The sequence below is a fragment of the Physcomitrium patens genome, chromosome 15, assembly GCF_059467195.1.
Source record: "Physcomitrium patens ecotype Gransden chromosome 15, ASM5946719v1, whole genome shotgun sequence".
Taxonomy (NCBI): domain Eukaryota; kingdom Viridiplantae; phylum Streptophyta; class Bryopsida; order Funariales; family Funariaceae; genus Physcomitrium; species Physcomitrium patens.
The window spans coordinates 11,219,231-11,290,173 of record NC_143424.1 but is presented as its reverse complement, the minus strand read 5'-3'; the positions used below and the strand labels follow the sequence as shown (position 1 = coordinate 11,290,173).

At 33.7% G+C, this 70,943-nt stretch overlaps 7 protein-coding genes across 17 annotated transcripts; 3 read left to right on the top strand and 4 right to left on the bottom strand.

Annotated features, from left to right (window-relative positions):
- Positions 1-14,614: 14,614 nt before the first annotated feature.
- LOC112292899 (uncharacterized) lies at positions 14,615-15,812 on the bottom strand. Its single transcript, XM_024541875.3, has 2 exons — positions 15,232-15,812; positions 14,615-15,072 (listed from the first exon to the last, which is right to left on the bottom strand). Exons 1-2 carry the CDS (start codon positions 15,483-15,485, stop codon positions 15,024-15,026), a joined length of 303 nt encoding a protein of 100 aa, XP_024397643.1. The 5' UTR covers positions 15,486-15,812; the 3' UTR covers positions 14,615-15,023.
- A 262-nt stretch (positions 15,813-16,074) lies between these two features.
- Positions 16,075-21,186, top strand: LOC112292897 (aldehyde oxidase GLOX). 6 transcript variants are annotated; one of them, XM_024541871.3, is made up of 6 exons: positions 16,075-16,495; positions 17,444-17,769; positions 18,377-18,572; positions 18,676-19,301; positions 19,527-19,669; positions 19,778-21,186. In XM_024541871.3, exons 2-6 carry the CDS (start codon positions 17,538-17,540, stop codon positions 20,222-20,224), a joined length of 1,644 nt encoding a protein of 547 aa, XP_024397639.1. In that variant the 5' UTR covers positions 16,075-16,495; positions 17,444-17,537; the 3' UTR covers positions 20,225-21,186. The 6 variants fall into 6 exon arrangements, 5 of the variants coding, with proteins under 5 accessions (XP_024397639.1, XP_024397637.1, XP_024397636.1 ...); XM_024541869.3 differs by having other exon boundaries at positions 16,215-16,396; XM_024541868.3 differs by having other exon boundaries at positions 16,487-16,753.
- A 2,575-nt stretch (positions 21,187-23,761) lies between these two features.
- LOC112292898 (clavaminate synthase-like protein At3g21360) lies at positions 23,762-26,517 on the top strand. Of its 3 annotated transcripts, none has more exons than XM_024541872.3 (4): positions 23,762-23,941; positions 24,273-24,671; positions 25,167-25,420; positions 25,744-26,517. In XM_024541872.3, the coding sequence occupies exons 2-4, from the start codon at positions 24,300-24,302 to the stop codon at positions 26,102-26,104; spliced, it is 987 nt and encodes a 328-aa protein (XP_024397640.1). In that variant the 5' UTR covers positions 23,762-23,941; positions 24,273-24,299; the 3' UTR covers positions 26,105-26,517. The 3 variants fall into 3 exon arrangements, with proteins under 3 accessions (XP_024397640.1, XP_024397641.1, XP_024397642.1); XM_024541873.3 differs by having other exon boundaries at positions 24,270-24,671; XM_024541874.3 differs by having other exon boundaries at positions 24,251-24,671.
- Positions 26,518-26,732: 215 nt separating this feature from the next.
- Positions 26,733-33,362, top strand: LOC112292896 (DNA-directed RNA polymerase II subunit RPB2). Its single transcript, XM_024541865.3, has 7 exons — positions 26,733-28,487; positions 28,614-28,820; positions 29,001-29,947; positions 30,110-30,413; positions 30,652-31,283; positions 31,386-31,976; positions 32,097-33,362. Exons 1-7 carry the CDS (start codon positions 27,930-27,932, stop codon positions 32,578-32,580), a joined length of 3,723 nt encoding a protein of 1,240 aa, XP_024397633.1. The 5' UTR covers positions 26,733-27,929; the 3' UTR covers positions 32,581-33,362.
- A 13,400-nt stretch (positions 33,363-46,762) lies between these two features.
- Positions 46,763-48,560, bottom strand: LOC149987745 (uncharacterized). The gene is made up of 4 exons (XM_090256438.1): positions 48,032-48,560; positions 47,706-47,771; positions 47,423-47,507; positions 46,763-47,181 (listed from the first exon to the last, which is right to left on the bottom strand). The coding sequence occupies exons 1-4, from the start codon at positions 48,044-48,046 to the stop codon at positions 47,042-47,044; spliced, it is 306 nt and encodes a 101-aa protein (XP_090112564.1). The 5' UTR covers positions 48,047-48,560; the 3' UTR covers positions 46,763-47,041.
- Positions 48,561-50,666: 2,106 nt separating this feature from the next.
- Positions 50,667-52,521, bottom strand: LOC149987744 (uncharacterized). 3 transcript variants are annotated; one of them, XM_090256437.1, is made up of 4 exons: positions 52,393-52,521; positions 51,610-51,675; positions 51,328-51,409; positions 50,667-51,084 (listed from the first exon to the last, which is right to left on the bottom strand). In XM_090256437.1, the coding sequence occupies exons 2-4, from the start codon at positions 51,628-51,630 to the stop codon at positions 50,948-50,950; spliced, it is 240 nt and encodes a 79-aa protein (XP_090112563.1). In that variant the 5' UTR covers positions 51,631-51,675; positions 52,393-52,521; the 3' UTR covers positions 50,667-50,947. The 3 variants fall into 3 exon arrangements, with proteins under 3 accessions (XP_090112563.1, XP_090112562.1, XP_090112561.1); XM_090256436.1 differs by lacking the exon at positions 52,393-52,521 and adding an exon at positions 51,930-52,320; XM_090256435.1 differs by lacking the exon at positions 52,393-52,521 and having other exon boundaries at positions 51,610-51,879.
- Positions 52,522-61,766: 9,245 nt separating this feature from the next.
- On the bottom strand, positions 61,767-69,758 carry LOC112292432 (calcium-transporting ATPase 1, endoplasmic reticulum-type). 2 transcript variants are annotated; one of them, XM_090256434.1, is made up of 10 exons: positions 69,568-69,755; positions 68,426-68,474; positions 65,813-67,603; positions 65,454-65,556; positions 65,158-65,276; positions 64,397-64,675; positions 63,687-64,070; positions 63,391-63,500; positions 63,073-63,301; positions 61,767-62,763 (listed from the first exon to the last, which is right to left on the bottom strand). In XM_090256434.1, exons 3-10 carry the CDS (start codon positions 67,169-67,171, stop codon positions 62,191-62,193), a joined length of 3,156 nt encoding a protein of 1,051 aa, XP_090112560.1. In that variant the 5' UTR covers positions 67,172-67,603; positions 68,426-68,474; positions 69,568-69,755; the 3' UTR covers positions 61,767-62,190. The 2 variants fall into 2 exon arrangements, with proteins under 2 accessions (XP_090112560.1, XP_024396677.1); XM_024540909.3 differs by lacking the exon at positions 68,426-68,474 and having other exon boundaries at positions 69,568-69,758.
- Between the last annotated feature and the right edge of the window lie 1,185 nt (positions 69,759-70,943).

Here is a 70,943-nt window from a genome sequence, read left to right as displayed (position 1 = left end):
TGCCCAACATCTGATTGGATTATCTTGCATTTCTTTCAATTGATAAGTACAATAAATTTTATCTTTCTTGTGTTTATTTCTAATCAAATTTTTAATAAGTGTGTAAAGTTTGAGTTGATATCAATTGATCAATCATTAATTGTTAAGGTTTTAATTTTCTATAGAGTTTATTAAGAGTTTGTTTAAGATTTAGAATTTGATTAAGATTTGTTTAGGATTTGATTTAGGATTTGTTGGAATTTCATTAGAATTTGATTTAAGATTTGGTTAAGATTCAATTAGGATTTCAATTAAAATTTGACTTAAGGTTTGATTAAGGTTCAATAGGATTTCAATTTGAATTAAATTAAGATTTGGTTGGGATTTATTTAAGGTTTTTATTTTTAATATTTCTTTAGGATTTTTTTATATGTTTAAAAAAATTATTTCTAATATTTTTTTAAAATTATTTTTTTAAAATATTTATTTTTATATTTCTTTAAGATTTCTTAATATTTTTTTTTTTAAAATTAATTTATGTCTTCTTTGTGTTTCTTTTATAAATTCTTTTAAATTTATTTTGAATTAGTCAAATTTTGATTAGGATTATTAAGGTTTACTGAAAGTTTATTTAAGATTCTATTAGACTTGGTAGAATTGTTATTGCATTTCTACTTATCTTTCATAACTAGATATCTGGTATATTCTCAAGCAAGAATACATGAAATACAACAACAAATACATAATGAAGATGGAAGGAGAGTGGTACAATTTTTATCTATGCCTCCTAATTATTAATAAAATTAACATTGATTAAAAAAAAAAAATCATTCTCAAGAGTCATTGAAGAATTTAAGAATTTTAGAAAAGTACTATTATAAAGCAAGATTATGGAGGTTCAAAAAAGAAGATATTCTTGCAAGATGTAGATGCCTTTGATATTAGCTTTATTGATATTTTAAAAAATGGAAGTATTATATACAAAAAAAAAATTAATTTTAAAAGAAATATATATATATATATATATGAAAAAGAATTATATAAATTAAGAACATTAAAAGAAGATAAGAGGATTTTAGGTGTTTATGAAGAAAATGGATTGGAAGATTTTTTAAAATTAATTACATCTATTGGATTAAAAAATGATGATAAGATTATATAGATTCATTGAAAGAAGATTTATTCTATATTTAAATCCAATATTAGAAGATTTATTCTACATCTTTATGGAAATATTTAAAGAAATGCTTGCAAAATGAGGCAAATAATTTATCTTTGGACTTCATGAAATAGATTCATAGATCCTAATATTATTGCTTCTATGATTATATTTACAATATAATATATACTTTTAAATTTAAGGCCAATTCTTATAATAAAAGAATACTTACCTAAATTGGTGGAGTTATTAAAAAAAAGATATAAATGAAGATTTTGGAGCCTTTTTTTGCTCTATATTCTAGTTGTTGATTTACAATATCTAAAAAAAATTAAATTATTATATTTTATTCAAGATATGCAACTAGTAAATGTAATAAATATTAAAAATATAGGTATAGGACCTTTACTAGATGATTTTGCTAAAGCATTTATAGGAAGAGAAATTTATTCAATGAGTGATTTATATATGGGCTATGATTAGCTTCAACTTGCACATAGGAGTAGAAATCTAATAACAATGAGAATGCCACTTGGATTGCTTAAAAATTTTATACTTTCACAAAGTACTACAAATTTAGTTGCTTTTATGATGAATAGAATAAACAAGGTATTGAGAGACTTTATTTTTAAAAATACTATGCCTTTTCTAAATAATGTTTCTATCAAAAGATGTAAAGATAGAAAAAAAGATGGATATTTAAATGAGAAGAGGTACCACACATATATTATTGATTATATACAAGATTATAAAAATATTATAAATCAATTAAAAAAAATTCATCTTATACTTTCTAGAGCAAAATTTATATTTGGAATTTAAGAAGTTATCATTGTTGGATATTTGTGTGGATTTTATAGAAAAAAATTGGATCCAGGCAAAGTTGATGCAATTGAAATGATGAAGAATACATGTCACTCTTTAATAAAAGTACGCAGGTTTTTAAGGACTTATATATTTTATCATATATAGATTTGTCATTATGCTCATATAGTAGATTCATTATATAAACTATTAAATAAGGGTTGTTGATTTAAATGGAAAAAAATATACTAAAATAATATAAAAGCTAAAGATGTTATTATTGATACTTCCAATTTTAAAAAGAATTAATTATGAGTATATTAGAGAAGTAATACTTACCATAGATACTAATCCTATTGCTACTGGGTGGGCTATGGATTAAGATAATTTAAGTAGAAATAGATTTGTAGTTCAATTTGGAGCTAAATTTTTAAGTACTTGTCAACAAATATATTTATAAGTCAAAAGAAAATTATAGAAGGTTTTTTTTACCTATAAAAGTTGAAACGATTATTTGATAGGTATAGTGGTAGAAATTGAAACAAATTATTTGTCATTGCTTGAAATGATTATTAATTTTTTAAGACCAAATATTGTAATGCTAAGATAAATTACTTATATCAAATCATTAAATCCAAAATTTAGATATGTTGCTAGAAAAGATAATTTTGTGGCAGACATGTTGTCTTCAGTACAATATGAAAGAAAAAACAAGATGGTTGAAGACATTGATGATGTAAGATCAGAATTCTATTTAGTATCAAATTTTAGCAATTAATATAAGTTATTTTTTGAAGAGCTTTATAAAAAAAAATATTAAATATTAGTAATTATTTGAATATTTTGATTAAAGAAAAAAATTAGTCTATAAAAAAAAATTTAAAAATAAGAAAAAAGATACATAGATTCTTATTTCAAAAAAAAATCTTATGGAAGAGATCAATGAAAAGAATTGAGATGCTACAAGTAGTAATAGGCAATAAGAAAGAGCAACAAAAATTATTAAAAAAAATTCATGATAGTTTATGGATAAGACATAGGAAAATTTGGACTACTTTTGCTAAATTTAAAGAATGATATTAGTAGAAAAATATATATTGAGATGTATTTTTATTTGTAGAATCATGTGAAACTTATCAAATATATTCTAATATACAACATCAAGATGGTCTACATTCAACATATGCTTTGGCTATTTATTTTAAATTGATTTTTGATTTGATTATTATACTAATTAGATTATGAAAAATGAAATATTTAGTCTTGACCTAAGTAATTTTATCAATCCAAGTAAAAGATAGTGTATTAAAAATAAAGTCTACAAAAAAAAAATTGTAAATTTTTGCTCTAAGATTTTAGTTGTCATTATGAATATTTAGAAAAATTATTAAAAATTATAGAGAATTATTAAAAAGAAAATTGAAATGGCTATTATAAAAAGATAAGGAAATTAGAGACTCTTGAAACTAAACTAGAAGCAAGAAAGGAATTAAAAAGAGTGAAAAAGGCTTCACTTTTGCTTCTATATATACTATCTATCTAAGATCTATGTAGCGACATTCTATAGGACCTCCAAAAATATGTTGACTTTGCAAGATATGTATCTTAACTTATAAGATAAGTTTTCTATATGGATGCTACATAGTTAGGTTGTTTTGCAAGCTTCCAATACATGTGGTATATAGTTAGCTTGTTGACCAAGTTTTTAATCTATCAATCAACTACAAACACATGTAAAGTCAAAATAATGTCTAAATAGCTTCTTAAAAGCTACTTTAGAAGGTATTATGAAATTAATCTTTTTCTATCTTTTTCTACTTATTTATATTACATGTATAAAAATTATAGTAGATATATATCCTTGACATTATCCCCACTTCAAGAGATGAGTTCCACGAAGAACAATGATCACATCTTGAGAAAGTCTAAGATATTGCAAATTATATTTGTCATGTACTCTAAGATTTGTTTTCTTTGAAGGTAATTGATAGATTCTCTCAACCATTGATGTTATTTTATAATATGACTATATAATAAAAATATAATAAAAAATAAATTTCTAATTAATATCTAATCATCTTAGTTCAATAATAATTTAAGATATTTAAACATGGCTTTTATAAAAGCTTTTTAGTTTATTTTTTTGTCTTATTAGCTAGTAGATTAAAAGTTGATTAATAATTTTATCTTTTAGGTTATAAAAATTCTTTTACTGCATTAGAAGGGCCATAAATTAATAAAATAAGGTTAAAAGAGATAAATAATTAACATGATTGATACTAAGATTAAATTGAAGATAGGATTGGACTAAAAAAGCCCTAGGATAGATTAGATTGATACTCGAGGGTTGACTGTTTATGGAACAAGGTTGAAATCAGATCTCTAGCCACTAAAATGACCTCCTATAGCAAAGTAGAGGGACATTCAAAGATTAATAATTAGGATTTGTGACTTAGCTTTAAGTTTATTCCAAAGGTGTAAGGATTGTTTTTAAAGGGCTTGGAATGACTTTATAATTATTATTTAAAGTCAAGGTTTATATCAATGATTTGGAACTTATGCTATACAACTAAGACTAGCACTCTCAACAAGTTTTTGCAATTGGTGTCACATCTATAATTTAAAATTTGGTAGTGATTGATTGATTGGATGTATTAAGTGTGTATAAAATTTTGTATCAGTTTAACAATGTAATTAAAAGATATCTAAGTTTTGATACAAGAGGGTATTAAAAGTTAGCAGTTTGAAGTTGAATAGGATTTCTATGATATCTAAAGACCTACTACTTAGATCAAAATGGAATTTGACAAGGTAATAGAAGACTTTAAGATCAAGCTATACATTCATTTTGAATTAAGTTAACAGTTAAAGAAGGAGAAATTACTACTGAAACATCTACATCAACTTTCAACTTGATAGCCAAGTAACATTAATGTAGTTTTTGGACTTTTTCTGACAATTTGTAAGTTGAATTGGACTAAAAATTTATGATCATATAAAAGACTTATAGTGGCATCTGTGTGCAAAATTTTGTATCAAGTAGACAATTAAATTAAGAAATAAAACTTGCCAAAGTTTACTAATGAAAATTAGGGCTTACAAAGAAAAATCAAAATTACCTAATTATGAAAGTAATAAGATAATTGGAGTTTATGTATGGTTGAGGTTTCTAAAAAGAATATTTTTGAATACTTTGTATCAGCTTTGAGTACTTTTAAATTAAAATTTGAATTGTATTTTTCTTATATAGATAGAACCTATTATGATTTTTTAGATATTTATAAAATACAAATTCACCTTCTACAGCCAAGAGTCCAATGCATTTCCAAACAAGACAACAAATATTACAACATCAATAATGTTCCATTCTAAAGTAGAAAGACCACCTTGTTATTTGATTATTATTGAAACCTTCATAACTTTTTTCAAACAAAACATTTGTAATAGTATCAAAAGTCGTTTCTACCTCCAATAAAATCACTGAACATCAAGAATCTCTTTGTAGGTCGTAATACCAAACTTATTTTATCTTGTCATATATTTGACAAAGAACATATTGTTCTTGAAGGTCTTTATCTCTATTACATTGTTGGGATAGAGAGAATTTATCTTAATAAAGCATTAGGCCTTTAATTGTCACTAATTACTCAACTAAGTTATAAGATAAAAAAGTACCAAGTTTATATATAAAATTATTCTTATAGATGTAATTACATTAATATATAAGCCTTAATTACAAAAGATCATTCAAAATATGATAAAAATATTATAAAATCTTATATATCCTTAAAGTGAATTTTTTTTCAAACTTCAATAGCTCATATCTCATAATTGGACTATTCAAAAGAAACAAAATTTTACATAAAGTATTGATATACTTTCAAAAACTTCCATAAAAAATTTCAATCATAAATTTGTTACAGATCTTGAGATATTGTCAAAACTCTAATAATAGCTTCAAAACCTTACTTACATATATCCATGTGTAAATTTCTTCATACCACACAAATTAAGTACTAAAATATCATAAAATTTTGATATATAGCTTTTTAACCTAATAACATACACTTTTAGAAATTTTGAGCCAAAAATTCGTCTAGAAACTCAAGATATGGCTCCAATCAATACTATCGATAAAACAACTCACTTATTGCCTTTGAATTATATATATATATATATATATATATATATATATTGACTTCAATGGTCTATAATTCCTTCATACAAACTTCAAATATAAAAATTCCTTTACAAAAGACATAGATCTTAAAATCATTGTTGTAGTTGAACCTTTTGATTTCTAAAATCTATTGTAAAAATCCTTGTATCTTTAAAAGAGTAATAGTATGTCTTAAAAAGACACTTTAACTTTAAACAGCTATAACTTCATCATCCTAACTCTAAAGCTTTTAAAATTTATAAAAAAATTATAATACAAATTCTAAATCTTATAATATTTAATTTTTATTCTCAAATGCTTCTTTTGAAGTAGCCAAAATCCTTATTATGGTCATAGATAGCCTGCTAAATTCCTATTAGGCATGGTCTTTGACTAATAGGGATAAAGATCTTCATCTTTTGCCTTCATTCATCCATACCTTACTTTCATCCTTTTAAATAAGTTTTTGAAAGGTTTGGATCTTCATCTTTGAGCGCTAATCTTTTCTTTAAATTTTATACTAAATATCTAAATATTATATAATTTAAATACTATAATCAACATTGGTAAATATTAAAATAAATTTTCTTATATGAACTCTCTTTAAATTAATCTATTAACTACTCTAATGTACCTCAATATTTACAAATATATTATATATTTTAGTTAAGTTTTATATACTATAAACAATTATAATACAACAATGTTATCTTAAAGGCTATGATAATTGTAATGACTTATTTAATAATATCACTAATAATGGCTCTTGACTTGAATCCATTGGCTATTGATTCTTCAACTCTTTAATGCCACAATTATATAGAAATTACAAATAAGAATAGAAGGTAGAATATGATTTTTCTTAAATTATATTTTTTTTATAACAAAGGTTTGTTATCCTTCATCTTGTTTTGATAGATTTTTTTGATGAAAAGTTTTGATCTTCTTTATTACATTTACAACATTTTTTATTATCTTCCATGTATGCTTGCTAATATTGTATTTACACCAATGAATAAGATATTCCAACCTATGTCAAAGTCGCCTTGACTTTCAGACTTCTTCTACCTTGAATTCTTGATTATTATTCACTTCTATAGGAGGTAGTGGTATTTGTCTTTTTTTCGAGATATACATTGTCTTATATGGTTCTAAAAGAGACACATAAAATATGAGATGGATTTTCAAAGACTTTGATAAATGTAATTGATAAGCCACTAGATTGACTTGTTTACAAATAGGAAATGGTCTAAGTCTATAATTATCCAACTTATTACAAAGACAAATAGTTTTAATATTATAACAAAGTAATCATATTTTTTCACTAATATGAAAATAAGGTTATTCCTTATGATAAGCATCTACATTGCTCTTTTATTATTCTTGAGCATCTTTTAGTTGTACCTTCATTATTGTTTGTAGCTCAAATAAATGATTTACCAAATCTTTCGCCATAGGAATATTAACTTTTAAAAAACCAAAAGCATCAAGTTATAGATGATAATCATAATTAGAAAAGAGAAGTATTTTTTACGTAGAAGAATGTATGATGTTATTATAAGCAAATCCTATCAATGGAAAAAAATTTATCTAATCATCTTATTGGTAGTTGATGGTACACCTCAAATATTACTCCAAAACTTAATTTTCATACTTTATTTGTCCATCAAATTCAGAATAGAAAGCTAAAGATAATTTAATATCTATTTTTAGAATCTTAAAAAATATTCTCCAAAATCTTAATACAAACTGGATTTTCCTATTTGATATAATATCCTTAGGCAATCCCTGATAGTGATAGATATTGTCAAAGAAAAAGCTTGGCTATTTTTTCACCTATAATAGCTTTTGTATATAGTACAAAACATGCCATCTTTGTGAAATAATTTACTATCACAAATATAGAATCACAAGAACTTGAGATTGAAAGATCTTTGATAAAATCCATAGAAATAAAAGACCATAGTTGTTTTGAAATGGATTATGGTTGGAAAAGCCTATAGGATCGATAATGAGGAGTTTTTGACCTTGAATAAATGTCACATGATTGGACAAAGTTTTTCACTACCTTTCACATTTGTAGCCACCAAAAATCTCTAGATATAAGTTCTAAAACTTATTGTATCTAACATATGCGGCTGCTAGAAAGTCATGATATGCTTAAAGATCATGTAAATATAAAAGCATAATTTGAAATAGAGTAGGTTTTTTTTAAACTCAAACTTGAAAGCATCATGAAACTTAAAAGAAGGATTTTTGATATCATAAATAAGAGGATCAGAAGACATACTTGATTAAATTTATTTAACAAGGATTGAATCAACAATCAATGTTAATTTTATTGCTCTAAGATGAAAATGCTCTAGCTTCAAGAGAATTATTCTTTTTTGATTAAGAGATGTGTCTCCTTCTTTGCTCTAAGATAAGAATGTTTAAAAAGAGCATCTGACAAATCTTATTATTTTTCAAATCAATAAGTGATCTTAAAATCAAATCTTAATAATGACTTGCTCCAATGGGCTTCGCAATGATTCATAACACATTCTAATATAAAGTATTTAAGATTCTTATGGTTGATATAAAAAATAACTAGATTAGAAGCGCCTTCTAGATAATGGCACCATTCTTAAAATGGATCTACAATTGTAAGAAGTTATTTGTCATGAATCTTGTAGTTGATCTTAGCTATTAAAAATTTTTTTGAATGAAAAGCTCAATATAAAGTTTATTATTTATTCCCATTTATGGTGATACAACATCTAAAGCAAATTTTGATGTGTCTATTTCTATAAAATATTACTTTTGCTTCTTGATTTTATTGAAGTTTGTCTTTACAAATCAAACATGTAAGTAGAGCTACAACTTGAAAAAAGTTCTTGATGAAGATCTAGTAGTAGGTGGCAAATCTCAAAAAACATTAGACATCTCCTATCATTTATGAAATCTTCTAATGCATAATAATTTAAATTTTCTTATGATCCATCTTAAGTCCTTCATTTAAAATGATGTGTCCTTGGAAGTCGATTTAAATAGTGTAGAATACACACTTTCCTATATTGGCTTAGACTCCCACATCTCTTAGTTCTTGTATCACACAATGAACATGAAGTTTATGTTCTTCTATGTTTTTAGAATAGATTAAGATGTCATCCAGGTAACACACAACAAAGTCATCTAAAAACTCTCAAAAATCATCATTCATTAGATGTTAGAAAATTGTTGGTGCATTTATAAGTCCAAAAGGCATAACATTGTATTCAAAATATCCATACCTTATTCAAAATGTAATATTTTATTCATCTCTTTCTTCGATGTGTATTACATTATATACCTCTCATAGATTTATTTTTATATAGATCTTAATTTAATTCAATTGATCAAGAAGTCCAAATATAAAAAGTAGAAGATTCCTATTTTTAATGGTAATTTTGTTGAGTTTTTGATAATCAGTGTACATCCGCAATGTTCGATTTGTTTTTTTCACAAATAAAATTGGAGCTTCTACTGGAAATTTGGAGTAGTGTATAAAGTTTTTGACTAGATTTTCATCAATATTCTCCTTAAATTCAATCAATTCATTTTGTGATAAACTATTAATTGGTCTAAACAATGGTTGAGTTTCTTCTTAAAGGTAAATTGAGTAGTCATATAAATAATGTTTTCATAGAGTATCCACATTCTTTTTCTCAAATACATCTTGAAAATCTTAATACTGGCTTGGAATACCACTTAAAGTCTTTCCACTATTAGAAACAAGTGCGACATAAATAACACAAGGTAATCCTTCTTTTGTAATATGTAAGAAGATTCTTGTACTTACAAATATAAGTTTAATTACACTAGACTTATGACTTTTTACTTAATCAATTATATTCTTAGTTATACTTTCAAAAAAGTCAAGACTATAAGAAATCCAATCTATTTTTGAATTATATTTTTTTAGCCATAATAAATCTAAAATGACTAGATTAAAAGGAGATCTAATAATATTAAATATTATAAAATTACTATGACTATTAATTATTAGTTCTATAGAAAAGATTTTATGAATAATATTTCTTGAAGACAATGGACTACCATCTATGACTTCTACATGAACAAATTTAATTTTCTTCACTAAAGGTATACTATGTATTTTAACAAATTCTTCATCTAACAAACACAATGAGGCTCCTAAATCTAATAAGATAGAGGCTTTGTGATGTTTAGGTTCTAAAATAATATTTTTTGTAAAATAAGGGTAGGGTTCTAAATAATATACACAAGTACACTTGTGTAACTTTCAGATCAAAATTCAAAAATTATTTGTCATACTTCACAGCAAAGTTAATTGTATGACTCAATATTTGAGAATCAAATAAGTTGAGCATTAATTTTTTTATCTCATATTATAATTTTTAGAAAAATTAGATAACAAATGCAACATCATTGCACTTGATATCATTTACAAGTTATTGAAACTATGAAGCATATAACATTATTGATTGATTATCTTATTATAAAATATAGATTTTATTGATTATAATATAAATTATATCATATTTTTTATTTATAGATCAAAATTTTGCTAAAAAAGCCTTCAAATTATCCAATATTAAATCTTATTGTTGAAGAAAAGATGAAAATTATAATAATGTTAAACTTGAAAGGAGTATATCAATGAATCTAACTTGTGATCTTGGAGTTGAATAGTTTTGGAATTGAAGTTCAATCAAAAATTTTACTTGATTGATAAATCTTCAAAACTTGGATCTTATGTCAATAAAACTTCTTGAGCAGTACAACCTTTGATTTTCTAACATTAGAAGGATATTCCATCATAGGAAAAAGGATGTGATTTGATGTAGTTGTTGAAGCACCTTCAATCATATCTATATCTTTGCTCCTTCCCATTTTTTTTACTTCCTATAGTGGTAAATTGAGTGGATGTATTGCAAATATTAATTTCCTCAATTATTCTTGCATTTGTGCCATTTCATTCTTCATTTTAAAAAGCTTTGCCATAATGACACTTAAAAAAAGAAAGATATCTAATATCACTTAAAACAAATAAAAGAGAAGACTTTAAAACAAAGAATAAATATTAAAGACAATATCAATTTAAAACATGATAATCTGTAACTTCTAATATGCTTAAGTCTTATCAAGAGAAAGAGATAATCTACTCTTAATCAAGAAAAGACAAATCTTTGATATTGTAAGTGTATTCTTGTCAATTTTTCAATGATAAGAACTCAATAAAAGCAAATAAAGAAATAAGACTCACTCAAAGAAATATAACAAAGTAGAAATAGAAAAATATGTATTTTAAAAAAGAAATTGAAATGGTTATTGCAAAAAGACAAGGACATTAGACTCTTGAAACTATACTAGAAATAAGAAATTAGTTGATAAGAATGAAGGAGGCTTCATTTTTGCCTCTATATATATTCTCTATTTAGGATCTATGTGATAATGTTCTATAGGACCTCCAAAAATGTATTGACTTTACATGATACATATCTTAACTTATAAGGCAAGTCTTTTATATGGACACCATATAATTAGCTTATTCAAGAAGCTATCAACATGTTTGGCACATGGTTAGCTTGTTGATTAAGTTTTTAATCTACCAATCAATTACAAACACATGTAAAGTCAAAACAACATCTAGAAAGCTTTTAAGAAGCTTTTCTAGAAGATATTATGAAATTAATTGATTTTTATCTACTTCTACCTATTCATATTATATAAGGAAGAATTCCAATAGATATATATCCATGACATTGGATTCTAGTACCAAAATATCAATGGCGTACCATTGGAATTCATTAACAAGAGAGCATGTATGTTGGTTTTTATTCACTAAGCATTATTTGTATTGTTGATCTATCAACTATGACATTATTATATGCATGTTTTTTAAATTTTTGTTTTGAAGAGAATGTATTTCTATCTCTTTCAAAAAAAATATTTAATTAAAAAAATAGAATACTTGTGTTTGAAGTACCAAAAATGTTTTCAATGAATCTTGATCCTAAAATATCTTTGGCTAAAACTGAATTTGTCAAGATTTTGTATCTAAAATAGATTGGAAATGAAAAACTTGATGGCTTCAATGATATGCCTTCAATTATAAGAATTTTCATTAATGAGGCTAAAAATACACATGTTCAAATTACTATACTACTAACTAATATACTTCAAATTATAACATCAAAAATTAAAAAGACTTGTGGACCAAATAAGTAACCACATAAGAAAAAGGCTATAACATTTGTTGATTCTAGTATTATCTTTGTCGAAAGTATTTTAGTTATACTTATACCTATGACTTGATTACTTATTAAGCACTTAAAATCAAGAAAATTGAATCTATAAATAACCTTGTTAATTTCTTCACCAAAGTTCTCCCTTTATAATTATTATTGACTTACTTATAGCATTAGCAACAACTTACTTTTTTTGAGCAAGATAGTTAATAAATTCCTTAAATAATTAAAAAAAAAATGATGTTGTATTCTTTTTCCTTCATCTATGATTTTGTCCTTGAATACAATAAGGTTTTCTCAAATAAGGTTTTAATGAGGTAGTAGTTATTGATCTTGCAAGATTACAAAAATATATAGGTCATAATTCTATGCAAATTTTATGTTATATAAATATTATGATGAGTGAAGATAAGTACTAAGAGAATTAAATGTAGCATAATATTTATTATAATTTATAGTAAATATTGTAACTACAATGTTTGGAATGTAGTCAACAAAAACTGTTTATCTTCTCCCCTTCTCTTTGTATACAATAGACAGCCACATCAATACACAAAGAAATAGCCCTCTCTCCTTCTATACACTCTCTTGTATGTATGTACATTACTTCCAGCTACTCTTGTGTCTCTTCAAACATTCTCAACACTCCCTTGACAACATCTGCTTCCCTTGGCCTCTTACTCTGCTGCAACATCTCCTTGCACACATTCTCTCTTTTGTTCTCAAAGCCGTTTTCTTCATGAGTTTTCTCTCACTGTTTAATCACCAGATGTGTTGGTGGCAGAATGAGGAATTCCCAGAATCCAACATGCACCTTGGACTAACTTAAGTTTGTGATAATTTTCCCTCTTAAACTTTGATACAAGAAGAAATAAACACATAACCAGCACACGAATCAAGTAAGTCTCATTTTGACGTTTGTTCTGCGTGTACTAGAGAAGAGTTGATCTGTATCAAAACACGAGTTCATATGAAAACCCACAGAGGCTCAATTGCAGTATTCACGCACCTCAAGACTGCAGTACACTAAAACCCTCCGTGTTGCGAGAACTGCAAACACAGAGTGGCATGGGTACGCCAGGAACCGATCCAACTAGCGTCACCTGATCCACGTCCAAGTGGACTTGCGCACAGTTACGCATCTTCTCACGAATTTATGAGCTCTCCCGCGTCTCAATCGGGGGGGCGAGTCAACAAGCAACCACGACAAACCAGCAAAGCGAAATTCACGACCAGACTCGGTTGCAGCAGGCGGAAGAAACAACCGAATCTTGGCAGAGAAAGCCTGGAAATGCGACATGAATTCAGGAGGTTCACAACCCAAGTGGAAGAGTGCGAATTAGTGTTTGTAAGCACGGAAGGTGATCGAGAAATGGAAAAAAAATAAAAAAATAAAAAATCATCTACTACATACATGTTGCGAGCACGTACAAATTGCATCCCAGATTGCATGAGCCTGCAATGGTCGAATAGGAGGTTGCACTGGAGGACGCCTCGTTAGTTTTCGTTAGTTCACGAACACAGGACATTCACGCTCGCAATCTTCGCTGTACTATCACAGAAACTATTGAGTACTAAGATTTGGTTAAATTTTAACGATTAGTTTACAAAAGTATTGATAGTTGAAAATCGTTGTCAGTATGTAAACCTCGTCGTAGACAGAATGGAGCTCCACTTTTCGGAAGAAACTAATGACTGGAATTAACTCTGGCAGCTGACAAGTGGATCCCATGATGCATGCTGATAATTTGTGCTAATCTAATACGAAGTTGTCTATCACCTGACATAAGGGTACTACGACAACGCGATAAAGAAGTCCAACATTAGCAGCCTTCTACGCAAAACTGTAATAATTTAAGTAGTACATGATGCATTTGCAATTGTTGGTATACGGCATTTATGCAAGCCTTTGAATTGGAAAAAAACTATTTTTATTTTTTTACTATTGATAAAAACCATAAGCAAATATTTCATAATAAAAATAACTCACAAAACACAATAAATAAATAAATAAATAAATAAAACACAAAAAACACAAAAAACACAAAAAAAGATATAAAAGTTTGTACAGCTGGACTTTTTAGACAAAACCTAAAAGTTAGAGAAAAATTTAAATGATTTTCTTACTTTGTAGATGTCCAATTCTTTTTAAGAATCTTACAAACATCATATCTATTTCTTAGTCTTGTAAACCACATTTCTTATCATCATTTGACACAACTATCTTAAATTTTTGTATCATATCAAACATAGACATCTACATAATTATAAAGAAACTGAAATTTACAGAACTGACTTGTTCATTTAACATAAAATTTTAACTACCATAAAATCATGTACAATGAACCAAAAAAAATTAACTTCCAAAGTTTGACCACGATTTGTAGTATAGATGAGCACATGGGTGCACCTCTAACTCCGCCAGGTCCCGAGACATCCCTAACCCTAAACTTAGCTCATCCAGCTGGTTCTCGCTGGCCATTCCCCCACTTGAATCGGAGATTCCTAGCAACAATCCATGAATTAGGGTTTGTTTCGGTGCGCGAACATGCGGCAACAGGGACGGGGCTGTGCTTCGTGCCACTAATCCATGGCGAATGAGTGGAAGAGGTGCGCGTGCAATGTCTCGATTGGGCCGTTGGTGTCGAACGGGCCGAAACTGACAGCGGTATCACCTTTCGACGATCTCCTTGTCGTTCCTCCCGTTGCCGTTCCGAAACCTTTGCACAAAGCAGCGTCAGTTCTGTTTAATTCAACGAAAATTAATCGAAAATGCTCTGGTCATGCAACGAGCTCGGGTTGTGGCGCTCTGTGCGTATAATTCTCCCTATTTCATAAGTCATTGTCTAGACTGTGCAGTGTGGGTTTTTGCAACTTACTGAGTATTATTCATGGAGGTTACAATCCGCGTGGGCCACCGTAGCGTGGTCATTTGATGTCGATTTGATGCAGCAGGAGTTGCTAATCTCTCCGTGGAATGAAGTAGGCATGATTCGCGAGAAGATGGATGCGTTGCGAACAGGATCAAAACCATTGCACAGTTCCACTCAGTTTCCTGCAAGATTTGTTTCAATGAATTTTGGTCATTTTCTGCAGTAAGAGCGACGCGTCGTGCTTTTGAGATTCGGCTCATCGACTCACTCAGACAGCACAAGTTGTCAATAGTAGTGGCTCATATACGTCGAGAGAGTAATTAAGCCTCGTGGCAGTTACACTTTCTGAGCTGGTGACGTGTTTCGTCATTGGATTAAATTTGGAGAATCGAAAGCATAAAATTAGATTTTCACTAGATTGTGTCGTGTTGGATTTACCGAAGGAATATCCGGTAGAGCTTCATGTAGCCTGATGGCTGTCCGTTCCACGAAAATCACCAACGGGTTCGTCGACCTGAGACGACTCGTGTAATTCTGTGTATTCTCGGCAAATCGGTGGACCATAGCTTACGCTATTGCGTGAATGCCTTCGAAATTCTTAGTACATCGCAACTCATCCACAACGAAGCCTCCCCAATCCATGCAGCCGCCAGTGCTTTCCAACCCCATCCCACTCTGGTTTGAACCTCTTCAAAGCTGTGGAAGTGCAAATTATCTGCCATCATCACCCCCAGACCATGATCCACGAAACGGTCAATGACGCTTCTCACTATCGCGAGTTTTCTTCTCTTCTTTGGATGGGGATCATCGCGGACGCTTAACGTCTCTATAACCAAAATCGGGGATTCAAAATTTGTCGAGACTGCTGTTTGGTTTCTGGTGATTGGTGGTCCCCAATAATAGTTCACGAATTTTTTCCATTTTAGAAAAGGACAGGCGAGAAGTAGGTAGGGGTCCTTGCAAACTTTTGGAAACCCAGTGGACTGTTGCACTTTGCTCAAACGAAGCCAACCTCACGAGCTCCTGCGTGAGATGTGTTGTGCCTTTCACTGGCTCCACTTGTTTTTTCCGAGTTGTTTGGCACTGTCGTCCTTTCAAGGACAGAACCTCATTCAATCGCTGCCTCTGCTTGGACGGCCTCTTCCTGAGGCACGAATCGTGCTTCTCTTAGGTGCCTAATCTGTCGCGTCTTTCTTGATGAGTGTGCGGCTGGATACAACTGGGTCCTTCCTTCCTATTGATGCCTAACTGCTCTACAGGCGGTCCCGGGGTCAGTGACAATCTATCGTCTGCTGCGACAGTGACCGTCTTCTAACTTTTGTACTGGTCTGCTGAATGTAACCGCTTCTCCTTTCATGCTTGTACTGGAGCTGCATCAGCACGAGGGCTTCACCTTACGGGCATTGGTGGAGTAATGGAGTTAACTGCAATCCGGTTGCTTTCCGAGAATTAACCCCTGCAGTCCAAGTGCCTATCGATTGCTTCTCCAGCTAGAGGGTGCAGTGTGACGCCAAATTCTGTCAATTTTGTGGGTTCACATGCGGATTTCAGTGTCATCTGCCCGTTTTTTATGAGTTCAAGGCTGAGCATTACGTATATAGATATGGTGTTCGAGATCCACTCCTTTGTCTCTTCCGCCATCACCTAGTAATTCTGCGTAGAATTTGCACATGTCTTTCATTCAGTATGTACAAGCTGTGATGGGATTCAGGCCATTTCTCGGCCGCGAGAGCCTTCAATTGGGGAGATGATTGAATAACTGAGGATTGAAGTTGCAGCTAGTGAATGGAGTTGTGGAATTCGGAATATAGCGCCCGAGAGGATCAAATTATATTTAGTGGTGCAATGAAGTTATTACTCCCGGTGTTCTCTAATAATCTCTTTAGTAGTATTTGTATTGGACAGTAAATATTTGATCAGCACATGACGTTTTACTGCCCCTGTAGCGTCTCGTAGTGTATGACTCTTGCTTGCGAATCCCGTAACACTCCAGTATCCATCTACAGTCCCCATGTGACGTGCACGCCTCATCCATGATGAGTCTATCTGTATGTACCTCCACACCGTTCCTGCAGAGATTGACTGCGCGTGTTTGAAACCGGACCTCTGTTGACCCAATAGTCAGTAATATATCTTAATGAACGGCGCTCGAGCATGCATCGTGGAGTCTGAAAGATTGGATGGGTTTCTAATGTTCTCCCGTGGTGGGCTGTCGCAGTTCAAGTGTCTGAAGCTATTGCGCATGTTATCACTTGCGACCGAGACGAAAGCATCAGCGGATTGCGCAAGTTCCAGGTATTTTGTGCCAGTCGATGAGGTCGATGAGGATTCCCAGCCAAAATTGGCGCTGGATGCCAGCAGCTACAATTCTAGTATTTTTGTGGTGGCTTCTACCACATGCAGTCCGCGGGCAAGACTTGGGTACATGGGAGTTGCTAATGGAAAACGCAGGAATCGCTTCTATGCATACTGCCCTCACACGTTTTGGCACCTTGGTTATGCTTGACCGGACGAACATCGGCGCATCTCAAATCAATTTGCCAGGTTAGCGTAGATTGATTCCTACCAACCTGCGTTTAATCTCGCAAGTGAATTGCAACCAGCTAGCGGAAAAAAAAAACACACACACACACAGGGACAGGGTCACACCATGAATTGCTAGCGTAGCCGGTCCTATCGGCATGAGCGTGGCATCTGCATACAGTTCCTACTGGACTGAGCCGCACTCAAGTAGTCATTTGATTGGGTCATTGAGAGTGATACTAATCAATAATTGCTTACGGTTTGTTCGTTTTTCAATCTCTCGGATCAAGTGTACATGGCCGTCAGCTTTGTGATATAAATCTGATTGAGAATAGGTCTACTGACACTTACATTTGCACGGTTTCTTTTGCGTATCTTATCATGCCTAATCGTGATGCAACCACTTCACTGACATTGATCGTTATGGAGCCACCTATTTAATCGGTGATCGTGACACTCTGCTCCTTGACGGCACGAAGTTCCTGGTAGAAGCTCTACCGTTGTAAAGGTCGGAGATAGTAACTGGTTCAGAATGTGCATACCCTTCACACCGTCCTAGGTAGTTTGGTTACAAAGGTCGAGCATTAGTCTTCTTCTACTTTTATCTGATCATAGCGTGGACTTGCAGATGGTAAATGCAGAGCCAGCAATGACCTGGTTCTCCAGAGCGATTGCTCCGCTCATTCGGTGGTTTTCGATCCCGCTACCAAGACTGTCCGGCCCCTCTTCCTGATGACTGACCCATGGTGCTCGTCAGGGCAGTTCATGCCCGATGGAACGCTCATGCAAACAGGTGGAGACTTTGACGGATTAAGGAAAATCAGGTGTAAAACTGACGCCGTCTATTTCATTTCTGTCATGGTCAATTTCATTTAATTGAAGGGGATTAGAACTGCCTGTTGAACTGTATGTTGAACACTGGAACAGGACGTTCGTTCCTTGTGAGCCTTCTGGCACCTGCGACTGGGTAGAGTCGACAACACAAGAACTGCAATCAGGTCGTTGGTATTCAACAAATCAGCTCCTCCCGGACGGACGCCAGATAGTAATTGGCGGCCGATCTGCATTCAATTTAGAGTTCATCCCGCCAAACGCCAATGGGCCTCTGTACTTCCCCTTTCTCAACGCCACTAACGACGACCAGAACGACAACCTCTACCCTTACGTTCACCTTTTGCCCAACGGGAACCTCTACATCTTCGCAAACCGTGATTCAATAGAGTACGACTACTCAACCGACACAGTTGTGAGAACCTTTCCGCAGATTCCAGGAGAGCCACGGAACTATCCTTCGGCGGGTTCATCGGTGATTTTACCCCTATTGGCGACGAACAACTTCTCTGTTGTTGAGGTTCTAGTGTGCGGCGGTGCGCAGTATGGCGCATACTTGAATTCTATTTCACAGATGCCGTGCTCAAGCACTTGCGGGAGAATTGTCGTTTCTGACCCCAATCCTACGTGGGTCATGGACAACATGCCGTTTCCAAGGTGCATGGGGGATATGATTCTTCTGCCAACACGCGATGTTTTGATCATCAATGGCGCACAACAAGGTAGTTAGCAAAGACCTATGTTTTGCACCATGGTTCATACAATTCCACCACAGCTTGGCAGTGAGGACTGCAAGGCCCTTGGGGTTCTGAGTTGTTCTCTGTGCAGCCTCCGTAGCTAGTGATGTAGACCGAGGTCGTCATGTGAACCCAGCACTTCTCTCTTTTAACCTGTTGCTCGAAAAAACTCATTAACCTGCCTCCGTGCGACGTGATTTATGTATTCAGGGTCACAGGGGTGGACGAATGCTGTAAACCCCACGTTCAGCCCCGTCCTGTACTACACCTACGCCAGCTTGGGGTACCGCATGGTTGCCCTGGCACCTACGACAATTGCTCGCATGTATCATTCCACGGCCAATCTGATGCAGGTTAGTGCATGGCCTATTCCGGTCAGAGACTCTTATACAATTACGTATTGTAACCCTCGCGACGTCACTAGTCTGTCTCTGACGATGTGCTCGTGGGTTTGTGTTTAGGATGGCCGAATTTTCGTAGCCGGCAGCAACCCCAACCAGTTTTACGTGTTTAATGTGGAATATCCAACGGAGTTGAAGTTGGAGGCTTTCTCGCCTCCATACCTTGCGCCATCTCACGACCTGCAGCGACCGACTGTCACGGTGTCGCCATTGCAGATCACTTACAACACTCTATTCACCATAACCGTCGCATTTCCTGTTCCCCTGACATCTGAATTGGAAATCAACCTTGTGAATGCGCCTTACTCCACGCATTCTTACCAACAAGGCCAGCGCCTGGTGGGCCTCGCCGTGTCTGCATTGGTGCAAGTCGCCCAGGCTAGCGTGTACCAGGTCACTCTTACAGCGCCGTCGACGCCGACTGTGGCGCCCCCGGGGTACTACATGCTGTTCGCAGTGAACCAAGCCATCCCCAGCAAGGGTGTGTGGGTTCTGCTGTCCACCTGATGGATCATTCCAAACCCCTCAACATCCGAGGCTATCTCTCAGGATGTATTCCCTTCCACGTTGCGACCGAGCAGTGATTGCGGAGACAACTTAACTCACAGCAGGAGCAAAAGTGACGACTGCCGTGAATTACTTCAACCTCGATCTCCCAAACAGACCAAAGACAAGTGCATCTGTAACTTGTCTGTCACCGATCGCCAAGAACACCTTGCCGCGCACATCAAGGACAAACCAGCAATTCTGCGGAGTTCACGAAGTAAAGCTGATGGTTGGACGTGTACCTTGGGGCAGGGAAGGAGCAGATCTTGTGCTGCGGGTTTCTGCTAATTCCGTTCAGGAACGCCCAGAGTCCATGAGTCCCGAGACTCCCAGCTAACGCGAGGTGTGTATATTCTACATCAATGCATATTAAATCTAGATCTTGAACTTGGGAAACCAGACTTGGTCGCATGGAACATAAGCCCCAGTGAAGTTGTGCTCTAATTATCGGATATGCATCCTGCGAGTCTAGATTCCATCACTAGCTCGCAAGCATTCTCGCTAACCCAGTGATTCAACTTGTGCCACTGGCGTCTGGCCCTGCAAATTACGCATCAATCAATCATTCCGAGTGCCTCTTCTCATCGCATCATATCCAGATCCGTCCAACGCAAGGTTGGCTGGCAAATCGTGGCAGGGAATTTATGATCTCTGTTGTTGTTCATTTTGTAGGCTCTTTATTTGTTTGTCGTGAGTGTTTCAATCTCCGGAGTTTCACATTCCCGTAAGTACGTCGCGAAATGGGTTTATTTGACCAAAGAGTTGACGAAGAGATCCGAAAGTTGGGTGGCATATTAGTCATTAGATAAAATAGTCAATTTGTAGAGGGAACGAATAGGAAAAAAATTGTACTGTTTATCAAAATATATATCATGAATTGTAAGACTGGGAAATAAAAGTTGAGGTGAAAACTATTATTCTTATGTGAGGCTTCTCAACAGTACTTACTTCTGAGTGTGCTGAAGACTAAACGAATTGGAATCATTTTATAATAAACTAGGATTTATTTAGTATTTCTTCCAGTGCGTTTTATTGTCTGTTTGTTACTGAGCATGTTTAGTTAAATGTGATTCCTTTGGTACCACGATTTTTATTATCTTTGTAGAAAGAGCATTTAATTTTAATGAGCTCCATCGTTTGTGCCCTTTAAGCCGTTCTAAATAATGCCCGAACTAATCAATATGAAAGAGTAATTCACTAAGAGATGCGGTTTAAGCAATGAAAAAGTCATGTGTTACTAACATACTAACATTTCCAAATACTAAGCACCTCTTCCACTTTAAGATATTAGTATAAAACAGAGGGATTGAAGTAAGCTAGTGTGAGGACTAATAATTATAAATTTGGTAAGCTAGGACGCTCTGAAGTAAACACTGCAAGGCTTGAGTTCATCTTGAAAAAGAAAATGGGTAATGGTTTTAAGTGTCTTTTGTAAGAAGTTGGTTGAAAAGCTTCACTTATATTCACCAGAAAAGGTGAATTTGTGTTGGAAAAAGAAATTGTAAGGCATGAAAATGGAAACTCAAATTTCTAAGAATGAATAAAAAATAAAAAATTGGTTATAGAAGATATTGCTGATTTTGTAAAAGATATGCAAGAAATATAATTAATAATTATCAAAATAGCTCAAGAGGGAAAAAATAACTGTAATTATACATATTCACATGCATTCCTTATTTAAGTCTTATGCATCTATTTATTATTTTTTAAGATATTCTAGTTTTCAAGCAGCACTTGGAGTCCTAGTTGCCTCGTTTTTGTTGTATAATCTTTTGAATGACAGTTATACAAGACTTAAAGTACTAAAATTTGATAACTTTATGGCTTGAAGGTCAATGATATTTAGAATTTGGTTATTTAACTTAATTATCCTAACTAAATTCAAAAAATTCAAAAAATAAAAATAAATAACTTGTTAAACACATACACTTGAAATTTGTGACTCTTTCTTTGAGAAAATTTAATAAAAGTTGGTTTAGCTGTTACCCTTTTATATTTTGTGAAAAAAAAAATACATTCTTTGTAAGTTGTGCCATAGGTCTAATATGTTGTATTAAACCCACTATTTTTTTTTATTTACTTTTGTTCTTGAATTACAACAATTTTAAATTTTAAATCACACAACACTTTGATGTTAGATAAAATAGATATTCACTGAAATATTATAGTATTTAAAAAAATAAAAAATAAAAAATCTCAATATTATCATATTCTAAGCTTCAAATAATATTAAACTTCACAAAAAATAATTTAAAATAAAGAAGCAGTAGAAGCAAAATAATTGTCATGATATATCATTGTGAAATAAGCTAATAGAATGGAATAATAAATAAAATGAATAAACAGATACAAAAGACTCAAGATAGAGGTTGAAGAGCCTCACAATTATTTTTGCATTGCTTTAAACTACTCTATTTGCCATGTGAAAAGATTGTCATTAGAACTTCTTGTATATTGCTGCCCAAACTACTACGCAAAGATTTTCGTAATAAACAAGTTTGTTTGTTTAAATCTTTTAGAAATAATATTTTTAGCCACACAACTTGAAGAACCTTATACATTTTTTGTGTACATTTTAATGAAGTGAAAAAGAATTACAACAATTCCAAAAAAAGATACAAGACATAAAAACACAATGTTCATGTCAGTACAACTAATTAAAATTGGTCAATACCAGCATTATGATCAGTGGTTGTGTAAAGATCATGTTTGCAAAATAATTTGAAATATATGCTCATGTTCAATTTATAACTCAATATCTTAAAATGTTTTAAAGATACTCAAAATTTGAATTATGTGAACAGTTTAAATTTAGGGGAATGTTAAATAGATGCCAGATTTTACGAAATGTACCCATCTATCCTAACCATCATAAAAATAAAAATATTCTCTAAATTCATTTCTCTACTATTAGATCTGCAACCAATGAAAACCAACCACATTCATTATGATTACCATATTCTTCATCATGGTAGGTCGATTTATTAAAAGCTTGGGTCTATTTAACATTCCCCTAAATTTAACACTAAATAAAAACACTACATCTTTAACCAAAGCACTTCTATTTCTATGACTACAAATCCTAAAGTTCATTTGATTTTTTAAAAATATAATATAGATTTATTTTCGATTCCTAAGTATTCCAAAATAAATTAAAATGTTAATATCCATAACCAATTCCTCATATCTGAAAACTAATTGAAAAATCTACAGTGAACTACAATTCACAAATTTTTCGATAGGATGTGAAATCACCGCCTTCAAGAGCATCGAAAGAGTTTTATCGAAAATATTCCCAATTATGGGAGCTTGCGAAGAATAGCTGGTGATATTTTCCCGGCTTTATCTGGGAAACTCGCCACATCAGCAGGTCCAAGTTCACTGTATCTCCATCCATCATCCAGATGCAGACTAATGACACCAATCTGGCCAACGATGGGGCGTCCAACATTCACCAATTCCTGACGGTCATCCGTGCTGAAGCTCAAGTCGTGTCATGACAAAGAAAGGTCCGTGTCTCATTTCATGAAGAAGCGGGAGAATGTTTTTGCACAATTTGATGCCATTACCAGTTGTGATCGTCGCTAGTATTCTAGATTGCGGATCCTTGTGAGGAGCAACAGTGGGAAAAAGATTGTATTACTTCGTTTTGGCGAGTTTTCATTTGTACTGACAAAGGTATGGGAAGCTTGCACTTCAATTTGCCAATTAGGACCTTCGGTTGATGGCAATTATTGTGTGTTTCGTGTTCGCATTCGTGACTTGGTTTTTGGTTACTCGGGACGGATTACGGTGATAGCGGTGTTTTTGTTGTTGATCTACAAGGTTTTGAGGTTTCTTGATTCGGTAATTTGAGGTTCTGTCGCATCTATGGACATTCTAAGTGCTATCGTCATGGTTGTTAGGGAGTGAGTGTTCGTTTTTTGAAGGATTTAGTCGAAATTTCTGTGCGTAAGTGCCGGGATTATGTTTGATAAATTATTCTAGTTTCTGTTATGTGTGCTAGTAGAAGGCAGAGTATCTAGGTGAGGGAATCATGGGAGCGCTGGCAGGGCCTGAGTTTTTCACGGAGGGCGTAGTGCCGGAGCAGCGAGTAATTGACCACGGCATTCCGTTTCCGCAAGTGTTGCAACCTCACATTCAGTCCGATCTAGCGTCTCTTGTTGATGCCATTGTGAAGAATAAGACTTGGTTGGATAGCCAGCTTGAGCAGAGTGGAGCAATTTTGTTCCGTGGGTTCGATGTCTCCACAGCGGCGGATTTCGACGCAGTTGTGAAGGCTTTTGATTATCCTGAATTACCTTACGTTGGGGGCGCAGCGCCTCGGTCGAGTGTAGTCGGCCGTGTTTTCACTTCGAACGAGTCTCCACCAGACCAAAAGATTCCGTTCCACCATGAAATGGCTCAGGTATGCTTTTGGCTTGACGTTGAGCCTCTACATACTTTGTGGTGTATATTTTCCATTGTAAGGAGATATGTAAAATTGAATGGTTTATTCCAGTTCTGCAGTGATGGCCGAGCGATCGCAACTGCATGACTTACAGGCTCCATGATCGTTGGTTGGTGGTCGCTTTAATTCTATCTCACTCTGAAGTATGAGCAGCCACGTGACAATCCGCCTTAGAAGCATTTACGTTGAGTCCTTTTCTCGCATATTTGCTAATTTGAGTCTGCCTTGCTTCTAGGTCGAATATAGTGTTCAGACACAAGTGCATTAGTTCGCATGATTACATCATATTCTCCTCGTTGTGTTCACCATAGATCTTGTTGCTTTCTAAATTTTGGAACACCGGAATGCAGTCCATAGGGTCTCTAATTTTAATATTTTATGAATTTTGAAATGGTCATCTTTGCTGACCAGCGAAGACATTGTACATATGAATTGATTTTTCTTTTTAATCAGGTACCTGAGTATCCTAGAAAAGTGTTTTTCTACTGTGAAATTGAGCCAGCGGAAGGAGGAGAGACACCCATACTGCCAAGCCACTTAGTGTATCAAAGGATGGAGAAAGAATGGCCCGAGTTTGTGCAAAAGCTTCTTGAACATGGACTGCTCTACACACGCATACTTGGTGAAGGAGATGACCCTTCATCTCCAATTGGTCGCGGCTGGCAATCCACATTCCTGACGAAGGACCGCACGGAAGCTGAGAAAAGGTTGCGATTTAGTTTGTTTTTTCTATTTTTACTTTCTCGCACATATATCCGAGGATTTTAAAAATCATCTTGCCATACAACGACCATGTACCACCTTAGACAGAAGCCATGCCTTTGTATCAGTATCTTTACACATTAGTAGTCTTCATGGAAAGCGATGTAATTCTGTTGTTAAGAGCGTCATGTTTTTTGCCATAAGTTTGTCTTTCTTTATTTAAGTACATTAATATCCTCTGGTAAGTCCTTGCTATTGTGAAATTAGAATTTGAAATGGATGTAAATGTCTACTGCATCGCAACTAATATTTATGTACTGTTGAACAGGGCTGCGAGTCTCGGCATGCGATTAGAGTGGCTAGAAGATGGAGTGAAAACCGTATCAGGCCCAATTCCTGCAGTCAAAACTGACGAATTAAGGCAGCGTCGAGTATGGTTCAACAGCATGGTTGCAGCCTACACGGGGTGGGAGGACGCCCGGAATGATCCTCTGAAGGCAGTTAAATTTGGTGATGGTACACCTTTGCCAAAGGAAGCAGTCATGGCGTGCCTGGACATTCTGACAGAAGAGAGTGTGTCCATTCCATGGCGTCACGGTGACGTGCTTGTACTTGACAATATTGCAGTACAGCACGCTCGTAAGTCATTCGCGCCACCTCGTCGTGTTTTAGCATCTCTCGCCAAGTGATTACTACCTGCAAATCCCTCCCTGAACACCACCTTATTTTAAAGATAGAAAAGGAAAGAAACCAGTTGAATCTTACGCATTCAGAATTTTGCAAGCCCATCTTAGACGAGATGAGGTCTGAGATTGCTAGTTCGCTGGATGCTAACCGCATTTGTAAATAAGCCAACCTTCCTGACGAACTGATTTTTCTCCATAGTATACTATTTATAAACGATCTTCCTAGACGTTGCAGAAAAGTTGCTCAAGTGAAAATGCCAATTAGCCAGGCTAGAGACTAGTTGTTACATTCAGTTGCTACATTCAGGTTAACGTTTGGAATTTCCTAGTACTTAATTAGATATCAGAATTTGTAGAGATGCCTTTGCAAACGCTGAATACTTATGCATTGAAACATTTCGTGCATATTTGATCTTTGAATGCGTCACTTCTTATAGTGTGCAAGATGAGCATGTTCACAGTTTACTAAAGAAGTGAAGACAGGTTTGTGTACGAGGTGGGAGAGCCCGCAAACTCCAAGAAAGTAGAGTGGTCACAATTTTCTCAGATCATTGTCTGTTTTGCTCCATTTCCTGCACTTTTTTATACTTGTAAATTTTGGGGAACTATAAGCTAATTTCTAATTTTCAATGCTTTTTTTCGTGAAAATGCCACTCTGAAGCTTGGTCCACTGTTTTGATCTAGTCAAAGCATCAAGAGTACCAGACAGTATTTCAAGGCGGTCTGGTGGCAATTTTCAGTTTTTATTATTAGTATTGATAAAACTTAGGATTATGTTGATGGTATGACCATGGATTGCTAATTCAATCCCCTGAAAAAGCACACAAGGAATAAGAAGAATTTGTCAGATATTGTTGTACGTGTGAAGGAGTAAACACGAACAAGCCCGGTTAAAGTTTTGCATGAAATTCTCATCCCTTAACCTAAGACACTTAGACCGACGCCATAGTTGTGTAACGCAGACTTGGAGCGTTGTATCTGCCAATTATTATTTGAGTCACTGACGGCAACTTTGGAAGGATGGAGGTGTGTCATTATGGCAGTTTAGTTTTTCGCAGAATCAATCGTTACTGCGTTACGAGTTGTCTGACAAAGCGCATGAAAAAGACTATGACACTAACCACGAGGTCGATGCACATCATGGAGACGTATAATATGCCAATGCGTGATATCAAGATACACTTTTAAATTATACAACTCAAGTGTTATTCATTGTAAGTTGTAAACGAGAGTTTGTACAGGTTACTGAAATCCAAGCATTAAGGTGAACTAACTCATTCCCTACTTATGAAACATAGGAATTGGGCATTGAACAGGTAAGTTTAACAGCAACCGAGAGAATTGTCCGACCGTCGAGACTGTTAATGAGGTAAGATTGTATTGAAATCTTTGGCAGAAAGTTATTGTAGTGTTCTCACAGCAGACTAACATATCATTGGTTTGTAGGGTACTGCTAGAATCGGAATAGAGTTCTTAGCTGAGGATCTCTGTAAAACTTGCATTAAAATTGCCCATGACAACCTTTCGTGAGAATGTGGTGATTTCATTGTAGGATTAAGAAGCCTTAAGGTTGGTTGAATATCAGGGTTATTGATGGTCTTACGAACGCACGCAAAATGACACTGAGTTGTTATTTATCTGCGCAACAGCATCTCTTGATCACTTCTCTGAATCTCTTTAGTTACTATCTTGGTGATTAAGTGCTGAGTAGAAGATGACGAATCATTTTCATGTTCGGATTGACTGGGTGGCGTGTTAAACTACACAGGGAAAAATTGCGGCATCGGACACTATCATTATCTAGGTAACCAGACTTAGTTCGATAGCCATGATGGACTCCAGGAATTGTCCACCGCCTGCTTTCGCGAGGCCAATTTACCCAGAGGATTTCAACAACCCTCTGGAAGTTGTGCAAGACTCGACCACGACCCAAGCTTATTTTCAGGCTACCGAGAGTACCCGCCATTTCTACCCAACACGGAGCCCAAGACGGAGTCCGGGTAGGAGTCCTCACCGTTCCGAAGGACGGCTCTCGAGATCGGAAGAGGAAGTTGCACGCAGCGCAGTAGCGAAGATAATTTTCAAAGGAAGAAGCTTAGTAGAGCATCACTTGCGATCCTTTAATGAATTCATGGAATATGGTTTACCAGCCATGTTTGAGGAGGCTGGCAGTTTCGACTGCATTCCGGATCACTCCGTCCTGGTGGATTCCGGGATTGGAGTGCGGAAGTGGGCTAGAATTGTGTATGGAGAAGTTGCGGTAGGGAAGCCATACACTACTTTCACCCGAGAAGGAGTAAAGGAGGTTGTGGATCTATTGCCTCACGAAGCTCGACTTCGAAATCTGTCGTATTCGGCTCACTTGTATGTGAACATGACACTGGAGGTACGCTCACAGTTGCACATTTGCGTTTCAGAGATCGATTAGACAGTAATTTTACAACTGTGCAGAGAACGTGATAGAATAAAACGTGAACGAATCAGGCTCTGTGGGCGTGTGCCTCTGCTGCAGGTTTACGAAAACAGGGGAAACAAGAAGACGCAAAATCCGGAGGATATGATCGAAACAAAAACTGATACAATTTGCGTCGGGAAAGTCCCGGTCATGGTGAACTCAAGTTTCTGCCACCTTCACGGACTTTCTGAGAAGGATTCGGTTGCGAAAGGACACTGTTCATTCGATGATGGGGGTTTCTTCATCATCAAGGGTTCGGAGAAGGTCATAACGAATTCTTAGTCATTCGAGAATGAGTATTGCATTCGGTGTCCGTGTACACATTGTGCAGGATATATTGTTGACGAATCGTCAGTTCTGGAATTAATTTGCTAGAATACAAATTTTGTGCGCGAAAATCCTCCCCAAGTTCGTAATGTGTACTGAATTTTCGTAGGCCTTCAGGTGTTGATCGCTCAAGAGGAAAAGGCGCACCAGAGTATTTACGTGAGTTACTTGAAGAGGACAGATACTTGGATAGCGACGTACTCGCCTACATGGAGAGGCTTCAATTCGAATCAAATGAATCGAGGAAAAACTTTTGTAAAGCTTCGGATGAGAAAGAAAGCCGAGTTGTTGGTGGGAGTACCTGGCCTCACGGAACCAGTACCCCTTGTCATATTATTCAGAGCCCTCGGAACATCTTCTGACAAGGAATTCCTTGAGAGCATCTGCTACGACTCCACCGATTCTCGGTTCCATGACCTACTTCTTTCCTCAATTTGGGACGCAGACCTAATTTTGGAGGAATTTCAGTCGAGAATTTCATACCCTGCTGGTGCCTCGGCAATCAAGTCTGTGAGGGATCAGATTCTTTCGGTGAGGTTTCTTGGTACGAAGCTACGAAATTCTAGGCATGTGCCTTCCGTCGAGGCTGGGAAAACTATCATCGGGCAGCTTTTCGTACATACGGAAGGAGGATACACGAGGAAGGCAATGCTGCTTGGATACATGGTGAATCAGCTGTGCTCAACATTCTTGGGGAGACGACTGGAAGATGACAAGGACCACTTCAAAAATAAGAGGCTTGATCTCACGGGACAATTGCTGAGCCACCAGTTTCGTAAGGCAATGGCACACTTGGAGCGCGACGTGAAGAGACGACTCCATCCTTACCTGGTGAAGGGCAGGGACTTGGCTCCTCTGAAAACATACGTGACGGAGGCAATCGTGACAAAGCAGATGCAGAGCGCGTTCACCTTGGGCAACTGGAACACCAACGAGGGGTTGAAGAGCTCGGGTGTAGTTGCAGTTCTGAAAAGGATGAACCCCATGGCCACTCTATCCCATCTGCGACAATTTCGACTGAATCTGCCGCCGCCAATGAAACCAACCGACCCCGCAAGACACCCGTAAGTAGAAATCAATACTCTTGCCATGGCGATTGACACATGTGGCTACAAGTGGTGATCTATATCGATTGGGCTTTTCCGATATGTTTCCTGCATCGGTGCACTCTTCGGCTTTGCTACTGACGATTGAAATGGGGATGATGTGTGGGGGATGATGTGAAGAAACTACTCTTACTGGGGCAGGATCTGTCCGACCCAGACCAGCGATGGAGCGGAGTGTGGCCTTATCAAAAGCTTGGCCCTAACCTGTGTGGTTAGCTCAGATACGCCAGAGGAACCGGTGTTGCATGTTTTGAGTGATTGTGGAATGCACTCTCTGGAAGAAATTACTCCTCTTACAATTTCAATGGCAGAGAAGATATTTGTGAATGGCCGCTGGGTTGGAATCTTCTACGACTACAATGCAACTCTCGCTATTGTTGCTACTCTGAGGCAGCTACGCCGCGAACAGCTTCTTCATGGAGAGGTCAATTGCTTGCTCTTTGCTCAATGTTGACTAAAAGAACGTCATTGCAGAAAAAGTTGAGCAAACTAGCCTTGATTTCATTTATTGATCCTAAATAGACATACTTTCAAATAACCTTGGGAAGATCTCTGATTAAGATGGATGTTTTACACATTGCTTTATAATTCTTAAAACCTAAAAATAAAGCAAAAAGAAGGCTACTAAGATGAATGTATTCCCTTCGATTGCTAGTGTACAGATTGAAGTAGCACGAGACCCCAAAACCAAAGCGGTGCATATTCACACAGATGCAGGCAGATTGCTTCGGCCACTTCTGATTGTCAAAGAACAAAAGTTGGCCATGTCGAAGCAGCATTTGAAAACGCTTCGAGCTATGTCCAAACAAGAGAGTGCTGAGGCTTGCTGGAATTTCCTTTTGGAACAACAGGTGGTGGAACTCTTGGGCACGGAGGAGGAAGAGGGAGCACTAATTGCTTTGAACCGAGATGATCTGGAACGAGCTCGGAAAGACCCGGATGCTCCTCTGTACACCCACTCAGAAATCGATGTCTCCTACATCTTTGGGTTGGGCGCCTCAGTGATTCCGTTTCTGGATCACAACCAAGCATCTCGTAATCTGTATCAAGCGGAGAAGCATTGCAAGCAGGCTATGGGGTTCTACACCTCCAACTTATCGGGCAGGTCGGACTGTTCTGGACACCAGCTCTTCTACCCCCAGAAGCCCCTCGTCACAACGCGCACATGGGACTATCTCAAGAAGCCAGAGATCACAAATGGCCAGGTTGCAATTGTGAGCATTCAGTGCTGTGGCTACAACCAAGAGGACTCCATCATCATGAACCGAGCTTCCATTGATCGAGGCTTGTTTCGGTGAGTGAATTTCCTGAGGAGATGTCATACATCGAGGTGGGTTAGAGAATCCGCAACGGTGACCATCATACTCACTGGCGTTTCTGGCGCTCCTGTGTGCAGATCGATGCATTTCAAAACTTACCGAGGAGAGGAGAGGCACAACGTCATAGAGCATTTTGCCAAGCCGAGTATTTCCATTGCAAAAAGATCCAGGAATGCATCTCTAAATAAAATTGATGAGGATGGCTTTCCTCACCTCGGAGACTACCTGGAGAAAGGAGACATCATCATTGGAAAATTGACCGCTGAAATGGGAAATCCTAAGCTTGCAGACTCAAGCCAGCGGTTGAGAGCACACGAAAATGGTCGAGTGGATCAGGTGCTTCTATCCAGCGAAGAGGATGGACATCGCATTGCCAAAGTACGACTGAGATGCTCCCGACGACCTCAAGCCGGCGACAAATTCTCAAGCATGCATGGACAAAAGGGCGTTATCGGAGCTGTTTTGAACCAAGAGGATCTTCCCTTCACACGGCAAGGAGTTGTGCCGGACATCATCATTAATCCTCATGCGCTTCCCAACCGACAGACAGTCGGACAGCTCCTGGAAAGCCTATTAGGCAAATTGATGGCAGTTCGAGGCACCCAACAATCTGTAGCCCCTTTCCAGAAACAATCCGCAACTCGCAAATTCATGGATCAGCTCCACCAGTAAGTCCTGATTTCAACCCACCTCTCTTGTCGCGAATCCACCCAAGTGCTTAGAGCCCAGATTTGTCGGTGACACACTCTGATCCACGTCCGAATACCTCTCTCCCTCTCTCTGCTCAGGTCTGAATACCAGAGAGGAGGCAGCGAGTCCATGACCAACGGCACCACGGGGATGAGACTCAACTCTCTCATCAGCATAGGAGCCACATTCTACCAGCGCCTGGACCACATGGTCGAAGACAAGATCAAGTACCGGGGGAGTGGCGGTCCCGTGGACGCCCTCACGCGGCAACCAGTCAAGAACCGGAAGAACATGGGGGGCGTCAAGTTCGGCGAAATGGAGCGGGATTGCATGATCGGCCACGGCGCTTCCGTCACTCTCCGGGAACGCTGCTTCCTCTTGAGCGACCCCTACGCAATGTTGGTGTGCTCGTCTTGCCGGCGCCCTTCCGGTCACACCGACCCATCTCGCCGACGTTTCTGCAAGTTTTGTTGCACCGGGAAACACGTCGTCCAGATCCAAATCCCTTACTCCTGTAAATTGCTGTGGCAGGAGCTTCTCAGCATGGGCATCACTCTCTTCCTAGAAACGAAACTCTCTTGAGCTGAGCGCGCGCACACACACACACACACACACTATACACAAATCAAGTCTGCGATGCCACAAGCTGGAAATCATGTTCTGGTAAAGTCAAAGGGCATTAGACTCGCAGTTATTTAGTAACCTACTGTAGCAGTTGCGAAACCGCTGAAAGGTTTGCAGCTTCAGATGCCGCCGAATCACTGGGAAGCACCGGATGAGTAATTGCTGTGAGGGTTCCCAGATGTGTGGGAACTACGTGATGTATCCGTGAGGAAAAGTTGCACCACCTTCGAAGTTCTACAATCCCAAGAGAAAGGTTCTGGTTCCACAGCAAGCCATGTACTGTGCTGTACACACACCTCTCAAAATTGCACTTGCTGGGATAGATCACCTTCACCCACGACGTAACAGCTACACTTTTAGAGAGCTGAAAAGGTGGTCAGAAGCATGGAATCTTCGACCAGCAATTCCCATATTCGTCTGGTAAGTGGGGTTCTGTTTTGCTGCATTGGGATGCTGCGGCAGCTGTGACTTGGCACCCCACACTTCCAAGCGTACGGATTGGAGGATGCGACACGACTGTGGTTCTGTGGTTCATGTCATTTTGGACACTTTCAAGGCTGGTTTTAGTGGGTTTTGTGCCGAGTGCTTTGTGGACAAATCGTGCGTGAGATGACAAATTTTGTTTAGGTTTATGAGTGAGTTTAGAATTGGATTCCTTCGCATGAAGTAAAGAATATAAATAAACAAGTAAATGTCAGATGTAAACAATACAAATAAATAAACAAAGACATATTTATTAATATGTATCTTTTTTTTTTCTTTTTTTTTTAATCAATTTTAATCTTTTCTTCTTATTAGAATGACAATGACAAGTCAACAAATGTTTTTGAAACAAATTTTGTATTGCTATCTAAAAATATATACAGTTAGACCTACTTACTTTCTTGACAAAGCAAAGATGTTTGTTTTTGTTAAGACCCATTGGGCAAAATTAAGCATGGCTGAGATTTGATAGCTAGGATTTAAAATTGATAATGTTTGTAATGTTAAGTAGCATTCTTTTGGTTTAATGTGTCACATTTTGATAATCTGAAGTCATAATAAATCAATTTGATAATACTAAACTTTTCATAAATAATAGAGGTATCATACATAATAAAAATATAAGTTACACCAACTATATTTTAATATAATAATTTATATTTTAAAGATTGAGGCTACAAACACATCTCAGGTTGCTATATGCTCACCCATTATGTCTATATACAACCAAGATTTGTCATTGGCTCATCCAAATCCCCTTTTTCCTTCTTATGTAGTGGGTCCCGATCTCCTCCTTCCTTCTATTACCCTTGCATGGACCTAGGCACCCCTTCCTCTCATCCTTACGTCAAAGCTATTTTTTTTCTTCCTTAGTCCATGTTTTAGTTCTCCTCCCTCTCTTCCCAAGACTAATGCGGGCCCAAGTTTCTTTGCCCTCTCTTCTTTTGTCACCATAGTCATATCTACAACTTGCATCCAAACTCTAATCTTTCAAAAACATTCCTCTTCATTGGTTTATGTTTGATAATATGTCAATAAATTAATTAATTTGAAGATCACTAATACACACACAAAAATTTGCAAATAATATGTACTAAATAACTTTGACAAGCAATCAAACATAAAGTTATTTTTTTTGTGAAGATTTGTAGAATATCCCATATTATATGTATCAAAAGCTATCATTTAATCAGCTCTTAGTTAAGATATTAAAAGTACCCTCCCCTTGGTTTTTGACACATTTCATTAATAATGAATGATATCCATCCTACTTTCATAATATATTTAGTTTTCATAATGTGGTATGAGAGTTGGATGAAAAGTTCTATAGATGAATATCATTAGACAAAATTTGGATAAAATTAGATATTTTCTATGGATGAAACTTAGATGATTTTCTTGTTGCTAGAGCTCTGCCACTATAGGAGCATTGCTAAAGTTAAGGAGTTGTTGGAGCTGCTAAAGCCTCGTTGGAGCAATTAGAGATGGAATTTAATTTTGTTGATGCTGATTTTTATTTTATTAAATTCCATTTGTTGATGGTGGTAAAAACAAGCTTTCTTTTGCTCCAATTTAGCTTAATACTTCTACTCTCCAAATATTGTATTTTGTAGACCATTTGTAAATTGTTTCCTTATAGTTATTTGTTGCTATTGCATTAATTATATTTTACAATGGCATCTTCAATGGATCATTGTATTGATTGATTAGATGAAGAAAACTATGGCACATGGGCATTTGTCATGAAACACTTGATGCACATTTGCATGCTCTATATGCATGTAGATGGGACATTAAAATATCCTACAAATATTGATGAAAAATTAAAATGAGAATCAAGCAAAGCACAAGCACAAGCATTGATTGCATTCAATGATAAGTCTTCTCAATTAACTTATATATGCAAATATAATACTACAAAGGAGATGTGGGACATATTGGCTAAGATCCACAAGTCCTTAAGAGTTATTATTGAGATATTTTTAATGAAGAAATTGTATAATCTTAGATGTGTGGATGAAAAATCAATGGAGATTTTTCTTGGAAATTTTTTTGAACTTAGAGATCAATATATTGAAGCCGGTAGAAAAATAAATAAACAAAGCATGGCATTTCTTATACTTATTGCATCACCAAAATCTTAGGATCCACTTATTTAGTCGATTGTATTGAAGAAAAGAGAAGAAATCATGGAAAAAATAGTGCAATCTATTTTCTTTGAGGAGGAGATGCAAAGAAAGGAGAAGATTAGTTCTCCATTTTTTTCTTTAGCAATGCATGCAAGAAGAAAAAAAGTCTTAAAGAAGCGCCTTTCACAACAAAAATAGAAGCTTAAAATTGATAAGTCTAAAAGTATTTTTTGGGCTTATGAACAAAAATGGCATTAACAAGGTGATGCATAATGTCCTAAAACAAACAACAATGGTGTAGTAAATGCTAGGATTATTGTTTTTCTTTTAGCTTGAAAGACATCATTTAACTCAAAAATAATGATTGCATCATTGTTTCAATTAGGGCATTTTATATGCATTAGTATTGCAACAAATATACATATCTAAGGAGATAAGAATAAGCTTCTCAATTTTAATGAAAATACAACTATCCAACTTCAAGACTATGATGGTGGCATTAGCAAATCATGAGGCTTAGATGAGATGCATCTCACAATTTTAGACCCTATAAGAAAATGCATTCTTGTGGTTGTGAAGGATGTCCACTAGGTTCTTGGAGCATGTGATATTTTATTATCAGCTACAACTTTATACAAGAAAGGTTGCAAATTTAACTTGGATGTTAATGGAATTAATTGAATTCTATCTTTAGGTGACTTACTTACATGAGGTATTTTAATTAGTAAAGCTTATCTTATGCCTTGTGAAATAGAAGAAGTTTCTACAATTTCTAGCTCATCTATTTCAGATTGTAATCTTATTGGATGACATTATACATTAGTACATATTTCAATGTATACAATATGAGAGTCAGAGTGGATAAATTGTGTTAATCAACTAAAGATCAATGGAGAGAAGAATAAAATACCTATATGTGAATCATGCATTGTTAGCAAGACTCATAAGCAATCTTTTTCACAAAAACATAAGTATGCTAATGGTATCTTAGATATAATAGTATTTGGCCTTGATTATTTTGATATTACTAGTTTTGGTGGTACCAAATGGTTAGTTATGTGGATTGATAAATATTAAATTATTAAATAATAAACTTGATTCTCATTTCAAAGTTGAAGGCATTCAATATATTATTACTCTTGCATATATACATGAAATTTTTGACATGGAAAAACATATAATGTGGACTATTTTTGAAGGAGTATAAATACTTATAGATGATGCCAAGCTAGATTGTTAGTATTGGATTTTTACAACAAAATTAGTGACTTAGTCTCATAATTTCCTTCCACTTGCAAGCCTCAGTGATAAGATACCATACAAAGTTTTTTACTATGAAAAATCTTCTCTTCAAAATGCTCATTTCTTTGGTTTTCCTACTTGGTATCACTTATTAAAGAAAAAATGTCAAAAGCTTAATGCAAAGATAAGAAAGGGTATTTTTGTTAGATATTCAAAAATAACAAAAGAATATGAAATTTTTCTACTCAAAGTTAAGACAAATTTTTTTAGTTAAGATGTGTTTTTTCTTGATAACAAGGATGAGTTATTTGATGAGCCTTTAACTCATGAAGAAAAAATAGAGAAGATATAGATCATAGAAATAATCTTGATATGCTAAATTTTCAACATCCAAATGAATTAGAAATATCTCAACTTCAAGCCTCAAGATTACATATACATGATGGATTGGATGGAGAAATGATTTAAGAGGAAGCAAATCCTTTATCAAAAAAAGTAGTAGAATTCCATCAATGAGAAGTGGAAGCAATCACTCAAGCTCTACCACCAAGATATCATTATGTAGGTGGCATTGATTTGATAAATATTATAAATAATAATAAGATGTATTGCACATCTTGAAAAAAAGACAACAATTTTATTTAAGGAGATTATGACTTTCTAATTGAAATAGTAGATTTGATTCATGTTGATGAATATGAAAAATCAAAGGTTGTTGAACAGGAAATGAATTCACTTTTTTGCAAAGTGTGAAGTCATGCCATGAAGGAAGAACTCTATTCTTTAAAATATCATAGTATATGGAAATTTAAAAGCACAATTGGTTACAAAAGATTTTACTCACGTGAAGGATCTTGATTACTAAGAAAATTTTGCACCAATTCTTTACCTTGCAACAATTCATATATTTGTTGCAATTTCTGCTACTCTTAATTGAAATATTTTATAATTTAATGTTATTTCAGCTTATTTAAATAGTAATTTTTTTTAAAAAAATATTTATATGAAGATTCTAAAAGGTTTGGAACTTCCATTGGAATACAAAGGTAAGGTGTTGCAATTATTAAAGACTTTATATGATTTAAAGTAATCTAGACATAGAATAAAAGTTTGAATAAATCTTTATTGAATCTTCATTAAGAATGCTCAAAATTAGACACAATATATATTAAGGGACTAATTCTTGTATTAATTATTTATGTTGATGACATACTTATTGGTAAAAAGAACTTTGAGATCTTTGTAAAATATAATGATGAATTACAAGAGTGCTATAAAAAAAAGACCTTGGTGAACCTAATGATTTTCTTTGCATTGATTTTTTGAGAGATAAGAAAAATGGTACTATTAGTTTGAGCCAAACTAAGTACATTTGTTGAAAGTTAGAAGAATTTGGGATGAAAGATGCAAAGGCAATTGCTACACCAATAGTATGAAGTCATATTATTAAGCATGAAATAATGATCTTTTAGATATAGAAGGTATAAAGCTTATCAAAAAGCTTTAGATTCATTATTATACCTTATAAATGGTATAAGATATGACATTGTATTTTCTTATCAATACTTTGTTTAATATACGGCACATCCTAATATTTCACATTGGCAAAGAATCAAACAAAGATTTTATTATTTCCAAAGAATTAAATATTTGATATTGTAGTGTAGAGGAAAGAAAGAAAATTTGGAACTTATAGGCTATGGTCATGCAAATGGAACAGGTTGTGTGGAAATGCACCATTTAGTAGGAAGTTATGCATTATATTAGATGAAGTAATTATCACTTGGTCAAGCAAGAAACAATCTTTAATTTCTATTTTGTTAGTAGAGGTAGAGTATGCATCTTTGGTTGCTACAACAAGGGAGACTTTGTGGCTTCATAAATTATTTAGGAATTATGACATTCCTAAGCTGAAAAAGATTTTTATTCATGAAGATAATCAAAATGCCATTACTATTGCCAAAATTCTAATACACCATGGTCATAAAAAGCATTGGGATACAAAACATCATTTTATTAGGGAATATATTGAGAAAGACAACTTGGTTTAGAGTATTGTTTTATAGAGCAAATGGCAACAGATATCTTCACAAAACTTCTTCCTAGAGATAAGTTCTTAGCTTTTAGAGATTAGATCTTATTTGAATAGAAAATTAAGTCCCACTTTTAAAAGAGGAGTATTAAATATTCCATATCATATATACTGAAAGTTGTAACTTATCTAGTTATTAACTAAGATACTAAAAGTGCCATCTTCTTGGCTTCTAGGACATTTTATTAGTAAAAAATGATGGCCATCTTGCTATCATAATACATCTGATTTTTGTAAAAAGATCATTTCTACTCGAATGGTAAATCTTTGGCATCATGCACCAAATCAAAAAGTCATTTTGTGCACAAGTCCAAATGGTCTTCTAGTTAATAATCCACACTTGAGATTATACAATAGATTTTTTTACTCATGCAAGGCCTTTTCTAGAGGCTGTTTATTTAGTTTTTTTTTTATTTTTTTTTATTTTTTTTCTTAATACAATCGATTTTTATTAAATTCATGCATTAGATCCTACCATAGCTCTTCTTGCCCCGTCTCTTCTTTGGTAATCCCTTTGATTTTAAAATCAGTGTTTCACAGCTTCCTTCTAAAGCTCAACTTGTGCTTCTCAAATGCTCATAAGACCACACCATCTCCTCTTATTAACTTGCATTTGAAGATAGAGAGGATCAGTGATTCTAAGATCATCAAAGAGCTGTAGGAAGATATTATTGCCAAATAGATTGCAATTGTAGCTACTGATAGCTCAAATATGCTTATTAAGCATTTTTTGGATTCTTGCAATAATTTCTATTTGTTAATGTTTAACATGATTAAAGAAAAAGGTTTTCAGATAATATATGATTGCATATGTAACTCATTTGAATAATCTTTAGCCTTTTCTTCAAAGTAATGAATATGTCACTTGATAAGAGCATAAGAATTCTTTAAAAGTAATATAATGATCTTTATAACAATATTCAAAATAAAAGAATGTATAGCAAAATTAGAGGAGCTATTTCAATACTTTTTAGACTTCAATCTCAAAGGCCACCATGAAGTGCTTGAAAAATTTAGGATGTCATCTAAACCAATTATTTGTTCAAGGACTCCATTAAATGATCATCACCAATTACAATCAATTAGTATTCTATTGCTCTTATATATTCCACAATTTAAGGTTAACTTGAGAACTTTTATTACACATTATGGTAGACAATATTACAATGTACATTTTCAAAATGACCTTAAATTCATCATTCTATACTTCCAAATATTTAATTTGGTCTGAGCTTCAATTTGTGATATTTCAACTAGTCACATGCTTGCGATTCTTTTTGAGCTCTAAAACCTTAAGGCACAAGTAGACACTTCTTCATATGTAGCTACAATGAAATGCACTATTCAACAACTCTATGAGAAGCCTCATGTCACGGACATAGAAATACAGACTCGAGATCTAACACGAAGTTCAAGAAGAACTGGCAAGAACTAGATTAATCAGATGAGAACAACACCAAAGAGGTGAGCTAAAGCTCCAAGAGATGTGTTGTCGAGACTGAAGAACTCTTCAGCCTCGATTCCAATATATACTTCTATTTAGAAAGCTTCTCAAGCAACTTCTACCAACTAGGAAGCTTCTAGAAGGTTCCAGAGACTTGCTTCTAGAAGGTTCTAGAAACTTATCTCTAGAAGGTTCTAAGGACTATGTCTCTAATATCTTCTACCAACTAAGAAGCTTCTAGAAGGTTCCAAAGACTTGCTTCTAGAAGCTTCTAGAAACTTGTCTCTAGAAGGTTCTAAGGATTATGTCCCTAACACCTCACTACAATATTTACTGCAACCAAAACGTGATTGATGTCAATTTTTGGTGCGTGTTGTTTAGTTCAAAGAAATTGACTTTAGATTCTCTACTAATTTTGGCAAATGTACCTACATGTAAATTAGTGTTATTCTTCTAATTTTATTATATTTAGATCCTCATGTCTCGACAAGAGAGAAGAAATTGGGACTTGTATTGAAAAAAGAAAGAGAGGCATCCAAACAAGGTAGAAAAGGAGTGCAAAAATAAGAGAGGGAAGAGGGAAATATAATCCACTTTGAGAAAATAAAAAAAGAAATTCTCGATAAGCCAATCACAAACCTTCGGTGTGTATATAGACATAATAAATGTATGTATGGTAATTTGAGGTGTACTTGTAGCCTCAGCTTATTTTATATATATATATATATATATATATATATATATATAATGAGAAGATTTAATGAATATTCATCAATAATAAATTTGAAATATCCTCAATAACTTCTCCATTGAAAATTTTAACTATCAAGAAGAATTAAATATTGTATTGTTGAAGTAAAATGCAAAATAGCAGTTATTGCGTTGATAGTTATCCATCTTATATTTTAATTAATTATCTTGACTACACATGAATTAATATAGACTATACTATTTAAATATATGTAATATTTTTTAATATATATTAATTACTATAATTATTTAGTTAATATAAATTTTATATTTACAACACAATAATTAAAAGATTTCTTCATCTATAATATTTAATAAAATAATTATGTCATTAAAAATAGAATCTTAACTAATTTTTGAAATAAGTAATACTTGATTAAAGACCATATTAATAATTAATATTTTTTGTTCACATAAAATTGAATTATAGAACAATAGAAAATTATATAATATAAAATAGGAAATATTTTTATAAGAAACTACTAGGTGGACACATTCTTTTTATTGCATGGACACCTCCCTAGGCTACATGCCTCTGTGAATATACAATAAAATTCAAATTTATACCAAAATATAAATAATTCTAAAAATACCATCTAAATTTATGCAATTATAATAGATAATAAGTTAAAAATAGTGATAGTACCAATTACAATCAGATTACTAAATGTAATAATGTCTAATCAAAACCTTAAACATAAGTAGAAATATATATTAAGTTTTCAACAATCTAATCAATAGTATTAAATCGCATTTTTTTAAAATTTTTATAAATTTATTAAAAATTAAATTTAAAATTTATACTAACTAATAAGATTTAATAGAAAGAATTTTTTTATTAATATAAATATTTAAAATTAATTTATATTTCTTTAAGTTACATATTATAATGTACATAAGTATGTTTATATTTTTTTATTTACTAATTTATTTTATATATATATATATATTTATATTTATATATTTAAAATAATTATACTTATGTTATACAAAAAATACGTATATCTTTTTATTTTTTTTGTAGGTTTTCTTTTATAAATAATTATAATTTATAAAGTAAAGTTTAATCTTAATTTAATTTTGAAATAATATATTTATAAAATTTATATTATAGTTGGTTTTAAATTTATTATCTAATTTATTTTAATTTATGCCTATATTAATTTATAAATAGAAGAAAGTAAAACTAAGGAATAATAATTAGAATATATTAAGTAGATAATATCTTTTCTTAAAGAACTGTGAAGAATTTCTTAGACATGCATTAGATCTTTAAATTCCTATAGATATGTCATGTAACAATTAAAACTTATTTCACTAATTTTTATTTTTAAAAATTTGCATTAGAAGAGGATAATTAATAAATTCTAAATATTTTCAATTATTAGATAATATTTTTTTATACCAATTTTATATTCTTTTTTTTTTTTTGTAAAATTTTTAAAGTTGTCATAAATATGACAAATATTGTATGTCTAATTAGACCAACATAGGATTTAGGTAGAATATGTGTGTAATATATAAAAATTTTGTAGTTTCAAAAGTTTAAATAGGCTTCTAGATCTAGATTAAAGAGAAGTAGGATTAAAAGTTAGAATTGTTGAGTTAGTAGAAATAAATTATTATAGGTAAGTTAGTGGTTTGTTAGGAATCAAGACCAAAAATACTTTGGTAACTACTAAAATACAACTTATATAAAAATCACAGACTACTACTATTTTTAAAAAGATCCTTAAATTGAATTAATATGAAATAGAAGCAAAGCTATTGAAGAAGCAATGACTCAATTATGACTCCAAAACTAAATCCTATTCAATTCAGAGTAATGGATGATGCACAACCATGACTTTACATGCAAACACAAAATACATCAATGGCTTAGACTACTACTGTTTGCATTATAAGTAAATCAAAAAACTAATAGTACAGTGACAAGTTATATGCCTTTTGAATTAATATATAAAAAAAAGTCAATAATTCCAATAGAAGAAATAATGCATACATAAAAGTTATTATTTTAGAAGAATAATCTTAATAAAAAAAGAGCTTTTAGCATTACAAATTTAACAATTGGAAAAAAGATCCAAGAATAGTGAAATATCAATAAAAAAGTAGAAGAAATAAGAGAAAAGAATAAAGAAAGATTTGATATTATACATTAACTACAGCCTAAGATAACTAAAGAAGGTGATTAAGTCTTAATCTATAATAATAATTTAGAAAATCAATATGGTATATTATAAAAGTTTTTTTAATAATTGATTTGAATCATATGTTGTGATAGAAGTCTATGACAATAGTACATATTAGTTACAAGAACTTAATTGAATAGAATTGAAGATCCATATAATAGGCAAGCACATTAAACTATTTAAATAAAGAGGCATATTTACTTATTTTAATGAAGAATAAAATCTATTAAGTGATATTGAAATGAAAATAGAAGAAAAAATTAATGATCAAGAATTTCACCAAGATAAAGAACATCTTACATCAATATATTGAAGAATAATTGGTATATACCAAAGGATGTATAAATTAAAGGAATGTAGATATCATCTTATAACACAGCTATTAGGTAAAAGAAAAAAGAAAAAGATTACATTGTAGAAGAGATTAATTAATAATATTATAGAAAGTTATCTTAGAAGTAAAAATAATAGGCAAAGAATAGTAAATCTAATTAATACTAATATTTCTTCTTTATAAAATAAAATTTTATTTACTTTATATAGTTATAAATGAGACAAAACAAAGTGCATAAGAAAAGTGACTAATACATGCATCTTTGAAAACAAGTTAGGAATTGTTTTTAGCAAAAAATATCTTAAGAAATCAAGAGTTGATTCCGGGAGAGTATTAGTTGTGAATTAGAATTGAAATCAAATCCCAAGGCACAAAATTGTGTACCTATGGAATTTAGAGATTCTTTGGTTGGTTTGAGAGAAAAATTTGATATCAAACAAGAAAAAGAATCTTTAGACATTAATTTTGAAAGATTTGAGTTTGTATTGACTTTGTAATGGCTTTACAAACTTTAAAATATTTTGGAGTGACTTTGGATTTTTGAGAAATATAAAGAGTTTAAACTTTGGAAAATTTTGTAAGATTAGTATATGATCTATGAGTAATTTTTTTTTAATTGTATTAGTATAGTTGTGCAAAATTTATGTTATAAGTTTGAGCTTGATCAAATAATTCATTTGAAGGTTATTAAAATTTAAAACTATTAAAGTTTTAGAAATTGGAATTTGAAAGTTCAATAAGAATTTATAAGATATGTAACAATTTGCTAGTTTGATTACAATAATATTTTGTAAACTAGTAGTAGATTTAATTTTTAACAATTGAGCAAAGTTTAAGAACTATTAGATGGTAAAACCAAGAGATATTGTTGCTAAGAAATTAACATCAAGGTTGGAGAAGAAAACTAGCTAAAATCCAAGAAAATTATGAGAAATATCTTCTATTTGGTAATTTTTTGTTTATTTTCAACTATGTAATTAAAAAACATACAAATTTGGAATTAAAATCTATGATTAAATTATTAGTTATTAAAATTTTAATTTATTGTAGGATCAATTAAAGATTTTTTTAGGATTTAGGATTTTATTAAGATTTTATTAGGATTTGGTTAAAATTTATTTAAAATTTATTTAAATTTTATTTAGGATCATATTAAGATTTTATTACGGTTACTTAGGATTTCATTTAAGATTTCATTAGGATTTTTTTAGAATACTATTCTAAAGAAATCATAAAGAATATTAAGATTTTATTACCTCTTTAGAATTTTTATAACATTCTTTATGATTTCTTTAGAAATTCATTATAATATCTTTATATTTTTTTATAACTTTTTTAAGACTTCTTTTTTATTTTATTAAAATTTTATTAAAATTATTAAGCTTTAATTGGGATTTATTTAGGATTTTAATAGAATTTTTAGGGCTTTGTTATTGAAATTTCTAATTTACCTTCTACAACCAAATACATGGTGTATTCTCAAGCAAGAATGCATGTAATATGACAATGTTTAAGATTATCTAAGGACTTTTGAATAGATGTAATGAATAAAATAGTTTATTTGATAAATTAAGGACCTTCAATTCCAATATACATTTAAACACAAAAAGAGGTATAGACATAAAAAAAGGTAAAATTTTCTCACTTAAGATTTTTTGGCTATATTTCACATGTATAAGTAGACTCTATTAAGAGAGATAAGTTTATTTAAGAAGCTCAAAAATATTATTTTATTGCTATAAAGATGTAAATTTTAATAAAAAATTATTCTATAAAGACAAGCTTATAGTGGGATATGACAATGCATAAAAAATAAAGAAAAGAAAAAACTTTGTTGGAAAAAATATCAAAAAGTGATGTGTTTGTTTGGATCCAAGAAAATCCTTAAAATAATGTAGCATAACAAGCAATAGAATAAGAATTAATTTCTTCTTAGGTAGTTTAGAAAGGATTTTTAAACTCTCAAATTGAAATTCTCTTTTGTTCCATTCTTTATTCTTAATCAAAATATTTTGCTAGAGCTATGCAAGTAAAAGACTTTTTTTAAATGAAAATATGCCATTAAAGATAAGGTGGCATCTTTGAAAAAGAACAAAACATAGGTATAAACTTACTTGGCATATGATAAAAAAGGTATTGTAGAACAAATGGATACATTGTATTAAAGAAGAAAATAATGGCAGCATAAGGAACAAAGTAAGATTAGTTTCTAAGTGACTCCAATAAAAGAGTGGAGTTGACTACATTGAGATCTTTTTCCATATCATCAAATCAACAACTATTAGATTGGTGGCAAATAATGTTATTGTTGAGAACTTGCATCTAAAGGAGCTAGATGTAAAGACTACCTTCTTGGATGGCAATATTTATGAAAACATCTACATGTTGCAACCAAAAGGTTTTTAAGTTCTTGATAAAGAGAATCTAAAACAATTCATTCAATTCACAACATTAAAGTACGAACTGAAAATTTTAGTCAATGAGAGAATTTTAAGGATAGATACCAGTTCCTTTCTATATATATATATATATATATATATGCATGTAATTGTGTATTTAAAACTCGATGATATTTTGATTAAAATATGATTTTCCAAGATTTTTATCTTACTTAAATATGACTTAATGATTTCTACATTAATTAAGAAATATTATGTCATGTAACAATAAAATTTTATCATTGTTATTTAGTTTTATCCAAAAAATTTAGATTCATATAATTGGCCACAAAATATAACCTTGATTTTGCACCACTGTTTCCTATTATCTAACATATGCCCTATGTGTTCCTTCATATCAGTATGTCGATGTCATCAACTTTTGGTTACAGATTCAAAAAATGATTAATAAACGAAATAGTTATAAATTGCTATAATAATATAATATATTCAAGTCTATTCATGATCAGAATAGTTTTTGAAACTTTATGTGATCTTCAAAGCGTAAAGAAAACGCTTACATATTGTTACCTAATATAATACACGTGTACAATGACTAATATTCAAATAGTAGAAACATCTTCTTTTTCCACAATATTTGCCACTTTTTTACGAAGAAGATTGCTGAATATGTGTGTCTTTTGCTCCGTGGAAACATGGATTCTACAATCTTCAATAATTCTGTTTCACCCAGATTTCAGTCATTCACTTATTTTATCAAAGAACACATCTCCACTCCAGTGCCATTCATGTGATATTTTAACATGCACACGGTGTTTTGCCGTAAGTGTTACTCCTGCAGACATTCCTATAACTTGGGTCATATATCTTCACAGTTTCTAAGATTCTCTTTTTCTTTGTGCTTACAGCCGAACGTGCTGTTCTTGTGCCTCTTCTTTGGAGCCATTCCCAAGTGTTTGTTGTGCTACCATGATAAAAACTCGTTTAGATGCAGCACGTTTCACAAATGAGCCAATTGTCAGTGAGCCAGGCTACTTCACAGAAACTCGCACTTGAGGCAACGCCATCACAAATCTTTCAAATCAATCTTTGTTCACAGCAGTCAATATCAAATGTGATGAATGCACATACACTAATGGTGCCATAGAAAATGATTCCAGGCCATGAATTTGCTACATCAAAAATCCCAGAGGTTATTTGATAATGCACTATCTACAACCCCACTCCGCAGTTGAACAGAACCGCTTATCTACAACTCCACCCAATTCTTGAGATGGTTTCCTCGTACGTTTCCTCGTGAGGTATTTCTGTACACATATATACACGATCTGACTACCAGGTTTCATCCATTCCCTCAAGTCTGCACAATCTCCGAAGCATGAGGGTCAACATTTCTGCGAATGTACTTCAGAATGCGACCAGGATCAAGGCTTTGGGTAAGAGAGCAGATGCTGATGGTTCGATTCTGTAGGTCAACTTTGCATTTGTCGTATCCTGCACGTCAGATTAATAAAAAAACACATGTCAATAGCAGACAAAGAAGTGCTCTAGGAAAAAGTTCGGGAGCCCACAAGATCGATTTTCTGTGCAGGCAATGATCGCAAAAAGAATATACAGGTCACAGGGGAGGAATGTTCAAGCAGGATTCCGTGATACCGACTCGGACAAAGGATGCTCAGAGTGGGTAAAAACGGCTGACGTGCTTAGTTTTTGGGGACCAGGAAGCAAGACGTACCTAGTTCACCCCTCATGTATGTATCCAACTCCGACCATGTCTCCCTGGTCATGTTTTGGACATTTGCTCTGATAATCATGAGGAGCTGCGATGGACAAAAGGGAAACTGAGAAAACGAAACCGTCTCATTCTGAATATGTGCAGGGAGCAGTAACTTAAATAAGATGAGATCAACCGCTGCAACAAGGATTTCACGAAACACGCTTTTGAGACTAAACCACCTTCACGGCATGTGACTACTAACCATTACATTGCAAAAAACAAACATGAAAACCTGGATTACCTGATATGATGACACAGTCATGTTGTGAGTTGGTACTACTGGTGTCAATTTTCGAGGAGTAAATTGCTGCAAGATGAACCAAATCCCAGCTTGTTAAGAATAGAAAAGAAAAATATTATATTATATTATATTATATAAAAATAATAATAATAATAATAACTGATAGTAGTGATCCGATTCCAAAATTAAGTTTCCTTGAAGCTGCTTTATAATCGAACGGCATGTCTAGGCTAGAACCTCTGTAGTCATTCACAGGGGCTCCACAGACTTGAGAAGCACGACTCCGTCAGAGGATTAGCCTAAACACACCACTAAGTATGATTTACCTCACTCAACTCCATCTTGTCGACCTTGGGTAATTAGCCCCGTGCGATCAAACAGCTCGGCCTGGATCTCCAGAGACTGAAACTACAGAACCCACACTACAACAACCCCACCTAAAATATCCAATCCAAACCCGCAACACTCGCCCACAAATAACCAGCACCAACGTCTCGAGAAGGATCTTCTCACCACCAACAGCACCGCTGCGACCTCAAAACTCGTCCACTCTACCCAAAAGCGCAATCCAAAATAGAAAAAGAAAAACCACAAATCTAGATAACCCAAAACAAAAAACCGCGCAAGGCCAACGAATTGCGAAATTCGACCCCAACGCCGTCGGAAGAAAAACAGAGCAATCTGAAAAGACGACGCACAACAAGCTTCTAAACCCTGCTTCGGAACAAGGTAGAAGCAGCAGGCGCGCAGAGAGAGATATAATGCAGACAATGGGCTAGACGAGGAACGCGAATTGGTGCTGATCCGAAGCTCTACAAACGGAGTTCAGTTGGTGAAATAGAGGAAGAAGGGAGGGCGTTGGGCTGTCTGTCTGTCTGCCTGTCTGCGTGCCTTGAGAGGAAGTTCCCAGGCACAGGAAGGGAACGCAGTGATGGGGAGACCCGTCATTGACCCCTGGAACCCAGAGTGACGTGGCACCAACCCCGCTGGTGTCTGCAATGCCACGTGTGTACATCATCCATCAACATGCTGACTGACTGACTGACAAAGCTCCTCAATGCCCTTCTCCTTCTTCTTCTTCTTGTGTTCAGTGTTCTGAAAGCTACCGTATGGCATTACCAACCTTGAGTTCATTCTTGCTTACTAGTTTCACTTTCATTGCTAATATAGAATTAGTGGCTTATAACAATTGTTAAGGTTTGATGGTAAGATTAATCATGTGTGTGGAGAACTCATTGGTTTAAGTATCTTAACATTAATGTACTATTTTGACTTTTAGCTGTGCCGTGGATGCTTATCTACACTTTTTCCTGAGTAGCTGAATTTAATATGTGTGCATATATATATATATATATATGTGAATGTATATGGGAATGTATATGTGAATGTATATGTAGACTTGTATAAAACCTGACTTAATACATACACACATACATATATATATATTTTTTAATTTTAAAAATCCTGTTTTGAAATTTATATACAAGAGACTCTCTTCAAAAAAAATATCAAAACAATACCATGCTTCATTAAATTAAAAAAAAAATGCCATTATTTTAAACTTCTATTCTATAAATGTTTTATGAAAACCTAACATTGTAAATAAAGAAATAAATAAATAGGTGAATAATTCTCATAAAAATTTTACAAAAACTTGTTATAAAAATCTTCTAAAATCACATGTGAATAATTCATTGAATTTTTTGTAAAATATCAAAAACAGATTATGGATTATTTATTAAAATAATTTTCATGACAATGAATATAATTTTCTCATATGAACAAAATTTCTGACATAAAAATTATATATATATATATATATATATAGATAGATAGATACCAATAATATCTTTCTTACTGGAAATTTATAAAAAATAATTAATAAATCTTATCTTTTGAAAATAATAAATATTAATCTTGGTTTTTTACAGATAATGATATCATGAAAAAAAATATAACACATAACACTAATTTTACAAAAAATATATATATAATAATAAATATAAAGATAAATATATATATATATATATATATATATACACACATACATACATCCACACATAGAAATTTAGTACTAATAGGGTAAATGACTTCCTATTAGAAGTATGATATGCAAAAAAAAAATTATTTACATATATTATAAATTCATATAATAGTAAAGACCTTAAATTTTTATTAAGTTTTATCCAAAAAATTTAGATTCATATAATTGGCCACAAAATATAACCTTGATTTTGCACCACTGTTTCCTATTATCTAACATATGCCCTATGTGTTCCTTCATATCAGTATGTCGATGTCATCAACTTTTGGTTACAGATTCAAAAAATGATTAATAAACGAAATAGTTATAAATTGCTATAATAATATAATATATTCAAGTCTATTCATGATCAGAATAGTTTTTGAAACTTTATGTGATCTTCAAAGCGTAAAGAAAACGCTTACATATTGTTACCTAATATAATACACGTGTACAATGACTAATATTCAAATAGTAGAAACATCTTCTTTTTCCACAATATTTGCCACTTTTTTACGAAGAAGATTGCTGAATATGTGTGTCTTTTGCTCCGTGGAAACATGGATTCTACAATCTTCAATAATTCTGTTTCACCCAGATTTCAGTCATTCACTTATTTTATCAAAGAACACATCTCCACTCCAGTGCCATTCATGTGATATTTTAACATGCACACGGTGTTTTGCCGTAAGTGTTACTCCTGCAGACATTCCTATAACTTGGGTCATATATCTTCACAGTTTCTAAGATTCTCTTTTTCTTTGTGCTTACAGCCGAACGTGCTGTTCTTGTGCCTCTTCTTTGGAGCCATTCCCAAGTGTTTGTTGTGCTACCATGATAAAAACTCGTTTAGATGCAGCACGTTTCACAAATGAGCCAATTGTCAGTGAGCCAGGCTACTTCACAGAAACTCGCACTTGAGGCAACGCCATCACAAATCTTTCAAATCAATCTTTGTTCACAGCAGTCAATATCAAATGTGATGAATGCACATACACTAATGGTGCCATAGAAAATGATTCCAGGCCATGAATTTGCTACATCAAAAATCCCAGAGGTTATTTGATAATGCACTATCTACAACCCCACTCCGCAGTTGAACAGAACCGCTTATCTACAACTCCACCCAATTCTTGAGATGGTTTCCTCGTACGTTTCCTCGTGAGGTATTTCTGTACACATATATACACGATCTGACTACCAGGTTTCATCCATTCCCTCAAGTCTGCACAATCTCCGAAGCATGAGGGTCAACATTTCTGCGAATGTACTTCAGAATGCGACCAGGATCGAGGCCATTGATAGAGTGGATGCTGATGGTGTCATTCTCTTGGTCAACTATGCATTTGTCGTATCCTGCACGTCAGATCAATGAAAAAACACATGTCATTAGCAGTCAAAGAAGGGCATCGTGAAAAAGTTCGGGAGCCCACAAGATCGATTTTCTGTGCAGGCAATGATCGCAAAAAGAATATACAGGTCACAGGAGAGGAATGTTCAAGCAGGATTCCGTGGTACCGACTCGGACAAAGGATGTTCAGAGTGGGTAAAAACGACTCTGACATGCTTAGTTTTGGGGAATGAGGAAGTACGACGTACCTAGTTTACCCCGCATGTAAGAAACCAACTTCGAGGTTTTCCCTCCTATGTTCTGGACATTTGCTCTGATTATCATGTCGAGCTGCGATGGCCAAACGCGGAATGAGAAAACGAAACCGCTTCATTCAAAGCACGTGCAGGTAGTACTGTCGCTAATAAGGTGATGCGATCAACCGCTGCAACAAGGACTTCACGAAACACGCTTTGGAGACTAAACCACCTTTACGGCATGTGACTACTAACCATTACATTGCAAGGAACGCACATGAAAACCTGGATTACCTGATATGATGGCACCGCCATGTCGTGAGTTGATACTACTTGTGACGATTTCCTATAATTAAACGTCTGTAATATGAACCAATTCCAAGCTTGGTAAGGATGGATGGAGAAAGAAACTTCCATAACCATAAAAATAACATAAATAGTTGTAACAATGATTTCAACTCATAAGAAAAATCTACTCCCAAAATTATATATCCTTGAAGCTGCTTCCCAAGCAGACGGCATGTCTGGGCCAGATCCTCTGTAGTCATTCACAGACTTGTGAAACACGACTCAGTCGGAGGATTAGCCTAAACACACCACTAAGTATGATTTACCTCATCCAAACCCATCTTGTCGACCTTGGGTAATTAGCCTCCCGCAATCAAAACAGCTCGACCCGGATCTCCAGAGACTGAAACTACAGAACCCACACTACAACGGCCCCACCTAAAATTTCCAATTCAAACCCACAGCACTCGCCCACAAAAAAACCAGCACCTACGACTCGAGAAGGATCCTCTCACCACCAACAAAACCGCTGCGACTTCAAAACTCGTCCACTCCACCCAAAAACGCAATCCCAAAAAGAAACAAAACCACAAATCCAGAAAACCCAAAACGAAACAACGCGCAAGGCCAACGAATTGCGAAATTCGATCCCGAGCCCGTCCGAGGAAACAACAGAGCAATCTGGGAAAGACGACGCGCAACAAGCTCCCAAACTCTGCTTCGAAACAATGTAGAAGGAATGCGCACGTAGCGAGATAAATAATGGAGAGATCGGGCAAGACGAGGAACCCGAAATGGTGCTGGTCCAAAGGGTGAAGTCGTGCAGGGGGAGATGGTCTCGTTGGATCGCGGTGAGGAGAGGGAGCGTAACCAGCCGCAGCTTGAGTTCTCAGAAGTTCACACTCCCCGAAATTCGACGAAATTCGACTAGTAAGTTCTAAAATTGTGCTAAAATATTGTTTTGTCCCTTTCCCCGTTCGCCCCTCGCCCCCCCCCCTCCCCCCTTCATGGCAGCTTCCTTGTCTGCATATCGGGTGGCAAGGATTCCCTCCCTGTCGTTTTGGAGGGTGGGATTTGTCTGCGGCAGTGTCTGCTACCTCCCCTTGCTTGTGGGCAGGGGCAGCCTCTTCCTTTGTGCCACGTCAGCCCGCCTCGTCTAGCTTTCCTGTTAGTTCCTGCATCGAAAGGAAGGTCGTTCTTTTTACTTTTTTCTTGTTCTTTTACTTCCCACGCCTGGCCTTTCTTTTTGCTAGTGGGGACTGTAAAACTTTTGTGCTAAAAATAATTGTGCTGGATTCGAAGCGCATTCGTTTGTTTTGTAGTGAATGTGAGGAATTCTGTCTTTGTGTCCTTGTTCACATGAAAATTTAAAATTTGTCTGTGTGCAAGCTTTTATATTTGTTTCTAGAATGTGTTTAGGTTTTGAATCAGGACAATAAGATTATCTATTTATGTGTATGTTATATATGTACATGATTGGGCGGCCATGTATAAGAATCAAATATTAGCTGTATTTAATATGTGTATTTAAGCTATTATAAAAACAAATTATCACATATCATGAATTAAGATGTAAGTTTTTCCAATCTTTTTTAATTTTTAATATTTTAGATAGATATGCCTAAAATAAAAATGTAAAAAAATCATATATACTTCACATTATATTTTAGAAACATAATACTTCAGATCTTTACACACATATATATATATATATATATATATATATATATTTAAAGGGAGAGATGTATTTATATATATAGATAAAAATATATATATATATATATTTAAAGGGAGAGATGTATTTATATATATAGATAAAAAAAAAATATATATATATATATATATATATATATACATACAAATAGACATATCTTTTACTTTCTACTTATATATAAACACTTTCAATTTGAGTTTATGTCCCAAGATAATTTCTTTTTTAAAGTAATCAACTATTTTTAAAATAATAAATATTATATCAAATCAAAAATTATAAGTTTTAAGTTTGTATAAAATCATGCTATATTTCTGTAAAAAAGTAACATATATTTTTTATTGATTTTGATTGAATCATATATTTTTTATTGATTTTGATTGAATAATAAGGATTAGAAATAATATGCCACTTATATATCTAAAAAATCCTCATAATATTTATTAATTATTTATTGCACTATGTTGTTACATACATATATTATTCTTGTTTTTAAAAATATTATTTATATTTTAAAAAATATTTATACCCATTTGAAAAAAAAAAAAGCCCTTTTAATGGTAACATCAGTGCATATTAAATAGAATGGAGTTACATAAGTTTTTAACAATACTTTAATTTAATTGAATATCAATATCTTAATATTTATTCACATTCAAAATTTATTGTGAATTATTTATTTTTAAAAATGAAAAAATAAAAAAAGGTTAGAATTGTTGTAACATTAATAATAATATGTAAAATATGATTTTGGATTAATATGGGTCGTATAATTTTCATACTTCATTGATTTTATCAAGAGAAATATTTTTCTTTGTATAAATTAAATAATAATTTTTTTGTAAAGAATAATTAAAAAGTGTAATATCAACATTATTAAAAACATGCAGATACCAACAACAAAAACAATAATAATAATAATAATAATAATAATAACAACAGCACCTTCTACTAATAAAATTGATTTTATAGTTATAATCTGTAGTTTTATGTAATTATTAGAAGTAAAGATTTGCCTCCCAAAAAATAAGCAATAACACATAATGATTATAAAAGTATAGAAATCAAATTAAGATTCAAGCAAAGAAAAATATTAAAATGATATGTTAAAATTTAAAAATATTCACCTTTAGTCAACTAAAACCAAAAAGAATTCAACTAAAACACCTTAAAAAAAAATTCAATACTTTGAAAATATATATATAGAAATATATATATATATAGAAATATAGAGTAAAGCTATAAAGAATTACTTGAAATAATTATTTAAAAATATTTATTTTTTTGCATAAGATTTCTTACAACCACTTAAAAAATAATTGATTACATTTCAAATGAAAGTTATGGTTATTTACATGAATCAATAAAACTACACAAGATTCTTGTTGAGCATAAATGTACGGAAATAAATAAATAAATATATACATATACATATATTCCATTATACATACACATACATATATATTATTCGAATAATGGTTTCAAAAGCATTCATACCAAACACAACTTTCCGAGTAATGTCTCACAAATAGATATATTTATATATATATATATAAGAGCAGGGGTATGTGACGAAAGCAGAAAGAATGCGACAGTATCATTGTGCTTCACATGGTTGCGGATACAGTACACGCTGTTCGACTGAAATATGCGGCGAAGAACCGGGTCATGGAATTCCACGGCAACTACTTCAAGCGTCTGCAAAATGTCAGCAATGCCCTGAAACAGTCCTGCTCCTTTACCATGTTCACCACCCTCTCTACTTTGGGCGATTCGCAGCACCTGGCTCAGCGGCGTAGCAAACAAAGCAACCACACACTTCACAGCATTGACCATCCAACTGCAGAGCTGCGTGACCTTCGCGTCGAGTGCCATACTTTCCCTTCGCAACTCTACCCAGTTATCAGTATTCTCGATGCCTTCCGAAACTATGCAACTTGACAAACACGCTGAAAATCCAACCGCCTTGGGTAACAGTTGTATATTTCCTGGTCCCCAGAGCCGTATGCGTGCAGAAGTTCATTTCTTATGGTAAGTTATAGGCGGTGAAGTTGGCCCAGGGAGTCTCTCCCAAGCGTCACCAAGTCGGCGAGCCCACAACATGATTCCTTCGACAATTACTGGGCGTCCGACAGCCAGCTTTTGGAACGTTGTGACTGAACATGCAGGATAAGCTCCGATGAAGCTTCAAGTACAGCTATGGAAATACTGGAATTATACTTTTATTTGGAACGACAAAGATAATGTTTTATGTGTTTAAACAAAGTAGTACGAGTTCTTCAATGAATAGCAGTGTTGGTTTTTCCACTGAAGGTTTGATTGTTGTCGAAGTCTTCGTTAGACTAATTTTGTAGTAAATTTCTTGCATGATGTGAGACAAAAGAAAATGTTGTTTTTTCATTCCAAAAGTACATGGTGCCATTTTTTCTGAAAATATGTTATAGACCTGTAGCTGTTGATAAATATCAAATCATATCAAGTACAAAGTATGTTATTTCTGTTATGTATAGGTACTCTCTATAATTTTGTTGATTATTATCTTCAAATCATAGTGTGTATTTGTACCGATGGAATTGTAGGCATTTCATTCTTGAATTAAGTTGCTACACCATGTATTGTAATAGTGTATTGTTATTGCATCCAAATAAAGTTAGTGTTTTTGAATATCAATGATTACATTTATGTATTACTCAATTTAAGGTTAGATAGTGCAAAAATTTTAGAAAGTTGTTTCTATGTTCAACCTAAATTATCAACTTTGGAGAGTTAAAATATAATAGAAATGAGATGTCTTCAACTTCCAAAACCATGTGGCTAAAGATATAGTAAAAGATCAAATACAAAGATGTTATATATGCATTCATAGATTAAAATTACATAGATGATATCTTAACACCTAATACATAAGAGGCGCAATAAGTGTCAAGGACAAGAACCCAATGAAAGCAAATGTTCAAGTGAGACTTTTTTCAAAGAAGTATGACAAAATAGAAGTAAAGAAACATGTATTTTAAAAAAAAAAATGGAATGGCTATTGCCAAAAGATAAAAAAAACTAAAGACTCTTGAATCTAGACCAAAACAAGAATGGAATTGGCTAGAGTAAAGAAGGCTTCACTCTTGCGTCTATATATACTATCCACCTAGAAGCTATATGGCAACATTCTATAGGACCTCCAACATGTGTTGACTTTGCAAGCCACATGTCTTAACTTGCAAGGCAAGTTTTTTTTTGTGTGTGCCACATAGTTAGCTTGTTCTATAATCTATCCAAACAAATAACACGTGGCTAACATGTTGACTATTTTTAATCTAAAAGTCAACCATAAATACATGTAAAGTCAAAACCATGTCTATGAAGTTTTTAAGAAACTTTTCTAGAAAATATTATGAAATTAATCTATTTTATTTACTTTTATCTAATCATATGGATAATTAATAGAATAAGTATTTATATCTATGACAATAAGAGTATTAAGTGAAGTTATTACTATTCCTATCTAAATGATTATATTTTTATAAATTATTATGTTATATTGTGGTATTTTATAGTTTTATTGAATTACCTCAAATGATTTAGTATGAAGTATTTGTATTGATATTTATGATTTATTTCATACTTGAAAAGAGTTGTCTTGTTTTTAGGATATTTTTTCAATTTCTTCTTTATGACCAACCAACTTAATTTTCCATATTCAATAATTCCTTCTTAAATCAAGTTTTTTATATGAATGTCATTCTATGGACGTCATTTAAATTTGATCAATAATTTTTGTGCAAAAATAGCTTATTTCAATTAAAAAAGAAGTTCTTTTTGGTCCATATGTATAAAGAGTAGTTTTCAATTTATATAAAATTGAAGTGGTCCAATTCCAAAGTTTACAAACTTTATTGGACTTCTAAAATTTATGTAATATAATCTTCTATTGTTGGAGAGAGAGTATAAGGCATAGTGAATATTAATATGTGAATTAAGTTTCTTCTCTATGAATTGATAGCCACACTTTTATGTCATAGGATCTAAATAAACATTATCTCTCATGAGAACATGGTTTGGACTATATGTCACTCCACTTAAATATGAAGTTATGGTCTTATACAACACTCTATTTTTTAGCCATTAATATTTTATAGTATACTATAATTTTATAATATATTATTAAAAAAAATTATTATAATTTTTATAAAAGTCTAAGAAACCTTACCAATTGTTTTCGCAAAGTTTACTTATAGAAGTCTTATTCAAATTTAAGCAAAATTTTTATATATGATGAAGGTATTATATATATATATATATATATATATATATATATATATATATATTTATTTTTATTTTTTTTTCATTCAATAATTTTTTATTTGACTCTTATTTTTTTTTGTAGAATAAATTTTAGTTTCAATTTTTAAATTTTTAGTAAAACTCTTTTATATATAATTAAACATCATTTGATAATAATAACTAAAATCATATAGTTTTTTTGGACTTAATATGAGAGCAACAAACCCATAAGTAAATCTTATTATAAAGTAGCCTAATTTTACAAATTCTTAAGTCAATATAAAATATTTTCTTTTTCTATTAACTAGTGGATTGGATTAAAAAAAAAACAAAACAAAACAAAACAAAAACAAAAACAAAAAAAACAAAAAAATCATGTAATTTCTTATAAACCAAAACATTTCAAATCAATTAACTTTTATATTCTTACCTTAAGTTTTGTTTAAAACAAGGACCAAATCATAGAGCCTGACCGGTCAACAAATTATATAATTAAAAAAAAAATTACTAAATAAAAATATAATTTTCTATTTTATGATATATATATATATATATATATATATATATAATTAAAAAAATTAACCTAGATAGAAGTAAAAAAAATCAATTCATATATGTATCTAAACGAAGAAAAAAAAAACAAAAAAAAACAAAATAAAAAACAAAGAGAAATATAGATACAAGATGGAAAAGAATTAGAATAGCTATTGCCATATTTAAAGAAACTAAAGAGACTTAAACTATGATTTAAGTATGGTCATAAGAAAGAGACAAATAATATAATTAATAATTTAAGTATAGTTTTGATATATACTAACAACCAAAAAGGTCTTCTAGAATCTTTCTAGGAACAATAAGGTTTATGGTGTAAGTGCCAAAGTTCTTGGTTATTTGATAAAGCAGCTTATTAAAATTAAAAGGACTATGTAATAAGTTTCAGTGACCATGTATCATACTTAGAAGAATCTAAGAATCTAATTTGTGACTAAGAAGATCTTTTTATGATTTTTACAAAAGATATTGTCTACCTAACATGTTATTATTTAATATATATTTGTCTTATTTTTTAGTTATATTTATTTAAGTAATACAATCATATGATATATATATATATATATATATATATAATAAAATTAAAGTTATTATTTGTTGTTGTAACTATTAATATTTTTTAATTTTAATAAAAATTAAATAATATATAAAATTTTAATTCAATAATATCTTTGATCTTTTATAAAATCTCTTCTAAATCTTTATTATTTTCTTTCTTATTAATTGCTTTAGATTTTTATTTTATCTCTCTTGCAAATTTAATTTTTTAATATATATTTAAAATATAGAAATTTATTTAAATTTATAGTTCTCCTCTAATATTGTACTTGATGATAATAAAGGAATAAAAAAAATAATTTGTTTACACAAATAAGTTCATTAATTTGAAAATTCTTAAAATTCTATATAACCTTTGATTGTCTTTATTTTATTAAAAGTATGACTAATGTAAAGATATTTAAATCAAAATATATTGCATATACTTCTCTAAAAATATTATTACATACGATCCTATTTAACTTTTTTTTCTTTGACATAACTTCTTTGAAGAGATCTTATAGATAAAAATAGTTATTCTACAAAGATCACTATTAAATATATTATATAATCTAATCTATATAGCATATAAATATTGATTCTTAATTTTTTTTTCTTTCTAAATAATTATTATATGTAACATAAGAATATGATGATTTTGATAGTTAATTATAATAAAAATATATTTTTTTAATGAACACATTTGATTTTTTTTTAATTTTTTAGTTACAAAATATAAGTATATTATGTTTTCTAGTCATTTTTTTAACTTATACAAAGATTTTAATAATGTTTTTAGAATTCTAAAAGCCTTGTATATATTAGCAAAGATTATTTAAATTTTTGAAAGTTAAAAGTATTTGAGATCTTTAAAACTTATAGATATACCTATAGATTGTAGAATTTTAAAAATTAGATTAGAACTACAACTTTTCGTATTTAAACTCTATTATTTTCTAAATATAATAATCTTTAGAATTAAATTATTATTAAATTGGTACATACTAAATTCTAATAGAATATCGGGCTAAAAAACCATAAAAAGATTTAGTCAAGAAATAAAGTAGAAAAATATGATCTAAATAATTATATAATAATAATAATAATAATAATAATAATAATAATAATAATAATAATAAGCTTGAAAAATAAAAAAGCTAAGATAAACATAGATATAAATATTAATGTATGTGATATAATAGATTTAATCGCTTAAAACTTTGATATAATAAAATTGAATTAGAAATACTTGACTGGCTTCTAAAATTTGTCAAAAAGATTTAAAATACTTTAAATTTTCTTCAAAAATAGAAAAAATTTCAACTCAAAGAATGAAGAATAATTTAAAAAATTTAAAACAATAGAAAACTTAATTTAAATTTTTTAGATATTTCTTATATAAAAGAATCTATGAAGACTAGAAGTTGTGGTTTAGAATTATTTTTTCAATTTGGTATTAGCACCACCAATATTAGATCTAATCACAAGCACTAGAACTTTATCAGAAGGTCAAAATTACTATAAAAATTCTATATACAATCTCCTTTAGTGTAACTCAAATATATGATTAAATTTGAAATTTTTATTAATTAAGATTATTTTTAATTTATTATTTATATCATTTCATTCAAAATTTATTTCATATATTATTTGTAAAAAAAATGGATGTTCATATATATATATATATATATATATAATAAAAGAAATTAATTATATCCAATGAAAAAATTTGATTTTTTGAAATAATAAAAAGATCCACAACTCATGTCAAATATTATTCAATATATTGTAAGCAATATAGCTTATTATATGATATGAATTTTTATTTATGTTGCTCAAACATAGTAGAAATAGAATACAAATATGCTTCATAAAAACCATGAGTGTATGTCACATGTCTTTGTTTGTAAATAAAACTTAACAATAGTTCTATATTTTGGTCTTTTTACATGGATTTAATTATTATGGAACTATCTTTTCAAATGACCTTAAATTTATTTAATATATTTGGATTAAATTTTTGGTTGATTTTTTGATATATTATAACTAGTTTAAAGTTTTTTTTGAAAAGCTTAGATTAGAATTTATCATCTTTAACTAAAAAAGGCTAAATTGAATTTTTATGGATGATTTTTATAAATTTAACATATAATATAAATTTTTTTACTTATAATTAAAGTTGTAAAATTTTAAAGTTTATGATTCTATCTGATATTTTGTAAATATTTTCATTACAAAAAGTATTTTACAATTATGAATTAATCTTAAATATTATGTCCCAAAAAATATTTTTAATCTAAGTTGTTTTCAGGTTTAGGATAAATTATCCACTTTCACCAACACTCCCTATCTATTTTTAATTTTAGTACTTTGTAACTTCTAAAAGTTGATAAGCATATGAACATTAATTATAGAATATAACTTAATACATAGATATGAAGAAATTATTACTCGTGTGAATTCTCTCTCTCCTCTAAGATGTTAGAAAAGTCTTCCAAACTAAGCCTACTACAATATTTATTTGTCATACAATTTTCTTTTATAGTAACACATGTAAGCTTTAAAATAAATAATCTCATTTACAATTTGATGTCTACAATTATATTTTAAAAAATCTCCAAATCACTCCCTATTTTTTCTATCCACTAATATAATACAACCCAACTATTCATTAATGAATAATTTTCATCATGTCTTTCTAATTTTATTATCCTAAAAATATTTCATGTTCATTCTTTCCAATTCCTCAAAGTAAACTTCCATCTCTCCTCCCTCCTAAGTAAAACATATGGCATACTAATGGTATTCATATATTAGACCCATAGAAAATCAGCTTCACCTTGAGGTAATCACTAGAATTAAGACTCTACAGTCTTTGTCAGACATGCTTTGTTAGACACAAAATACTGTCCTATTTGCTGGTGACCACGAGATGATACAAGAAAACAGCATGTAATTACGAAACACAGGCATGACAAGACGCTACTAATTTTCAAACAGCCAGGTGATAGACTGGCTAATAAAAGCAAAAGAAGATGTTGTTTCAAATACCATTTCCGTGGAGTAGGAAAAGAAGACATTCCAGTGGAAAAAATGAATCAGTTCCAGATGAAATTAATGATTTTCCCAAAGTTGTTCTCTACTAACATCTCTGCCAGCAGAAGAATATTCACATTTGAAATAATCTAACTCGGTTTCTTGAAAATACCCATGAGTGGACCTTAACAATGGACAAGTTCAATGTGCACTCAGCGCAAAAAAACCCTAGTCGACGCGCCTAAACTTCCACTTACCTGTATACAACTACTCTATGCTATTGCTACGTAAGAGGTGGTAATTAAATCAGAAGCTTGGTCGTCCGTATGAGCTGAAAGGGCGCCCCTGCTAAGTAAAAAAAAGTTGAGGGGAGGAAAGATATAATTGGCATCCATCATAGAAACCAAACCTGGGCTCCACACAAGGCCCATGTTCTGGAATTCCCTTGGACAATCATCCCTATCACCTATCATTTAAGCCAATTTTAACTTCCTAGCTCGTCGCTCACGCTGGTTCATTCTTCTGCCGATAAACTTTAAGCCCTCATCTATCAAAATCACAGGAAGGGAAACAACAAGAACTAGGAGCCACTCATTCAGGCTAAGCGGCACAATGCCAAATATTGTAGCCAGAAAAGGAATGTAAAGAATCAGGAAGTGGAGAGAGAAGGACACGGCCATGGCTAAAAGCAGCCACGGGTTGACCCATGGCGGCATAGACACTAAGCTCCCATCTTCTGAGAGGGCGTTCAAAGAATTGAACATTTCAATCGCCACAAGAACGGACAAGGAGAGAGTAGTTGCTTTCACTTTCCCGGTAGTGAAATAATCACAAGGGTTGTCATCAAAGTAGAGTGTCTGATTCCCAGCAGTGAACGGTGTCACCTTGAAGTCTTTCCAAGTTGAGCACTCGCCCCAGTGTGTCAATTGTGAAAAGCTTACCAGCGTGTGACCGTCAGCTGCCAGGTTAATCCCAAGAAAGGATGCATGCGTGTACCACAATGCAAATGCACCGACAGTGGCTATCCCAACATACAAGCCAATTACCTGCAATATTCAAAAACAGCAGATCAATAATGAGCTTATCAGCACAATATCAGATCAAATAAAAAGTGCTATGCCATATTCACCATTCTTATATATCTATACACCACAAGGAAGGCACTTTTTTAGTATTTGTATCTCCACTAACTGAATACAAAGAAAATGTTTACATCTCGACGACAGTATTATCTAAAGAAAATTGGATATATATATATATATATATATATATAGCAATGCACAAGAAAAGAACAGCCACGTATATTTCATACATGATCACATTCAGCAAAAACAATTACAGGGACAGGAAAGTACCAAGTAGCGAAAGAAAACCCAGCCATTGATTAAAACATCATTGCTTTTCCGAGGAGGTTTCTGCATAATGTCCAAATCAGGAGGGTTGAAACCTAGAGCAGTGGCTGGAGGACCATCAGTCACCAAATTCACCCAAAGGAGCTGCACTGGTACCAACCCTTCTGGCATACCCAAAGCTGCTGTCATAAAGATTGATGCCACCTCTCCAATGTTGGATGATATCATGTATCTGTAGATCCACAACTTCAGTCAAACTTCTGGTACTCAATTTCCAAAATACTCCACTCAAAAAATCATCCTTAGTATAAAATCACGCACCTAATGAAGGCCTTCATGTTGTTGTATATAGAACGACCTTCTCCAACGGCTGCCACAATAGTGCTAAAATTGTCATCTGCAAGCACCATGTCGGCTGCCTCCTTGGCCACCTACAAGTCACAGCCCAACCATTATGTTCATTCGGGGGATAGTGACTGAAATTAAGCAATATATATTCTACCACGAAGCCTCCGCTTCAAAGCTTAGAGAAACTTTGGAAGCTTGTACTTTGAGAGAACAACAAGACTCATAAAAGTGAAAAATGCAAGCACCACCGCAGGTATTTATTGATGTACCTCAGTTCCAGCAATACCCATTGCTACGCCAATGTCCGCAAGCTTCAAAGCAGGAGCATCGTTTATGCCATCACCAGTCATGGCCACAACCTCCCCAGCATCCTTCAGAATGCGTACGATGTCTTGTTTATGTTTAGGCTCCGCACGTGAGAAGACACGACCTCCAGTACCAGAGAGAATTTGCTTCCGGCGCTCAACAGAAAATTCCATGAACTCATGGCCTGTAAAACTCTTATCTCGAATATCCTCATTATCATTGAAAATACCAATCTCACGACAAATTGCTTCAGCAGTGTTCTTGTTGTCTCCGGTTATCACCATTACTCTTACACCAGCCTCACAACAATCTTCAATTGCCCCACGTACTTCTTGACGGGGAGGATCCTGCAGAAATTTCTCAACCTCTGTTAACCCTTCGAAAACAAGATTGAAAAACATACTTGCATATATATATATATATATAGAGAGAGAGAGAGAGAGAGAGAGAGAGAGAGAGAGAGAGAGAGAGAGAGAGAGAGAGAGAGAGAAACGAGCGAGCGAGCGAGCGAGAGAGAGAATTTCAGAAGTCCATTGAAAGAGGGCAATGAACACACATACACACACGCATTTATTTATTTTGAGAGATAAATGTGTACGTATATATATGGGTGTGTGTGTGTGTGTATCCATTGCAGCTATCAAAATATGAAGAGCCGGAGTACGGTAATTACTCTTATTCCAACCATGCCGACGAAAATAAGATTGCTTTCAATTTTTTCGTAATTTTCGGTGTCCAGAAGTCTTCCATGACCGGGGTGATTTTCTCCATCGTAATCACTAAGCTCTTGCAAATCATCCTTGTAAGCTAGCCCTAAGCAGCGAAGTGCCCTCGCACTCAATCCATTAAGTTTTCCAAGCAGAGCATCACGGGCTCCTTCTGTCATATTCGCCACTGAACCGTCCAGAAGTTGCACACGCGTGCAGCGCTCCAAAATATTCTCCACGGCTCCCTGGTATTAACCAACAATCGTTAGTGCATAAACCTAGATGAAGTCAAATCTTTTTCTTATAAATTAGAGAGCAGATTCGGTTAAATAAAACTGTTGAATTTGTATGGAAATGACAAACAAAAATAATTGTATTTGGAATGAGATGTAGTCTGGATATAATCAGGCAAAAAATATGTTTAAACAGTGTAGTACAGTTTAGATACATCTTAGTGCTGGCGACAGCTTGATTCAACTCAGTTTAAAGCAGTAACTCTATATACCAGTCTAATATTGCTAGACACCTAAGATCAACTGTGTGTGTATATCAAGTTCAGATTTCACAATTACTCATAATATGAATAAGCATTTTGTGTCTGAAAGTTGCGAACGAAAGCATACCCAACAACAAGACAAGTAAACAGGAAAGACCAGGTTTACTTAAATAATTCATGAATGATGACCCAGAGTAAGATATTTGCGACCCTCCAGTTGCCATTACATACCTTCACAAGCAACCTGTTGACTCCATCCCTTCTAACTATACAACTCATTGACTTGCGAGTACGATCAAATTCGAGAATACCCACTCGAGGCTCCTTACTGCTCCACCAATTATTGCAGGCTGACAATACAAAAATGTGTTTAAATCAGGAAAATTGTGACTATAAGTAATGCACGCACAATTAAGATTCGTGTGGTGCTCTCGAAAAGACGCTGCAAGTCTTGAGCACTTGAGAGTAAAATAAAAAGTGAGTAATATTAGTCACTCGTAACTTGAGCAAGAAAAGAAAATATTTACCAAGAGGTAATTCTTCATTCAGAGCGATCGCTTCTCTAGAACGCTGGTTGTTAATGACTGACTGAGCAGCAAAATCTGGTACACCCATCTTCTCCACCACAACCTGGCGGAGTCCACACCATGAGCAAATATGAAATTGCAAATAGATTCTAGTCTTGAAAACAACAAAAAGTTCACAGACATCAAAATATTTGCATTGCAGCTGGGTGACACAGCTATATAAGCAACCTTAGATCCCAAGAGAAACGCATACACATAGCAAACAAGTGATCAATAAGCACCACAAAATGCCATTTAGATTTAGGACCCCGTTCCGAGCAAATACCATAAAGGTAAAGAACGGAATGGAAAAAGCTCACCTTCAGAGCTGCTTCAGTTGGCATGCCAATAGCTTTGAAACCATTGCCCTGATATTCAATTCCAGCATCATTACAAAGTGAAGCAATTTCAGCAAAGGACAGCATGTTCGGATCCAACTGGCCAACACTAAGACCTTCGATCTTGCCATCCAAGAAACTGTATGTTGTGCCCTCCACATGGAAATCGCGGGTGACTCCAGCTGCTGGACCATTAAGAATGAGCTCAGTTACAGACATTTGATTTGTTGTCAGTGTGCCTGTCTTGTCAGAGCAAATAACAGTGGTACATCCTAGAGTCTCGACACTGGGGAGCTTCCGCACAATAGCATTCTTGGCTGCCATCTTCCTTGTACCTAAAGCCAAACAAGTGGTAATAACGGCAGGGAGTCCTTCTGGGATAGCTGCAACAGCTAAAGCTACAGCAATCTTGAAATAATATGTACACTTTTCAAATGAGAATTGAAAGTTTCTGGGCCAACCGTCCTTCATCTCCCAAGACAAAAAATATTTGTAGTTAATGACCCAGACAAGAAGACATATCACACCAATCACTTTAGTCAAAAGCTCTCCAAACTCATCCAATTTCTTTTTCAGAGGTGTATCCGCCTCCTCCTTTGAAGCCTCCTGAATTTGAGATTGAATTTTGCCAATCTCCGTTTTCATGCCGGTGGTCATTACCATAGAGAGGAAGGAGCCGTTCACAATAGTGGTACCCGCAAATACCATACACTCCTTGCCTTGCAATTCAATATTTTCCTTCACTGAATGGGTGGTTTTCACCACAGACATACTTTCTCCTGTGAGCGAACTCTGCTCAACCCTCACTGTGGAGGTCTTCAGTTTCACTATGCGCATGTCTGCGGGGACCTTATCACCAACACGAAGCTCTACAATATCTCCTGGAACGAGTTCTCTGGCCGGCAAGTTAGATATAAATTCCCCATCTCTGATAACTTTAGCGTGTTCTGATTGCATCTCCTCAAGTGCCTCTAACGCTCTCTCAGCATTGCTTTCTTGCCATACTCCAACTACGGCGTTTAATATAAGTATGAAAAGAATGACCAATGGCTCCACATAGGCGCCAATTCCGCTCTCGTCAGCAGAGTAACCATCGGTGTAGGCAAGAATGAAACTTATTAACGCTGCAACCAATAAGATCTTGACAAGCATATCATCAAACTGCTCCAACACCAACTTCCACATTGGCTTCCCAGGTTCTTTTTCCAGTTCATTCCACCCATACTGCTTACGCCTGTTTTCAATGCTGCTTTGGCTGAGACCACTTTTAACATCGACTTCAAAATGATTTAGGCACTGTTCCACAGACTTTGACCATGCAGGAAAACAATCCTCCGCCATTGTTTGAAAGGAACTCGTCAATCCCAAGATTCCTATGTTACAATTCCTGGTGATCACGGAAGGAGTTTCAGTTCGTCGGAGCAAGGACTGCCGCAAAATATCCAGCAACTCGGCACCGGAAAAAATTTAATCACTGCCGATGTAACATGAAAAATTCTCCACGTATAATCCTCCTCAAGTAGATCTTTGTAGCAGTACCCGTTAATGTCCTTGACGGTTTATCAATAACCTGAGGTTGGAATGGGATCTGATAGTATTTACTTCATTCCAAACACTCATGTACCTCCTTTTTATTAATTCAATTAAATTCTACGACACAAGAGCAAGAAATTTGCGTATCGCAATGACAATATGTACTCAGTCAGCCACGCCTGCCAAGCTTCTACAAGTTCCCAGCTAAGGAATGTCGTTCAAAAGGGACTTGAGTCAAACCTGCACGAATAAGACACTGAGTTAGACATCTGATTCGACTAGGCACTCTCAGCTTAGATTTGTGCAACCATAAAACAATAAGGCTTAAATACAACTAACAAAGTTCCTCTACCAATCTTGAAGTTTTCAGTTGACTAAATAAAGACTGCGGTCGTGATCTCAAATTATATCATATCAATAAGAGCATGGAGAAGACCGACAAGAAAGCGCCAGATCAGAATCCACTCCAAGAGAGGCGGCATCATAAACATCACAAAACACATCAACCACCCATAAAGATCGAGTTCTAAGAGGAACAATAACCACACATGGTTACAACAGTCACATAGCAAACTGCTCAAGGAATAACACTAGCAGACTGAAACGGCTTCGTAGAAACGATCAGATGTAAAGGCCTGCCAGAATTAAAACCCTACCGTCACTCTCGTCATGCATCACAATTGACGACTCCAACCTTGTCACCAATCTTACTGATTCCCCCACTCTTACGAAGCGTGATTTCAGGAGATTAAAAGCTAATCGTTCTAGGAAGAACTTCAATATTGTACTTTAACCTCGGGTAAACGTGAAGGAGAGTCTAAAAATGAGGTAGGAACAAGCCGGATACTCCTCATCCAACACCGCTTGACTCAGTCATGAAGCGATCCCAAAATGTGACCACAGCATTATAATAGAACCTCTAATCAACTCCCACACATAATACAACCGCCAGATCTTTGCCTTCACATTAGAGCAAATTTCCGAGAAGATGACTGAAACTAATTTGAAAAGCTTAATCCTACGTTATCAGTGCAATCCTAGACTACATCGTGCAACCATTACCTTGACATTTACCGCAATTGCCTCAAGCTTCCAAAACGCAAGGTTTGGGCTGCACAATTACTCAAAAATCACTCTGCAAGTTTGGTACTATTTCCAAAACGTAGAATCACAAAACCTGTGATGGTCGTCGTAACAGACCGCAACGGGCAATTTCGAATAAGTCGATCAAAACCCTCATTCTCTAGTAAAGACATCAAACAAGAACTATGAATATCTGGCATAATAAAAATTCAATCTTCTACAGAAACAGAAACAGAAACAAGTACTTCACTTTACAAACTTTAACAAGACCTCAAATATCTCTATGAAAAGATCCCAATACTAGTAAGGCAGCACCCACGAGAAAGAAGAAAGAAAAAAACTGCCACACGAATCCCACGCACTTCAAGTCCTTCACTCCTCTCACAGTACATACTAAAATCCCAAAGAATAAAACTATGAGCCATTCTATATTTTACCTCCTCAAAAAGCCCTAATCAACCACGCAGTTTTCATTTCCCATTGTTATCCAGAATGCCTCATCTCAAACACCAAAACTGCTGCGACTGACCGAACCCTCCTACTTTAATTACAAGAATTTCCTCTCCAAGTAAAATCACATCACAAACATCAACCCTATGACAATGTGCAGCTCAACCTCCGCTAAAAATTAACTAGAACCCATGTCTCCGTTATTCAAAATCCTACGTAATCAATCAAAGCAATCCAACCAAAACCCCAAATCGACTAAATCAAACATATATCCTCACCGTCTGAGGGTAAGAACTCCCTTCAAACACTCGTCTATAGCGCCAACATAATCTAAGCCCCCTCACCACAACGATTACCACTCCTACCAAAAAGGTTCCAAATAGAAAAGATTCCAATAAACCACGACCACAACTACCACCATCGCCAACGCTGCGGTCACTATTCAACACAGCAACCCTAGACTACCCAACTTGAAGTGCCCACCCCTTCGACAACAACACCTACCTCAATCCCACGCCAGCAATGCTGTTTCGAGTCTCTCCATCTCTCTCTCTCTCTCTCTCTCTTTCGCTCGATCACAAAACCCCACACAGATCACAGATTATGCTAGAAAATGAATGATGGAAGGCCAAAGGAGAAAAAGCTGCTGCCACTACTGAGGAATCCGGTACCTGACGACACCGAGAAGCTCCGCGGCGACGCGACTGCTACACGCAACGCCTCAACACACCAATTCCTATCGTGAAATGAAGTTAATTTACCACATCGGTCAGCCAACATCCAGACGCGTAGTCGCGAACACTCCTCCTCCACCTTATACGTCAAGCCCAGGGGAGCATGCGAGGCCAGCGACGACAACGACACTCCATCGATCGATCGATGGACGCTGGACCAAGCTTTGTCTGCCTTGCTTGCGCGAGGAGCAGCAGCCGCCGCTAGCCGCGCAGAAAGTTTCTCGGCGTCTGGGCAGAGGCCGTTAACCACCTGTCCGGGCAGCCAAGGTGCATTGCCGCCTTTCATATGTGTCATCACCGCAATATTAACACGTTTACCAGATTTACCGGTGGCGACTCCGATTGGTCCGATGGCGTGCTTTCGGGCAGAGGCGGAAATTCAGGGGCTGCAAGTTCTGTGTTGGTGGAACGGGCAGTTGGAAAAATTTGAGTTTGGGTCAAAGAATATTTCGTTCTGGATTTGTAGGGAAGCTTCGTGGCTGTCCCTGTTTCTAGAAAGTTACATAGCATCGTGGAAATAGATGCCTTCCTTTCTTCCTTCCCCGTCTGGACCTTGTTCACACTGCGCTTCTCTCTTCCTTTGGAAAGCATCCCTAGTCGAGTAAACTTTTGCTTTTTACTCATACACACATCGATAGAGCTATGATTTTCTGCAATTTTATTTCGTCACCGCCTTTGAAAAAGTGTGGAAAGATAGAGGTCGATGATAATATACATCGCAACCCAAATACATTATTTACATTTGATAGTGGTTGATAGTAACCTAAAAACTGTGTATATGTTGAATGAGAAAAATTGTATCAAGTAATTATTTATAAATAAATAAACGGATTTAAGAAAATAAAATCATATAGATATATATAGATATATATATAACTCAAATATAAGGTATCCCAACATTCATTTCATAAATTTTCATTTTAAATCAATAAAACACAATACAATGTTTTTTTTAAATCTTCCAAAATGTAATAATAAAGGTTTAACTATTATTTATAAAATTTATTTAACTAAAAAAAATACAAGTTATGAGTTTACTATTAAATATTTACTATTGATCCAGAATCAATTCAGAGATATATTCAATATGTATGTGTGTGTGTATGTATCTATATATATATATATATATAGATACTCGTATATACTAGCAGAAACCCATGTTGTTAAGCATTGCAACTGACACATGTATCCATTCCCTTAATCACCTATACTCCCTTGTTTCCATATTCTCATGTTCTTTGGCTCTCATGTCCAACCAATTAGAAGCTTCCTTTATCTCTTTGTGTTATAATTACATTGTTTCATTATATGGA

What these genes read in the sequence shown, in the direction of transcription:
- LOC149987744 (XM_090256435.1), bottom strand. Translation starts at nt 51,738, where the DNA reads ATGGTTATGGAAGTTTCTTTCTCCATCCATCCTTACCAAGCTTGGAAT. An exon ending in TGGCGGTGCCATCATATCAG is followed by an intron (nt 51,410 to 51,609) that starts GTAATCCAGGTT and finishes TGGCCATCGCAG; the next exon opens with CTCGACATGATAATCAGAGC. An exon ending in TTACATGCGGGGTAAACTAG is followed by an intron (nt 51,085 to 51,327) that starts GTACGTCGTACT and finishes TCTGACGTGCAG; the next exon opens with GATACGACAAATGCATAGTT.
- LOC149987745 (XM_090256438.1), bottom strand. An exon ending in TGACTGTGTCATCATATCAG is followed by an intron (nt 47,508 to 47,705) that starts GTAATCCAGGTT and finishes TGTCCATCGCAG; the next exon opens with CTCCTCATGATTATCAGAGC. An exon ending in ATACATGAGGGGTGAACTAG is followed by an intron (nt 47,182 to 47,422) that starts GTACGTCTTGCT and finishes TCTGACGTGCAG; the next exon opens with GATACGACAAATGCAAAGTT.
- LOC112292432 (XM_024540909.3), bottom strand. Translation starts at nt 67,171, where the DNA reads ATGGCGGAGGATTGTTTTCCTGCATGGTCAAAGTCTGTGGAACAGTGC. An exon ending in CAACTGAAGCAGCTCTGAAG is followed by an intron (nt 65,557 to 65,812) that starts GTGAGCTTTTTC and finishes GGACTCCGCCAG; the next exon opens with GTTGTGGTGGAGAAGATGGG. An exon ending in TGGGTATTGCTGGAACTGAG is followed by an intron (nt 63,501 to 63,686) that starts GTACATCAATAA and finishes TGTGACTTGTAG; the next exon opens with GTGGCCAAGGAGGCAGCCGA.
- LOC112292896 (XM_024541865.3), top strand. Translation starts at nt 27,930, where the DNA reads ATGATGGACTCCAGGAATTGTCCACCGCCTGCTTTCGCGAGGCCAATT. An exon ending in TCATCAAGGGTTCGGAGAAG is followed by an intron (nt 28,821 to 29,000) that starts GTCATAACGAAT and finishes GTAGGCCTTCAG; the next exon opens with GTGTTGATCGCTCAAGAGGA. An exon ending in ACCGACCCCGCAAGACACCC is followed by an intron (nt 29,948 to 30,109) that starts GTAAGTAGAAAT and finishes GATGATGTGAAG; the next exon opens with AAACTACTCTTACTGGGGCA.
- LOC112292897 (XM_024541871.3), top strand. Translation starts at nt 17,538, where the DNA reads ATGAGGTCGATGAGGATTCCCAGCCAAAATTGGCGCTGGATGCCAGCA. An exon ending in GACGGATTAAGGAAAATCAG is followed by an intron (nt 18,573 to 18,675) that starts GTGTAAAACTGA and finishes ACACTGGAACAG; the next exon opens with GACGTTCGTTCCTTGTGAGC. An exon ending in CATCAATGGCGCACAACAAG is followed by an intron (nt 19,302 to 19,526) that starts GTAGTTAGCAAA and finishes TTATGTATTCAG; the next exon opens with GGTCACAGGGGTGGACGAAT.
- LOC112292899 (XM_024541875.3), bottom strand. Translation starts at nt 15,485, where the DNA reads ATGAGCCGAATCTCAAAAGCACGACGCGTCGCTCTTACTGCAGAAAAT. An exon ending in ACCTCCATGAATAATACTCA is followed by an intron (nt 15,073 to 15,231) that starts GTAAGTTGCAAA and finishes CTTTGTGCAAAG; the next exon opens with GTTTCGGAACGGCAACGGGA.
- LOC112292898 (XM_024541872.3), top strand. Translation starts at nt 24,300, where the DNA reads ATGGGAGCGCTGGCAGGGCCTGAGTTTTTCACGGAGGGCGTAGTGCCG. An exon ending in TCCACCATGAAATGGCTCAG is followed by an intron (nt 24,672 to 25,166) that starts GTATGCTTTTGG and finishes CTTTTTAATCAG; the next exon opens with GTACCTGAGTATCCTAGAAA. An exon ending in CGCACGGAAGCTGAGAAAAG is followed by an intron (nt 25,421 to 25,743) that starts GTTGCGATTTAG and finishes ACTGTTGAACAG; the next exon opens with GGCTGCGAGTCTCGGCATGC.